The following is a 61,358-nucleotide window of genomic DNA, read 5'->3' on the forward strand; positions in this document are numbered from 1 at the left end:
GGGGTTTTAGTATACAGGCCTCTAAAATATACTCCAAAACTGAACTGGTGCCTAAAGAATTTCTGAGTTTGAAATTTTCACGAACATTTTGAAAATTGCTACTAAACATTTACGGCCTCTAACATCCTAAATAAGTAAAAGCATGTTCACCAAATGCTTTTAAAATAAAGTAGACATGTTATAGATATGAATTAATAAATAATGAATGTAGTATTACTATTTTCCTTATTGGCAGAGACTTTCAAATGTAGAGAATGCGCTTTTTTTTACATTTTTAACAACATTTTGGAGTTATTCACAAAAAAATTCTAAAGCTATCAACTCAAATTTACCACTAACATAAAGTAGAATATGTAACAAAAAAACAATCTTGGAATCAGAAGGATTGGTAAAAGCATTCCCAAGTTATTGATGAATAAAGTGACACAGGTCATATTCATAAAATTTGCCTTGGTCCTGAAAGGGTTAAGGGGAAAAAATCCTGTATGCACCTTTCTTTCTCTGTTAAATAAAATGTAACACGAACGGAAAGTGCACTTCCATTTATTTTTTACGTTATAGTTAATGAGGATGAATCTAAATAGATGGAATTTCTGCTCACCACCGTTTGTAAGGGTATGTTCACATCTTGTTTTTAGCCGCACGTCGGGCTACACGGCAGAAATCAGTGAAAAAAGGATGCTGTCGTGCAGCACGACGTGCGGCCGACGGCCACATTGACATTAATGAGCAGGACGGAGTCATTATGTGGCTGTGTTCTGCTCATTTGCGGGACGTACACGGCTTTAGTGCAGGACTCAAAAGCGTGGTCTCAAAACACGGGATAGCCAGATATCTCTAGCCTGTTGGCTATCCCGTGTTTTGAGACTCGTAACTGAGGCTCCACGGACACTTGTTTTGCATATTTAAATTTTGGGGGCATCAGTGGAGACTCTTGATTGAGTACTTCATTGGAACTTTTTTTCGCTGTTCTCCTTGAGTTCAGTGATTACTGTGTTTTGTTGGTTGATTTGTCATTGCCCCAACTAGCCAGAATCCTACCCCACACTGACGAGGGGCAAATACCCTGAAACGGCTGTCTGTGGGTGGAGGCCTGCCTTTGTAAGCCCTTGTCATGATCGCAATACTCGCATCTTGAGTTAGACATTGACAAAAGGGGCCACCCTGTTGTTTCCCTGTCTATGTTCCAATACTCGCAACCGAGTGGGACTTAAAGAGAACCAATCATGGACGAAAGTTAAAAATTTTTTATTCCCTAATTAGATGTAAATCATCATTTCATTGACATTTGTAAATATAATTCATTATTTTTATTGCCACATTTTTTAATTATTCACTTTTTACTTTCCTGTCTCGAGCCGACACTTTTCAAAAGAGCCGGCGCGAGACAGGAAACTCCCGTCATGCAGAGCAGCAGGAAAGGTTCCCATGATCCTTTGCCCGCCGCTCCGTTAATACACAGTGATCTCGCGCTATACAGCGCAAGATCGCTGTGTATTTTCTAGTCCCTCTTCTCTAATCTATTTATGAAGATACAGACTGCCTCTGCAGTCTGTATCTTTATACTTTACCTAATCCTCTTCTTCGGTGGAGCAAGGCCGGCGCCGCCATCTTGATTACGTCACTTGCGTTCCAGCGGTGGAACGCAAGGCCCGTAATCAAGATGGCGGCGCCCGGCCGTGCGGCACTGAAGCATAGGATAGGTAAAGTATAAAGATACAGACTGCAAATACAGTCTGTATCTTCATGAAGTCTATCTATGAAGATACAGACTGCCTTTGCAGTCTGTATCTTTATACTTTACCCGATTCTCTGTTCCCTGGCTGTTCCGGCGGCGGCGCCATCTTGATGACGTCACGCTGGAACGCACCGCTGGAACGCAAGTGACGTCATCAAGATGGCGGCGCCAACGGAACAGCCAGGGAACAGAGGATCAGGTAAAGTATAAAGATACAGACTGCAAATGCAGTCTGTATCTTCATGAATAGACTTAGGGAGAGATATACTTTCATAATAGGGACAGTTACATTTAGGTGATTGGTACTCTTTAAGGGGTTATTTATCAGGGTGGTGTGGTGCTCTCCTCATCATGGAGGCACCCCGTGGCAACAGGCTAGAGATATCTGGCTATCCCGTGTTTTGAGACTCGTAACTGAGGCTCCACGGACACTTGTTTTGCATATTTAAATTTTGGGGGCATCAGTGGAGACTCTTGATTGAGTACTTCATTGGAATACATATCACTTCATATAATATTAATTAGCTATATGCCCAATGCCCAGTGCTCTGCCTATGTAGATTAATAACACCATTTACTGTATACAATTTTTGTATTGTGGATATTTATTGTGTTTATATATCTACTACCACCAATTCCTGGGGATCTGTTCATGTATCAGCTCCTATACTGTTTTTAAAGTATTTTGTATATTATTTTTCTACATATATGTTAATAAAAGATAAATTATATATTTCCTTACATTTGGTCCTGCATTTGTTTTTTGATGGTATCATCCCACCTTCTTTTTGGTTTGGTATATAGGATCCAGATCTGTAGTGAGAGTATAGAGAGTGGTGAAGTCGTGCTGACTGGGTTGCGTGCTAATAGGTATGAAAGAGTATCAGAAGAGTAGAGAGTAGGATGTCTTGAGAGTCCCAACCCAAGTAGTACTGTGCTCTGCCGGAACTTCGGAGGTAGAAATAGAAAAATACTTTAGAGTAGAGAGGATACTCGTGCCTGTGTTTTGACTCTTTGGTCTTTGCACCACCTATTGCCCACCAGTGTCGAGTGACCCGTCCTTGAGGGTGACACAAGCCCCAGACCTTGTTACCTGGGATGAGCGGAATGCTGAGGGTTCCCTGCTTACACCCGCGCTGCGAGATAAAGTTCATAGGCTTCTAGCAACTTTGCTCTATCTATTCCTTTACTTTCTATATGGATACTGTCCTGCACTGTGTCTCTCCTTGTCCACGGCGTAGGTTGAGATGATCTCTAACTTTTCCTCTCTAGTGAAGGTTTAAAACTGCATAGTGTTGAGTAGAGTTACTTGAGAACAAACTGTAGGTTGCATCCTGTCTCTACAGATTCTAGCAACAAAAGACACTACACTTCCTCTACCCATGTGACTTCCTTCCTACAGCCCCTGTAAGGTGTGCTGTGAGTAGGTGAGGAGTGCATAAGTGAGAAGTAAAAAGAGAAATGATAGAATAGAAGAAGGAAGTACTCTCATTGGCTTCAGTACTACAGCTGTGCAATAACAGAGTATAAACACTTGTAATAACAACATCTTGTGGCGAAACTCTGGCACTACTACATCACCACTTACACTCAAAAAGTACAGGCTTTTACGCAGGGTGTAACCAATAGCAACACCCGTGGTGGGACACCACATTGGCTCTAATTGCATTTTGTAATGCAATTAATATAAAATATTAGCATAAAATATGCTGCAAAACCAATAAAAGAAATCATTTGTCAGTTGAAATTGAAACATTAGTGTGTAACTATTAAAAAAGTGTTAACATCAGAGTAGCTATGAGTCATGTATAATAGGTAGTTTTTCATGAATCTGTATACCAAATAGTTTGTTCTTTGGAGAAAGCAGCAAAAATGAAGTTGCGCAGCACTCCGCTCTCAACTCCTCTGATGTGTCAAGTAATGACAAGTTTGTTGGGTACACATTAGAGATGAGCGAACCTGTCGGAATGATCCCAAACAATTCAAAGGCTGATTGTTCAGGTTTGTGTTAACCCAAACTTTTAACCCAAAGTTTTCTCATCTCTATTAGTTATTAATATTAGTTTTATTCCCTCCAGGGGATTCAGTCTGACCATCTAATCAATTCGAGAGTGCTCTTAGGGCCCGTTCACACTGAGCAAAACAGGCGGAACTTGCGCCGCAGACTCTGCTCAGAATCCTGCCTGCCTCACTGTCTCAACGTGATGTCTCGCGCGCCACCGCTCTCTGCTCAAAGAATTGACATGTCATTTCTTTGAGCAGAAAGCCTTATACTGAGTATACCAACACTTTACCATGCTGTAAAAACATTAACTATATAAACTCATCCTTGTGATTGTACTGACTCTAAGAACAAAGGTAACATGTCCTTTTTACCACCTGGGCAGCCTTGAAGTTCTTAACATGAACGTTGGTGCCAGCAGAGAGACCCATGTTGCCCCTTACTGCTGCCGCTCTATGTTAAATGATGTATAAAAAAAGAAAAATATCTATAACAATATACGAACGTATGTTACAGACTACAGAGGTACCTCGGTTCTTGAACTTAATTGGTTCAGGAAGGCAGTTTGAGAACCGAGCAGTCTGAAAACTAAGTATGTTTTTCCATAGGAAATAATGTAAATGTGTTTAATTGGTTCCAGCAGCCACCAATAATTACCTACAGTGCCCATATATTACATTGAAAAGTGCCCAGTATAATCTCAAACATTCAACAAAACCAGCAATTATAGTACAGTAGACACTAACTAACTGGGCCGTGCACTGATTGGCTGAGCGGGACCTTCGGGAACCGCTGCGGAAACTGTATGTGTGAATCTAGACTTAATCCTCTTAGCTCTAAAAGTTGCCGCCTCCCCATGACTCCCCTTTACGTCTATGATCTAGAAAATGATAGCCCAGGAAAAGATTTTGTGTAAGGAGTATTTACAGTTGTAAAACTTTTTCAGAGCTTTTCTTTGTTATCAAAACCAAACATACACTCTAATCTCTATGTCTTTGCTATAGGAAAAGATGCAGCGCACATCTGCCAAGATTTTCATCATGGAACCATTGAAACCATGGAAAAAAAAACAGTAACTGCTATGGGGGCAGAATTTGAGAAAAAGGGCAAGAAGGGACTGAAAAAAGTCCAAAATCTTTGCAGGGGAATTTTTTTTTCTTCTAATTCTGGATAACCTTTGTAACAGGTCAATATAACTAAGCGGAATTTATGGTGTCAGTGATGACATTACTCCTTACATATAGCCACCTTTTAGCCTGTACAAACAATCAGTGGCGGTCTTTGGCACCAAGCACCCCAAGCGATCGCTTGGGGCCCCCAACATCCAGGGGGGCCCTCACGCCCCGCTCTTGTGCTCAAGACTGCTGGACAGGGCCGCTGCCCCGCTCGCTGCTGCCATCTGAACTGTAACTATGAGCACTCGTAATCAGCGCTCAGTTACATGCAGCAGCAGCACTTACAGGGCGGGAGCCATTGGCTCCCTTCCTGTCAGTCACTCTTGTGGCCGCAGGAAGGCAGCTTTGTCCTTGTGGTGCCTGCGCTCCAGTGACATCACTGGAGCATCGGCGCCAGGACAAGAGGAGTGCGGCCTCTTGTGATCGCAGGGAAAACCCTTCCTGCGGCCACAAGAGTCAAGAGAAGAGGAGACGCCCGGACCCAGGTGAGTATAAGTGTTTGTTTTATTGTGTTATATACTATATGGGAGGGGGAGCACACAGGGGTCTGTTTAACTGGGGGAGCACACATCGGGGGTCTATATAAAAGGGGGGAGCACACAGGGGACTATATAACAGGGGGAACACACAGGGGGGCTTTAGACTACTGGGGCTTCACAGAGGGGTCTATATACTACTAGGGGCAGCACACAGGGGGTCTATATACTACTTGGGGCAGCAGAAGGGGGTCTATATACAACTTGGAGAGCACACGGGAGGTCTATATCCAAGTGGGGAAGCACACAGGGGGGCTATATACTACTGGGGGAGCACACAGGGGTCTATATACTACTGGTGGGGCACACAGGGGGTCTATATACTACTGGGGGAACATACAGGGGTCTATATACTACTTGTGAGGCACACAGGTGGTCTATATATAACTGGGGGAGCACACAGGTGTCTGATACTACTGGGGAACCACACAAGGGGTTTAAATACTACTGGAGGAGCACACAGGGGTCTATATCCAAGTGGGGGAGCACACAGGAGGTCTGTATCCAAGTGGGGGAGCACACAGGGGGGTTAAATACCCCTGAGGGAGCACACAGGGGGCCTATATACTAGTGGGGGAGCACACAGGGGGTATATACAACTTGGGGCAGTACACAGGGGGTCTATATACAACTGGGGCAGCACACAGGAGGTCTATATACTTCTGGGGGAGCTCACGGGGGGGGGGGCTATATATAACTGGGGGAACACACAGGGGTCTATATACTGCTGGGGGAAGCAAACAAGGGGTATATACTACTGGGGGCAGGACACAAGGGGTATATACTATTGGGGGCAGCACACAAGGAGTATATATTACTGGCGGTAGTGCACAAGGGGTATATACTTCTGGGGGCAACACACAGCGGTCTATTGTTTTGGAATGCGTGTCGAGGGGGGGGCCCCCAGACATAACTTCGCTTGGGGCCCCAGAAATGCCAAGACCGCCCCTGCAAACAATAACTATAATGACATTATTGTTGAAGCCTTTTTCAAAGCTATGAAAACCTTGTGACCCTGCAATATAACAATAAGAATATTAATCTTGGTGAAAGTCATTGTCAGGAAGGGCAACGTTGAACTATATATCTGATTCCCTTACGTCCCATTGGCATCACAACATATGGGGTAAATTCGCCCCTGCGAGCCCCTGGGACGAAGGAATATTTAATGAAAAAATAACAATTAAATTTTAATCCCCTCCTCCATGAGGTATAAATAGGCTCCACCTCCCCCTAGACCTCAGTCTTTTTTTACTTCGTTGCTGTTAGCCCTAGGGGACTTTGTCCCTCCTCCGTTTTTATGCTTTGTTAACCTGTTGCATTCAGGTTTTCTCTCCAGGTAATGATTGCTGGGATGCCGCTGGAGCCGGTGTCCAGGTAGTATCCTGATATTTGCTTCTGCAGGTCTTAGCTTTTAAGTTTTTCTTACCTAGTGCGTCTTGGAACGCACTCTGCGTGTCACCCGAGCGGCTGGCTTTTCTTCCATTTGCGTTCGACTGTGGAACGCATCGGCGCTGCGTGCGTCTCAGCACTGCGGCATCAGCGCCATGTCACTTCCAGGGGCCGGCAGCGGCGCGCGCTCTCTGCATGCCGGATTAGCTGTGTGTTCAAGGCAGAAGGTAAGCTTTGCTACCTCTAGGTCTGGCTGTCTTCCTCTGGAAGGATTTTCTGTGGCTCATTTGGATCTAATAGAAAACATCTGAGTGCAAAGTGCTGTGATCTCTCTTCTATATACTTAAAAGTAAGTGTTGCTGCCACCTAGTGTCTCTTTCCGATATCACTCTAGCCAGGCTAGTGGTTTATATGTATTGTAATACATTGATTATTTGCAGATGTCTGAAATGGAGACCAGTCCTGCTGCTGGAAAAAGACCTTCTAAGGAAGCACTTCATGTGCCGAGTGTGAGACTCCTCTACCTGACGGCTATGGATACCGTAGGAGGATCATTTTTTCCAGATAAGATTCATCCTTTCTTTCATAAAAATATTTATGAATGCCTAAAAATATTTATAATGCCTAAGTACGCTGTCCTTCATGCAGACCTAAACCTATGAGGAGCCTGATGTTCAGGATGTAGTTGTATGGGTCAAGGACTATGTGCAAAAGACTTTAGCGGCTAATGAGATTCGCCGCCCGTGTCCTAAGTTAAAGACCAAATGGAGTATTTCTCTCTCTACTCCCAGCCTGTGAGTATATTACTTTATGGCTGTAGGATTATGGTCATTTTCAGTTTTACTGTGATTGATGAAGTTAAGTCATCATCTTCTTCTGAAACCTCTTCTACTTCTGAAGATGAGAAAGAATTATTCAGGGGGTATTTCACAGCTGATAGAATTCACAAGCTCTGCTAAGCTGTGCAAGCTGAAATACACCCTGAGGAAATAGAAGAGGATAGGATTGGTCCTCCTCAAAAAAGCCTAGGGTTTTTTCTGTGGGTAAGACTTCATTGTCTATGTTACAGGCGGAATGGAAGGAACCGGAAAAGGCTCCGGGTTTGAGCAAGAGGTTTAAGACCTTATATGTTCTCAAGGAAGAACAATTTAAGGACTGGATTGAGCCTCCAAAGGTGGACCCGGCCATAGCCAAACTGTCAAAATGTACTGTGCTGCCTGCGGAGGACGGATCCAATCTTAAGGATCCGATGGATAGAAGGGTGGAGGTAGCCCTCAAGAGATCATATACGGCAGCGGCAGCCCAAGGGGCAGTCTCCATTTCTTCTTTGAGGTTTCTAGAAGCCTAAGAAGATGGCTGACCAAGGTCCAGGAAAATTTGGAAGGTAGAGCTAGCAGGGACAAGGTCCTTCGCTCTTTAAAAAAGGTCATTATGGCCATTGACTTCCTCTGCGATGATGCATCTCAGGGAACCAGGTTAGCGTAAAAAAAAAAAAAACTAGTACGCTCTCAACCGCTGCCGAAGGGCGCTATGGTTAAAACCCTGGGTTGGAGATGCTAACTCCAAAATTCAGCTCTGTAATATGGAGTTCCAGCCAGGTAGGCTGTTTGGCTCTGAGCTGGATAAATGGAGGAATTGTCTGACAAGGAGGGGAAGTCCCTACCATTGTCCTATAAGAGCGGTGATTCCTTACGCAGAGCAAAATCTCCTCAGCGAGGCAAAGGGAGATACCAGTACAGAGGTCGAGGAAGAAACTATTCCAGAAGAGGTTCCGGGAAGCAGCAGAATAAGGACACCAACAAGAAACCAGACTTCTGACGCAGAAGCTGTCCAGTGGGAACACGTCTGAGTTTGTTTCTCCCTGCCTGGGAAGAATTAAGAAAAGATCACTGGGTGTTAAATATTATTCAAAATGGTTATGTCCTTCATTTATCATCTCTTCCTCCTCCAAGATTTCTTCTGTCAAGAAATCTTAAGCCAGAAAGACACTTAGTCCTAGAGACAGAAATTCTTTACCTCCTTTCCATTGAGGCTCTAGAGGATGTTCCTCTATCTGAGATCGGTCAGGGAGTTTACTCCCCAGTGTTACTAGTGCTGAAGCCATCCGGAAATTGGAGGCTTATTATAGATTTGCGATATCTAAACAGGTGCATCGTAAAGAAGACGTTCCACATGGAGAACATAAGATCGGTAAAATCTATCCTCCAGGAGGGAGATTTTATGGTCACCATAGATCTACCGGATGCATATCTTCATGTACCGATTCTGAAGGCTCACAGGAGAGCCTTTGCCATCCAAATACAGGGGAAGGTAAGACACTTACAATTCAAAGTCCTTCCATCCGGAATACCTCCGCACCCTTTGTTTTCACTAAGGTAGTGTCACCATGATGGTTCGCTTCCGTTTACAGGGGATAAAGTTATCCCTTACCTGGACGATTGGTTGATTATGACTCAGACTCAGGATCTTCTGAGAGTTCAGTTGAACTATGTCCAGGACATACTTCAACAATAAGGTTGGCTTATCAACATAGAGAAATCAGACTTAATTCCTAATTCCTCCTCGTCAGGTATCCATAAGAACATAAATGCGCTTTCTAGGGCTCCTTGCCTCAGCTGCGGACGCGGTGCCATGGGCGTTATGGCACATGAGATTTCTTCAGAGAGAAGCACTAACAGTATGGAACCGAGGACTGAAGGACTTGGATGCGATGATGTTCTATCGACTCAAACAAGACATTCTCTAATGTGGTGGAGACAAGTCAAACATGGAGTTTTATTTTCAGAACCACACTGGATAACCATCACGACAGATGCTTCAGGAACAGGTTGGGGAGCTCATCTGACAGTCATCACGACTGCAGGATCTTGGAGTCAACAGGAATCCGCTCTGCCCTCCAACGTGAGGGAGCTCAGAGCGATTTACCTAGCTCTTCTTCATTTTTCTCCTCCTATTTTACAGAGAGCAGTCAGAATCCGGATGAACGACATGGCCTGCGTGGCGTACCTAAACAGGGAGGTACCAGATCCCCTTCTCTCCTCAGGGAAGTAGAGAAGATTTTTCTGTTGGGCAGAAACCAGAATAACCAGACTCTCTGCGATTCATATCAGGGGTGTCGACAATATATTGGCGGATTGAGTCGAGGCCTGACATTACCGGGGGAATGGTCTCTCTCAAGGAGAGTGTTCATTCAGTTAACCCAGAGGTGGGGGCTTCCTCAGAGAGACCTCATGGCATCAGCAAGCAATGCCAAACTGAGGAATTTCTGTTCCCTTTACAGGGCAGACAATCCCACGGTATTGGACTCAATGACAATACCATGGACATACCAGCTGGCGTATATCTTTCCTCCCATAGCCATGATTCCCAGAGTTTGACTAAGATCAGTCTAGATCAGTCGTCAGTAATAATAATAACTCCCTTCTGGCCGAAGGGGTCATGGTTCACCCTGCCCATGAATATGAGCAGAGGGGAATTTTGGAGATTACCTCTGCATCCGGATCTAATATTCCAGGGTCAACATCTGTGCAGGAATCTTTCCAGCCTCAGCTTGACAGCTTGGAGACTGAGAGGACCGTATTGGAATCTAGTTTTTCTGAGAAGGTATAGTATACTCTTTCTCACGCTCGTAGTAGCACTACAAATAAATCTTATGCACGTATTTGGAAGATTTTCAAGATTGGTGTGCAAGCAGGAGTATTGATGGACTTAAACCTTCTACTCCACAGTCATTGGAGTTTTTACAGGAAAGCTTCTATAAAGGATTAAAACCTAGTTCCATCAAGGTGCAGACAGCAGCCCTCTCTGCACACCTAAACTCACGTTTCTTTCAGATCTTGGAGGTAAAGAATTTTGTTAAGGCTAGACTAGGCCTAACCTGGTAAAGCAGGTAGACCCATGGGACTTATCCTTTGTGTTGAGACGCCTGTGTCTTCCTCCCTTTAAGCCTTGGGAGGAAGTAAACTTCAAGTTAACATTGATAGTTTCTCTTTTACTAGCCATTACCTCTGCTAAGAGAGTTGGAGAACTTCAAGCCCTTGGCTCCGCACCTCCATACGTGATTTTTTTCCCAAGACAAAGTTATCCTTAGGTTCCTTCCAGGATTCCTGCCTATGGTGGCTTCATTTGCCAACATCAACCAGCCAATAGTATTGCCTGTATTTTCTCCTACTGGATCATCTAAAGAAGACTTGGATCTTTCTTTATTGGACATATCCAGAGCTATCAAGATCTATCTACATAGAGTAGGTGATTTTTGTAAAGACAAGAATTTCTTTATCCCTTTCGCAGGAAAGAACAAGGGGAGAAAGGCTTCAAAACCTTCAATATTCAGATGGATCTGTGACTCCATTGCCTTATGTTACTCCTCTGCTGATCTGGATCCACCAGAATTTACCAGGGCTCACTCTACTAGAGCTGTGGCCTCCACTTGGGCAGAGCGTGCCGCTGTGCCACTTGAAGACATATGCCAGGCAGCTACCTGGTCGTCTTTGACTACCTTTGTGAGATATTTCAGGCTGGATACTTCTTTTCTTGTCAAGAACAACCTTTGCAAGATCTGTTCTTAATGCGGACGTAATAAATAACCCGCCCATTGGGGATAATGCTTGCTAATTCCCCATATGTTGTGATGCCAATGGGACGTAAGGGAAGCTAAAATTATTATGTTAATTTGTTTTCCCTAAGACCCATTGGCATCACAAGACTCCCTCCCTGTGTTTTATGTTTCTTTATAATTAGACTGAGGTCTAGGGGGAGGTGGAGCCTATTTATACCTCATGGAGGAGGGGATTAAAATTTAATTGTTATTTTTTCATTAAATATTCCTTCGTCCCAGGGGCTCGCAGGGGCGAATTTACCCCATATGTTGTGATGCCAATGGGTCTTAGGGAAAACAAATTAACATAATAATTTTAGCTTCTTTAGCAATATTTGTGCGAAATTGCTTTCCATAGACCTTGTCTAAGAAAAAGTTGATATGTTTCTTAACCCCTTCACGTCAGCAATCTGTATATATATATTCCTGCTGCACATGTCCTGTGCAGCAGGAGCCTATAGATACATACGTTCCTGACAGTGAGGGGCTGTAGATGTGTGCAGGACCGGAATTGTCTGATCTATTAAAATATAACATTATTGTTCCCGCATGGTGAACGGCGTAAACAAACAAAAAAAAAAAAACATCAGGATTGCATATTTTTTAAAATTATATATTAGAAAATAAATAATAAAAAGCGATCAAAATTTTTCTTTTACACCAATATGATATTAATAAAAACGAGAGATCATGGTGCAAAAAATGACACCCCAACCAGCCCTGTAGGTGGAAAAATAAAAGCGCTATGGCTCTTAGAAGGCGGGGAGGAAGATTGCATTAATTTGACCAGGACATCTGTGCATTAATGGGATCGGTCATGAAGAAGTTAATATCTAAAGTTTCAGAGGTAAGTTAGAACCTGTACTGTACCACTAGGGTGGGGGAAGTGCCAGGTCACCAATTTATGTCAACTGATTCACAGGAAACTTGACTTATCCACTTTTTTCCATTGAAAACCTAGTGATGGCCTATAAACATCTATAGCATGAGCGCCTGGGTTGTGCACAATAGCTGATTGACAGATCAGCCACAATTGGATAGGAGATAAGTATAAGAAGTTGGAATATCCCTTTAAGGCTTGACTTTTACCTGTGTTCTACTATCCAATTACTTTTCATAGGCAGCGCATTATTATATAGTTTGCTAATGTCCAAATAGGTTTCTGAATTCTGGAGCTTGTGACCTTTCACGTACATGTTTATTGCTGCCAGTCCCATCCAATCACTGGCAAACACATATTCCAAATAAGCTAAATATTAAACATTGTGCAACATATACCAGACGGGCATATACCCCTCTGGTGCCACCAATGGCTGTGTCTGGAACTGCAGGGCTGCACAAATCCTGGTCCCGACGCATGTTACATATCATAAGTTCCACTGTATGCAGATGTTGAGCCTTCCCTGATGTCGATATAATACATGTTACTCATTGTACAGTGAAGCCGACATGTTAACCCTATTCTACTGGTCAGTATGATTACTTTTTTTTTTGTTTTACTACTTTTAAAACAAAAAATCTTTTTAAAAGATTCTGTGTTCAGAGTCTTATAACTTTTATTTTTTCCCCAATCTTTTGTTCCATAGTTTTACCATATTATAGTAAATTTGACTTTTTAACCACTTTTTATTCAATTATATGACATGTCCAGAAATCAGCAGTTCTACCATTCTGGGTTTTTTGTTTACTGCATTCACCGTCTGGAATCAAATTGATTCCAAATTAATTCATATAATCAGTGCATACATATATCTCAGGGCGGGCAGGGTGCTGCTGTAATCTTTGTGTATTTGTGTTTGGATTTTGTGCTTTTTGTATGTTTATACATTATATATAGTTATACTCAACACATGTCACATTGATTGTGAAGCTTAGTGCTCCAACAAGCAGTGCTCTGTGGTGCTATGGGGCCATCTTGTGGCTGTAGTCTTACTATAACGCGATCTATCTCAGCACGGGTAGTCTAGGTTCACATCTGCATTGGAGGCTTCTATCAGACCTTGGTTGTAGATTTTGTTCAGCAATTTCTCTGGTTTCTCTGCTTAGAATAAGAAAACCATTGAATATCTCAATCTACCTTTAGCTATGAGACCAGTGCCACATGATGACACTCTTCCATTGCCAAATACACCAGTGACATTAAGCTTAGAGAAGATAAAAATGTTGCAGTCCATGCGTCAGAGATGGGGAACAACGCTCATTCAGACTTTAAGCATATGTATGGTGGGCTTCATCCATTAACACAGTCAGGACTGAATTACTTGGTCCGGGACTTATGTTTGTCAAAAGTCAATGCAGAGTTATTGGCTTCCAGACGTTAAGGATGGCACTTGCTGTCACTTGGTACAAAAGTTTCCATCTTTTGAAGCTGCCAACACAAAAAGGTTGACAACCTGCGCTGCTATGCCAACATTGATGGATTGTTTGCAGCTTTGGAACATGAGCCGAATCAGTGGCCGAAACAACTCATTAGTGTTAAACTTCAGGACTGTCTTGTTCTATACTCGACTCATGAAAGAAACCTACGAGAACATGGAACTGTTGCTGAAACACATCAAGTACAGCGACTACAACTAGAACATGCAGTCACATTACAGTAGAAGGAAGTGGCCAATCCGTAACCAGTTGACATGTCAATTCTTTCGACGGAACGCGGAATCCGCCCGTGCATAGAATAGTGTCTATGGCACGGGCGGAAGTGCGTGGCCGCGTGCGGGGACGAGCGACAATACGCCGCGGGTTATACACGCCAATTCCTTAGTGTGCACGCACCCTCACGGAGCACTACATTGAAGATAGAAATCCGTGCTGCAAAGTTGGTCCTCACTAGGATTGTGTGGCATGGATCGTAGCCCTGTACACACGAGGCTTTTGAAATCTATTAATCCTAAATTCTATCCACAATTGTTGTTCTGCACATGTGGACAGAACTACAGATGTGTGAATAGGGGCTAAGTCCACCCTTTCATGGACTAACAGGGATTGCTCCCATTGGTAGAAAGACATGGGGTAATCAGACAAGGAGCTGCCCCCCATTGGTGGAGAGGAATTAGGTCATTTGGAATTGCTTTCATTGGTTGAGAGAGGGGCAGTGACCAGACTGACTTAGGCCTTATGCACATGTTCAGTAATTTTTTCTGGTCCTGAAACAACCCGCTAAAATTTACGGATTGGACATCCGTATTGCATCTGTATTGCATCCGTATTTCCGTAAATCCATTTTTACTACTGCAATTCTTTTCAATGCACTTCATCAGTATTTTTTACGGAAATACGGATGCCAACATGTTACAATCCGTAAACAATCCATAAACAAATGATTTCAATGAGAGGATCCGTAAAAAAATCAGGGTCCGCACCGGGTCCGTACTAGGATATGTCCTTTTTTTCAGGATTGATTTTCATCCATTTCTGCTACTGATAGTGTGAATAGCCCAATAGACATCAATGTGCACTAACTCGGATCCGTAAATTACGGACAGTGTGCATAAGGCCTTACTCTCATACATGTGACAGGTGCAGCAGAAAATGTTTATCCCTGGCACTGACAAAACCCTTCAGTAGTGCATCAACAGTACATACACAGAATATACAATACCTAGTATAGAGTACAAAGCAAAGCTGCCTGACATTAGATACTCAGCAGGGTACCTGGACACTGCATGTTCATGTGAGAAATCTCATACAGGTTCTATAGTTACAATGTACCATCACTATGTGATGGGTATTAGTATTGGTATTATAGGACTTCCCAATAATCGCATATACACCAGTCCCTGTGAGGAGGAGGAGGAGGAAGAGAGAACCTGCAGGGTGTGAGCTCCTGCCTCCTGCACCTGGGGATGATCCTCCCATAGCCTCCCACTGTATTACATGACATCTCCCATGTACTGGACATAGAGGGATACAGACAGGACGCACATCCTGGTGAGTGTTACTTTATTGTTAGTAGCTAAGGTTTATACTGGAATAGACTTATACGCTGCAGCATAGGGAATCCTGTGTATACTATATACTGGAGAAGCGGTGATGGGAAGACCAATGAAGCAATAAACATCACAGCAGAGATTAACCCCTTTAGGACACAGTTTGTTTTCTTACTTTTATTCTATAAGTCAGATGGAAGTCAATGGAAGTTTATGATCGGCCTTACACACATGGCGTTTTTTTAGAGTGGCGTTTTTCTCTCCTCTCTGGCGTTTTCGAGGCTCTGTGACAGATTTTCCAAAACTGAGCATTTTGAGGGTGTTTTTTATTTTTTATTTTGCAAACTGCGTTTTTTTTCTCCCATAGACTTACTTAAATGAGAATGTTCTGTTTAACTTAAAAATGCCATTGCTGGGTGTATGTCATTTTTTTTTACCCTTTTGGTCCATCAACTATGTCATGTGATGGCAGACAAAGGGAGAAAAGCTTGATCCCCTTTGGATGCAGAGGGCCGAAACACATTGCAAAGCCAAATCTCTAATGATTACGGATCTCGGCCACCCAATGATGTACTCTATACACTGGGTAAATATTATACCTGCGCCCAACGATGCGCTGGGAATGTCCTTGGTCCAGTGATCCTCCTTGGATCACTATTGCAATGTGATGGCAGAGGAAACGGGTAGTTCAGCCATCGTGGTGTACACAGAAACGGCTAAACCACAAAAAAAAAAAAATCACACTTAGGCTAGGTTCACACAACGTTTGGCAGCGTCCGTTGCATTGCAACGGACACTGTTAAACAGCTGTCCGCCAGGCTGCACTCAGACACGTTCTTTTTTCACAATTGATTTGCGGGCACCGGCTGCTGTGCCCGCAAATCAATTAGCCGTTCACTCCAATGCAATGTGCGGTCGCGCTGCACATTGTGTTGTGTGAACAGCTGATGTTTCCGGAAGCTGTTCAGTGAACAGCGTCCGGATATAATTGACAGGCACATTATTCTAACGCCCGTTCTAAAGATCGGGCGTTAAAATAACGTTGTGAGAACACAGCGGGCGCCATTGCATTGACTTCAATACAATGCCGCCCCTGCAGAACGGACGCCGAGGCAATTGCAATCAGCATCCGTTCTTTACTTAAAAAGAATGTTGTGTGAACATAGCCATAAAGTAAAAAATGCCAGAAAAAAACCCCCCACAAACACATGAAAAAAAAAGTCATGCGCCGGATTGGTGTTTTTTTTTTTTTGGAGGCCAGAAAATGGCAACAAAAAATCTGTATCCCAGAGGTCGGACCTAATAGGTATACCGAGATGCCAGACCCCCAGCATCCATTTCATGTCTCTGTCAAGTGTGCGTATGTGTCTGACAGAAAGAGCCCCCTCCATCTTTTTAACTACTTTTGATGCCGTAGTCCAGAGATGGGAAACCTGTGTCTCTCCAGCTGTTGCAAAACTACAATTCCCATTATGCAGGCATGATGGGAATTGTAGTTTTGCAAAAGCTGGAGGACTGAAGGTTCCCCATCTCTGCCGTAGTCGCTAATGATTGTAGAATCTGCTGTGATCTGAGCAGGGCCGTAGCTAGGGGGGGGGGGGGGAGGGGGAAGCTGCCCCGGGCACCGAGACCAGGGGGGGGTGCCATCACAGGGAGCAGAGAGAGGATGGCAGTGGATGAGGCAGCCTGGAAGCGTCCTGCCCTCTCAGAGTGATAAGACAGGGGGCGATTTTTACTTCATCAAAAGAGGTATTTCCTATACTGTCCTGTCTCCTGGCTGCTGTTTAGCTATAATTTGTGCAAAATCGCTGCGTTTTTACTGCGATTTTGCGCAAATTAGGGCTAAACAGCAGCCAGGAAACAGTTCAGCAAAGTTACTGTGTAGATGGTGAAGGACCTTGACATGTGACTATGATGTCACCGCAGGTCCTGTATGTAGACTGCACTGTGGAGGAGGAAGAAAGAAGATACAGGTGTGTGGGAAGGGGAGGACAATTAGGGGTGCACAGTCTGGGCAGGGGAGGGGGACAGGGGGCTACAGGGTGACGCTTGTCTGGGATGGGGGGGGGGGGGGGGGGCACACAAGAGAGTGTCCAGTGTCTATTTAGGGGTCTGGTCTGGTTGTACATTATTCCATACTTAACCTCTTAAAGGACAACTCCGGCTAAAACAATTTTTTAATATGTTATTACTTATGGAAAGTTAGACAAATTTATAATGTACATTAAAGGGGTTGTCCGGCGAAAAAAAATTATTCACAGAATAACACACATTACAAAGTTATACAACTTTGTAATGTATGTTATGTCTGTGAATGGCCCCCTTCCCCGTGTCCCACCACCCCCACCCGTGTACCCGGAAGTGTGGTGCGCTATACATTACCTGTCGCGTGCCGACCACGGTCTCCGATCGTCAGCAGTGACGTCTTCTTCGGGAGCTTGGCGGATCTTCCCGAGTGCCGGCCGCCCTCTGCAGCGTCATCCGAAGCTCAGCCGCGATTGGCTGAGCATAACTGTGCTCAGCCAATCGCGGCTGAGCAGCTGATGACGTGGCCGCGTCATCAGCCGCGATTGGCTGAGCACAGTTATGCTCAGCCAATCGCGGCTGAGCTTCGGATGACGCTGCAGAGGGCGGCCGGCACTCGGGAAGATCCGCCAAGCTCCCGAAGAAGACGTCACTGCTGACGATCGGAGACCGTGGACGACACGACATGCGGTGAGTATAATGCACCACACTTCCGGGTCTAGCGTGGGTGGGGGGAAACACGGGGAAGGGGGCCATTCACAGACATAACATACATTACAAAGTTGTATAACTTTGTAATGTGTGTTATTCTGTGAATAATTTTTTTTCGCCGGACAACCCCTTTAATTATGGGAAATGAACATATAGGGCTATTTCCCTTAACCCCTTCGTGCTGCAGCTAGTTTGGGCCTTAATGACCAGGCTAATTTTTCAAAATCTGACCTGTCTCACTTTATGCTCTTATAGCTCAGTGATGCTTTAACGTATGCTAGCGATTCTGAGATTGTTTTTTCATGACTTATGGCACTTTATGTTAGTGGCAAAATTTGGTCACTACTTTGTGTGTTTTTTGTGAAAAACATCAAAATATCATGAAAAATTTAAAAAATTTGCATTTTATGAACTTTGAAATTCTCTGCTTCTAAAAAAAGAAAGTCGTAGCACATAAATTAGTTACTAAGTCACATTACCAATATGTCTTCTTTATTCTGCCATAATTTGGTAAACATGTTTTACTTTTTTAGGGTGTTATGGGGCTTAGAAATTTATCAGCAAATTATCACATTTTCGTGAAACTGATTTTTTTAGGGACCAGTTCTTTTTTTAAATGGATTTAGAAGTCTGGTATCCTGAAAACCCCCATAAGTGACCCCATTTTGGAAACTACACACCTTAACCTCTTAAGGACATAGGACGTACCGGTACGTCCTATGTCCTCACTTGCACTTCAAAGCGGGGCCGCTTTAATAAACATGTTAATAAACATGTTTGCTATCGCCGCGTGCGTAATCACCCGAACTATTAATTAATCACATTCCTGATCTCGTACGGTAAACGGCGTCAGCGCAAAAAAATCCCAAAGTGCAAAATTGCGCATTTTTGGTCGCATCAAATCCAGAAAAAATGTAATAAAAAGCGATCAAAAAGACGTATATGCGCAATCAAGGTACCGATAGAAAGATCAAATCATGGCGCAAAAAATGACACCTCGCACAGCCCCATAGACCAAAGGATAAAAGCGCTATAAGCCTGGGAATGGAGCGATTTTAAGGAACGTATATTGGTTAACAACGGTTTGAATTTTTTACAGGCCATCAGATACAATATAAGTTATACATGTTATATATCGTTTTAATCGTAACGACTTGAGGAACATGCATAACAAGTCAGTTTTACCCCAGGGTGAATGGCGTAAAAACACATTTCCCCCAAATAAAAGAAATGCGTTTTTTTTTTCAATTTCACCACACTTCGAATTTTTTTCTGGTTTCGCAGTGTACTTTATGCAAAAATTCAGCCTGTAATTGCAAAGTACAATTAGTGATGCAAAAAATAAGGGGTCATGTGGGTTTCTAGGTGGAAAAATGCAAGTGCTATGACCTTTTAAACACAAGGAGGAAAAACCGAAAACGTAAAAACGAAAATGGGCCATGTCCTTAAAGGGTTAAAGAATTAATCTAGGGGTATAATGAGCATCTTAACCCTACAGGGGCTGGAGGAAAGTATTCACAATTAGGCAGTAAAAAAATGGAAAATTTAAATTTTCCAATAATATATACGTTTAGATTAAAGTTTCTCATTTTCAAAAGGAATATGAGACAAAAAGCACCCCAAAATTTGTAATGCAGGTTCTCTTGAGTACAACGGTACCCCATATGTGGGCGTAAACCACTGTATGGGCACACAGCCGGGCTCAGAAGGAAGGGAGCGCCAATTAGCTTTTCCAATGCAAATTTTGCTGAAGAAGTTTCTGAGCGCCAGGTGCGTTTGCAGTGCCCCTGTAGTGTCAGCAGAGAGAAAACCCCCCATAAGTCACCCCATTTTGGAAAGTGCACCCCTCAAAGAATTCATCTTGGTGTGTGGTGACCATTTTGACCCCACAGGTATTACAGGAAAGTATTCAAAAGAAGACAGTAAAAATGAAAAACTCGAATTCTTCCAATAATATGTTCGTTTAGTTTGAAATTTCTCAATTTCACGAGGAACAAGAGGAAAAAAGTACCCCAAAATTTGTAACGCAGGTTCTCCTGAGTACAATGGTACCCCATATGTGGGCGTAAACCACTGTATGGGCACACAGCAGGGCTCAGAAGGGAAGGAGCGCCAATTAGCTTTTTCAATGCAGATTTTGCTGCAGAAGTTTCCGAGCGACAGGTGCGTTTGCAGTGCCCCTGTAGTGCCAGCGGAGTAAAATCTCGCCATAAGTCACTCCATTTTGGAAAGTGCACCCCTCAAAGTATTCATCTTGGTGTGTGGTGACCATTTTGACCCCACAGGTATTAGAGGAAAGTATTCAAAAGTAGACAGTAAAAATGAAAAACTCAAATTTTTCCAATATTATGTTCTTTTAGTTTGAAATTTCTCAATTTTATGAGGAACAAGAGGAAAAAAGTACCCCAAAATTTGTAACGCAGGTTCTCCTAAGTGAAAAGGTACCTCATATGTGGGCATAAACCACTGCATGGGCACACAGGAGGGCTCAGAAGGAAAGGAGCGCCAATTAGCTTTTTTCAATGCAGATTTTGCTGAAGAAGTTTCCGAGCGCCAGGTGCATTTGCAGAGCCCCTGTAGTGTCCGCAGAGTAAAATCTCCCAATAAGTCACCCCATTTTGGAAAGTGCACCCCTCAAAGAATTTATTTTGGGGTGTGGTGAGCATTTTGACCCCACAGGTATTTGAGGAAAGTATTCAAAAGTAGACAGTAAAAATGAAAAACTCAATTTTTTCCAATAATATGTTCCTTTAGTTTGAAATTTCTCAATTTCACGAGGAACAGGAGAGAAATGTCACCCCAATATATGTAAAGCAGGTTCTCCTGAGTAGAACGGTACCCCATATGTGGGCAGGGCCGGTTTTAGACAAAATGTGGCCCTGGGCAAAGTTGAAGGTGGGGCCCCAAATGCTAAAACATTGTAGCAGCAATTTAAGGTCCCGATACTTTTTTGTCAGCGGTTGGCGCGCTGCTCGAGGTGGGGTGATCTTCTGTGACCTTAAATAAGACCCCTCTGTGCCTCCATAGTACATATAGTCGGTATCCCTCTGTAGGTAATTCTCCTGGTAGTTACCTCCACCACCCAGTATGTAGTATCCACCAATATAGGAGGCATCTCACTGTAGGTTTTACACCTGTTAGCTAGCCCCCTGATAGTTGCCCCCTCAGCAGATAGCAGCTCCCCTGATAGTTACCCCCCCCAGCACATAGCATCTCCCCTGTCCCCCCCCCCCCCCCCAGCACATAGCATCTCCACTGATAGTTGCCCCCTCAGCAGATAGCATCTCCACTGATAGTTAAATGCCCCCCCCCCCCCCCCAGCACATAGCATCTCCTAGGGCTGGGGTGATGTGGGCAAAAAATAAATTCTCGTTTTTTCTTTTCTCGATTTTTTTTATTTATTTTTTGATGGGTGTAGTAGTATAGGCATAGTGGATAAGGGGTGTAGCAATAGTAGAAGCATATAAGATGAGGGGTGTAGTAGTAGATAAGGGGAGTAGCAGTTTTGGGAGTAGTAGTAGTATCAGGAGTGGAGGTAATAATAGCAATGGTAGTAGAGCAGTATTGGGGGTAGTAGTAGAGCAGTATTGGGGGTAGTAGTAGAGCAGTATTAGGGGTAGTAGTAGAGTAGTATTGGGAGTAGTAGTAGTAGAGCAGTATTGGGGGTAGTAGTAGAGCAGTATTGGGGTAGTAGTAGAGCAGTATTAGGAGTAGTATTGGGGGTAGTAGTAGGGCAGTATGGGGGTAGTAGTATAGCAGTATTGGGGGTAGTAGTAGAGCAGTATTGGGGGTAGTAGTAGAGCAGTATTAGGAGTAGTATTGGGGGTAGTAGTAGGGCAGTATGGGGGTAGTAGTAGAGCAGTATTGGGGGTAGTAGTAGAGCAGTATTAGGAGTAGTAGTAGGGCAGTATTGGGAGTAGTAGTAGAGCAGTATTAGGAGTAGTATTGGGGTAGTAGTAGGGCAGTATTTGTGGTAGTAGTAGAGCAGTATTGGGAGTAGTATTGGGGGTAGTAGTAGGGCAGTATTGGGGGTAGTAGAGCAGTATTTGGAGTAGTATTGGGGGTAATAGTAGGGCACTATTGGGGGTAGTAGTAGAGCAGTATTAGGAGTAGTATTGATGGTGGTAGTAGTAGGGCACTATTGGGGGTAGTAGTAGGGCAGTATTAGGAGTAGTATTGAGGGTAGTAGTAGAGCAGTATTAGGAGTAGTATTGGGGGTAATAGTAGGGCACTATTGGGGGTAGTAGTAGGGCAGTATTAGGAGTAGTATTGGGGGTAATAGTAGGGCACTATTGGGGGTAGTAGTAGAGCAGTATTAGGAGTAGTATTGATGGTGGTAGTAGTAGGGCACTATTGGGGGTAGTAGTAGAGCAATATTAGGAGTAGTATTGGGGGTAGTAATAGGGCAGTATTAGGAGTAGTATTGGGGTAGTAGTAAGGCACTATTGGGGGTAGTAGTAGAGCAGTATTAGGAGTAGTATTGATGGTGGTAGTAGTAGGGCACTATTGGGGGTAGTAGTAGGGCAGTATTAGGAGTAGTATTGGGGTAATAGTAGAGCAGTATTAGGAGTAGTATTGGGGGTAGTAGTAGAGCAGAGGAGAGATATGGGGGTACTTTATCATACAGGATACTGTGTGATTCAGCACCCACCTCCATCATGTACTGCTCAGGGCCTGGTGGCCATAGATACAGAGGGAGGAGGGCCCTGAACAGTATATGGTGGAAGGGGGGACTGCATCATACAAGATCCCCTGCCCCCTTCCTGTATACTGTTCGCTAGGCTAGTATATGGGGAGGGGGTTACTGTTTTATAAAGACACCCGAGGCTCCGCCCACCCGTGGCCGTAAGCACCGCCCCCTGGCTGCAAGTCCCGCCCCCAGTCTCCGTGACCATCTCACCCCCCCCCCCTCTATTTCTTTACCTGGGCTTGCCGTTCCTCCTCTTCTGTAGGGCACAGGCAGCTCTGCAGGAGGGGCGCTCCGTCCTCACAGCTCAGCTCCTTCGTTCATTAGTGGAGCAGGGGAGCTGCTTGTGCTGCTCTGCTTCCTGCTCCACTAATGAAGGAAGGAGCTAGGGGGCCCCTGGGGGATGGGGGCCCTGGGCAAGTGCCTACTTTGCCCCCCCCTAACGCCGGCCCTGTATGTGGGCATAAACCACTGTATGGGCACACAGCCGGGCTCAGAAGGGAAGGAGCGCCAATTAGCATTTTCAGTGCAGATTTTTCTGAAGAAGTTTCTGAGCGCCAGGTGCGTTTGCAGAGCCCCTGTAGTGTCAGCAGAATAGATTCCCCCCAAAAGTCACCCCATTTTGGAAAGTGCACCCCTCAAAGAATTCATCTTGGGGTGTGGTGACCATTTTTACCCCACAGGTATTAGAGGAAAGTATTCAAAATTGGCCAGTAAAAATGAAAAACTCGAATTTTTCCAATAATATGTTGGTTTAGTTTGAAATTTCTCAATTTGACGAGGAACAGGAGAGAAAATGTACCCCAAAATCTGTAACGCAGGTTCTCCTGAGTACAACGGTACCGCATATGTGGGCATAAACCACTGTATGGGCACACAGCAGGGCTCAGAAGGGAAGGAGCGCCAATTTGCTGGAGCAAAACCGCAGCTAGTAATAGTTATTAGAATAGCGCAGTTACTAAAATAAAATAAAAAAAATGAGATTACAGGTAATGTGGGGTGGTTACGGGCAACCAGGGGTGGTTATGGGCAACCTGAAGTGGTTACAGGTAATCTGGGGTGGTTACGGACAACATGGGGTGGTCACGGGCAACCTGCTGTGGTTACGGCAACCTGGGGTGGTTACAGGCAACGTGGGGTGGTTACGGGCAACGTGGGGGGGTTATGGGCAACGTGTGGTGGTCACGGGCAACCTGCTGTGTTTACGGCAACGTGGGGTGGTTACAGGCAACGTGGGCTGGTTACAGGCAACGTGGGCTGGTTACGGGCAACCTGCTGTGCTTACAGACAATCTGGGATGGTTACGGGAAACGTGGGGTGGTTACGGTCAACCTGCAGTGCTTACAGACAATCTGGGGTGGTTACGGGCAACGTGGGGTGGTTACGGGCAACCTGCAGTGCTTACAGACAATCTGGGGTGGTTACGGGCAACGTGGGGTGGTTACGGGCAATGTGGGGTGGTTACGGATAAACTGAAGTTTTTATAGGCAATCTGGGGTGGATACCTGTAATCTGGCATGGGCACCGCAATCTGGAGGGGGTCATTGGCAATTTGGGGTGGTCAGAGGCGCCGTGGCGTGGTCAGAGGCGACGTGTGGTGGTCAGAGGCGACGTGTGGTGGTCAGAGGCGATGTGTGGTGGTCAGAGGCGACGTGCGGTGGTCAGAGGCGACGTGCGGTGGTCAGAGGCGACGTGCGGTGGTCAGAGGCATCGTGGCATGGTCAGAGGCATTGTGGCGTGGTCAGAGGCAACGCGCGGTGGTTACGTGCAATCTGGGGGGGTTACATGTAATCTGGCATGATTACGGGGAACCTGGGGGGGTTACAGACAATCTGGGATTGTTACTGATAAACTGAAGTGCTTATAGGTAATCTGGGGTGGGTACATGTAATTTGGGGTGGTTACGGGCAATCGGGAGGGGGTCACTGGCAATTTGCGGTGGTTACGGGCAACGTGCGGTGGTTACGGGCAACGTGCGGTGGTTACGGGCAATGTGCGGTGGTTACGGGCAACGTGCGGTGGTTACGGGTAATCTGGGGAGGGGTTAGGGGTAATTTGGGAGTAAACTGCAATTATTACTATAATAAAAAGTGTGTGTTTTATTTTTTTGTATGTTTGTCACTTTTTGTACTTTACATATTCATTTTCACTGTATTACTATGATTACTGTGATATTTTGTATCACAGTAATCATAGTTCAGTGACAGAGACCAAATTGGTCTCTGTCACTTTAAATTTTCAGAGTTGGCTGGTTGTGAAGCGCATGTGCACTTCATAACCAGCCAGGACGTCGAGGAGGAAGGAGCTCCAGGAGCAGGTGAGTATATGGGGAAGGGGGGGGTGACTGGGGGACGGGGGGTGACAGGGGGGGTGGGGGCCGACTTGGGGGGTGGGGGGACATCACTTTTTATCCCCTGTCACCAATCATTCATGGTGACAGGGGATAAAAAGTGCCAGGAGCACATGGTACAAGCGATCAGCGGTATATAGTATATACCGCTGATCGCTTGTACCGGGACCCAACAGGGGGGTCCCCGATGACTGCCCCATGCTCTCCGCTACCTCCGGTGGTGGAGAGCATGGGGCTTTCATTCATTTTAACTTTTCCATCGCTGTGAACCGACATTAGTCGGTTCACAGCGATGGCGGCGGCCATCTTGGAAATGATGGCCGCCGGGGGAGGGGGGTTAGTGATCGCCCTACTGGGGGGGCTGATCTGAGGTCTGGGGGACACTTATTTCATCTCCCCCCGCCGTAGATTCACGGCGGGGGGAGATGAAAGGCGGCGGCAGCTCCGGTAATCCCCTTTACCGACGGCCGCCGCTATAACGTTAATAGCGGCGATCGTCGGTTAGGGGGGGGGGGGGCCGGGACGGACCCCACACACTGCCCCAACCCCTCAGCTACCTCCGGTAGCCGGGGGGATTGGGTGGGGGCCGTCCCGGCCCTGCAGCCTTATTCTCTGATGGCAGCAGAAAAAGCCGTATCGGCGGTCACTAAGGGGTTAATTTAGTAGATCAGGGAGACTTAAAGGGGTTGTCCGGCGATAAAAAATTATTCACAGAATAACACACATTACAAAGTTATACAACTTTGTAATGTATGTTATGTCTGTGAATGGCCCCCTTCCCCGTGTTTCCCCCCACCCACGCTAGACCCGGAAGTGTGGTGCATTATACTCACCGCATGTCGTGCCGACCACGGTCTCCGATCGTCAGCAGTGACGTCTTCTTCGGGAGCTTGGCGGATCTTCCCGAGTGCCGGCCACCCTCTGCAGCGTCATCCGAAGCTCAGCCGCGATTGGCTGAGCATAACTGTGCTCAGCCAATCGCGGCTTCGCGGCTGATGACGCGGCCACGTCATCAGCTGCTCAGCCGCGATTGGCTGAGCACAGTTATGCTCAGCCAATCGCGGCTGAGCTTCGGATGACGCTGCAGAGGGCGGCCGGCACTCGGGAAGATCCGCTGGCCTCCCGAAGAAGACGTCACTGCTGACGATCGGAGACCGTGGTCGGCACGCGACAGGTAATGTATAGCGCACCACACTTCCGGGTACACGGGCGGGGGTGGTGGGACACGGGGAAGGGGGCCATTCACAGACATAACATACATTACAAAGTTGTATAACTTTGTAATGTGTGTTATTCTGTGAATAATTTTTTATCGCCGGACAACCCCTTTAAGATTCTCCAAAAAAAAGTGAGGTCACGAATCCGGGGTGTAATTACAATGGAGTGTCCAGCAGGGGCGCACTATATGTAGAAGTCAATGAGTACCATATACAGTGTTTTTGATTGAATACATTTATGGAATACTTTGGGGAGCAAGTGTCCTTGCTCCCCAAAGTATTCCATAAACAGTGTCGGACTGGAGTGCCTTGGGCCCACCAGGGGAAATCATTCTTGGGGCCCACCCTTCTGCCACCATATTTATCTATGGTAACATTAATAAGGGTACATAACACGGTGTGATATGGGGCAGCGTAGGGCTGCAAATGATTGCTAATCAGCAGGGCAGGTGATGTGCAGCCGACAGCAATGATCTAAGGGCCCTTTTACACAGAAAGATTATCTGACAGATTATCTGCCAAAGATTTGAAGCCAAAACCAGGAACAGACTATAAACAGAGATCAGGTCATACAGGAAAGCCTGAGATTTCTCCTCTTTTCAAATCCAGTCCTGGCCTTGGCTTCAAATCTTTGGCTGATAATCTGTCAGATAATCTTTCTGTGTAAAAGGGCCCTTAGCCGCACAAAAGATCAAATTAGCCGACTATGGGGCATTTGCTTTCATGTCAGCAGATCTCTGGCACTTTTACATGGGCCGATCATCGGCTGAATAGACTTCCTAGGAGCGCTTGTTACCTATTATTGGCCAGTGACCACAACCATTACTACCATATTGTTACTGACCAAATCCAGTATACTAAGACCAATGAACACCGCACCAGATTACAAGTAACAAATAATACCACCACATACTGACTAACACCACCACATACTGACTAACACCGCCACATACTGACTAACACCGCCGCTGGTACTGAATAAAATCCTCTGAACAAAGATCAATATCCCCTCATACAGTCATATAGAGGTAGCCCCAGCTCTACACAGGCTCTATACACCATATACATTACAGTGCACATAGATTTAGCGACTCACAGGGGACGTCTTCTCTGATCAGAGTTCTTCCCTTTTCATCTTCTTCTCCATCTGCCCTGGGCCGTTATGAGAACTTCTCCGAGCCACGAATCCACAGAATCTGCCAGAGAAATATATTAGGCTCCTCATCCTCATCTCTCTACAAACTGCACATCTGTATTGGCCCCTTTACACCTTCTCTCAGTGGTTAGCCCTGACTATTTGTAGCGTGTGTGTGTATATATATATATATATATATATATATATATATTATGTGTAGACACCTTGTAGATGGCCCCTTGTTCAGTCCTCCATATAGATGGCCCTGTGTGCCTCTACTATAGTAGAAATCCCCCTCTGTGTAATCCCCTTACAGTAGATGACAACCTCTGTGCATTCCCTATATCAGGGGTAGGGAACCTCGGCTCTCCACCTGTTGCAAAACGGCAACTACCATCATGCCTGGACAGCCACAGCTAAAGCTGTAGTTGTGCAACAGCTGGAGAGCCAAGGTTCCCTATTCCTGCCCTATAGTATATGGCCCCCTCTGTGTAGTCCCCTTATAGATGACCCCTCTGTGTAGTCCACTAAAGTAGATGCCCCCCTCTGTGCATGCCCTATTGTATACACACCGCTCCCAGTATAGTTACCCTTATAGATGCCCCCCATTGTTGTCCCCCTCTGTGTAATGCCCTTTATAGAGGCCTCCTCAGTGTTGTCCTCCTTATAAATTGCCCCCATCCAGTGTCCCTTATAGATGGCTCCCTGTGCTGTCCCCCTTATAACTGGCCCGTGTTATCCATCCCCCATATAGATAGCCCCCTTATGTTGGCCATCCCTACCCACCATATAGCCCCTTATGTTGTCTATTCCCCCATATAGCCCCCTTATGTTGTCCTTGCCCCATATATAGCCCCCTTATGTTTTCTTTCCCCTGTATATAGCCCCTTATGTTGTCCTCCCCCTGTATATAGCCCCTTATGTTGTCCTTCCCGGTATACAGCCCCTTATATTGTCCTCCCCCTGTATATAGCCCCCCTATGTTGTCCTCCCCCTGTATACAGCCCCCTTATGTTGTCCTTCCCCTGTATATAGCCCCCCTTATGTTGTTCTCCCCTTTATATAGCCCCCCTTATGTTGTCCTCCCCCTGTATATAGCCCCCCTTATGTTGTCCTCCCCCTGTATATAGCCCCCTTATGTTTTCCTTCCCCTGTATATAGCCCCCCTTATGTTGTCCTCCCCCTGTATATAGCCCCCCTTATGTTGTCCTCCCCCTGTATATAGCCCCCCTATGTTGTCCTCCCCCTGTATACAGCCCCCCTTATATTGTCCTCCCCCTGTATTTAGCCCCTTATGTTGTCCTCCCCCTGTATATAGCCCCCCTATGTTGTCCTCCCCCTGTATATAGCCCCCCTTTGTTGTCCTCCCCCTGTATATAGCCCCCCTTATGTTGTCCTCCCCCTGTATATAGCCCCCCTTATGTTGTCCTCCCCCTGTATACAGCCCCCCTATGTTGTCCTCCCCTGTATATAGCCCCCCTTATGTTGTCCTCCCCCTGTATATAGCCCCTTATGTTGTCCTCCCCCTGTATATACCCCCCTTATATTGTCCTCCCCCTGTATATAGCCCCCCTTATATTGTCCTCCCCCTGTATAAAGCCCCTTATGTTGTCCTCCCCCTGTATATAGCCCCCCTATGTTGTCCTCCCCCTGTATATAGCCCCCCTTATATTGTCCTCCCCCTGTATATAGCCCCCCTTATATTGTCCTCCCCCTGTATATAGCCCCCCTATGTTGTCCTTCCCTTGTATATAGCCCCCCTTATGTTGTCCTCCCCCTGTATATAGCCCCCCTATGTTGTCCTCCCCCTGTATATAGCCCCCCTTATATTGTCCTCCCCCTGTATATAGCCCCCCTTATGTTGTCCTTCCCTTGTATATAGCCCCCCTTATGTTGTCCTCCCCCTGTATATAGCCCCCCTATGTTGTCCTCCCCCTGTATATAGCCCCCCTTATATTGTCCTCCCCCTGTATATAACCCCCCTTATGCTGTCCTCCCCCTGTATATAGCCCCCCTTATATTGTCCTCCCCCTGTATATAGCCCCCTTATATTGTCCTCCCCCCTGTATATAGCCCCCCTTATATTGTCCTCCCCCTGTATATAGCCCCCTTATGTTGTCCTCCCCCTGTATATAGCCCCCCTTATATTGTCCTCCCCCTGTATATAGCCCCCCTTATGTTGTCCACCCCCTGTATATAGCCCCCCTTATGTTGTCCTCCCCCTGTATATAGGCCCCCCTTATGTTGTCCTCCCCCTGTATATAGCCCCCCTATGTTGTCCTCCCCCTGTATATAGCCCCCCTTATATTGTCCTCCCCCTGTATATAGCCCCCCTATGTTGTCCTCCCCCTGTATATAGCCCCCCTATGTTGTCCTCCCCCTGTATATAGCCCCCCTTATGTTATCCTCCCCCTGTATATAGCCCCCCTTATGTTGTCCTCCCCCTGTATATAGCCCCCCTATGTTGTCCTCCCCCTGTATATAGCCCCCCTTATATTGTCCTCCCCCTGTATATAGCCCCCCTATGTTGTCCTCCCCCTGTATATAGCCCCCCTATGTTGTCCTCCCCCTGTATATAGCCCCTCTTATGTTGTCCTCCCCCTGTATATAGCCCCCCTTATGTTGTCCTCCCCCTGTATATAGCCCCCCTTATGTTGTCCTCTCCCTGTATATAGCCCCCCTATGTTGTCCTCCCCCTGTATATAGCCCCCCTTATGTTGTCCTCGCCCTGTATATAGCCCCCTCTGATAAAAAAACAAACAAAAACAAAACACAAGACAACTCACCTAACCACACGCTCCCCCGTCGGTCGCCGGCCTCCTCTTCTCTCTTCTCCTGACAGATCAGCAGCTCCGATGTGAAGTCCCGCCAGCGCCATCACTGAGCTGAGTGTGCGCCGCGGTGGCTGGGACTTCCGGTATGCGCTCCATGACCCGAAAGTCCTAGCCACCGCGGCGCACACTGAGGTCAGTGATGGCGCTGGCGGGACTTCGCAACAGAGCTTGCGATACTCTTGTGATCGTAAGCAAATCTCTGCTTGCGGTCACAAGAGTGATTGACAGGGCGGGAAGCCTATGGCCTCCCGCCCCTGTCAATCAGCACACTGCTTACATTTAACTGGAAGCGATCGTTGCGATCGCTTCCAGTTAAAAAGGGAGGTGCGGCCCCCGGCCCCCCTAGGAGCAGGGGGCCCACTCCAGCTCGGGGCCCACCGGGGATTTTCCCGGCCCCCCGGTGGCCCAGTCCGAGCCTGTCCATAAATGTAATCAATCAGTACATCACATTAAGCCCACCGAACCGCTGCCGCCGCCACTCTAGACTGCACTCAACTACTACTCTCATTACCTGCTCATAGCATAAGCAGGTGATGGGAGAGTAGTAGCTGGGTTACATGGCTGAGATCGCAGCTGCTGATGCAGATGCCGCGCAGGGGGATCACATGTGCCGGCCGGGGACACCAGAAATCACCGGGAGCCGACACGTATGATCGGAGAGCGGCAGCCGGGCGGGGAGTCAGCCATCACATAGTGTACAGTTTGGCCGGATCCCGGAAGAAGCAGGAGGGGGGGAGCAGAGGGGGATGATAGCTGCTGCACAGTGATGAGAGGCTCCCCCTGCGTAGCATCAGCGTCGGCGATCTGAGCCATATAACCCAGCTACTACTCTCCCATCACCTGCTCATGCTATGAGCAGGTGATGAGAGTAGAGATTGAGTGTAGTCCAGAGCGGCGGCAGCGGGCAGCGGCAGTTCGGTGGGCTTACTGTGATGTACTGATTGATTACATTTATGGAATACTTTGGGGAGCAAGGACACTTGCAGGAGGGAGCGGAGACAACGGCACCTCCTCAGGTACAGACAGGAGGGAGCGGAGACAACGGCGCCTCCTCAGGTACAGACAGCAGGGAGAGGAGGCAACTGCACCTCCTCAGGTACAGACAGCAGGAAGCAGAGACAACGGCACCTCCTCAGGTACAGACAGGAGGGAGCGGAGACAACGGCACCTCCTCAGGTACAGACAGCAGGAAGCGGAGACAACGGCGCCTCCTCAGGTACAGACAGCAGGGAGCGGAGGCAACGGCACCTCCTCAGGTACAGACAGGAGGGAGCGGAGACAACGGCACCTCCTCAGGTACAGACAGGAGGGAGCGGAGACAACGACACCTCCTCAGGTACAGACAGCAGGGAGCGGAGGCAACGGCACCTCCTCAGGTACAGACAGGAGGGAGCGGAGACAACGGCACCTCCTCAGGTACAGACAGGAGGGAGTGGAGACAACGGCACCTCCTCAGGTACAGACAGCAGGGAGCGGAGGCAACGGCACCTCCTCAGGTACAGACAGCAGGGAGCGGAGACAACGGCGCCTCCTCTTGTCTCCAGATTGGCTGTGATTTCAAACTCAGTTCCGTTGAAGTAAATGGAGCTTAATTGCAAACCACATCTGAACTGGAGACAAGAGAGGGGGAAAAGTGGCCGTGTTTTTGTAGCGCTGAATAATCCCTTTAAAGTTTGTCCAGGTAAAGTGTGTCTGTTACTGCTCTGCTAATAGTTCTAGTACAGTGAGTGGGGATAGCGGTCACTGTGCAGAGGCTGCCGCACACAGAGATCGCGTCGTGCAGCCTCCCCCCGGGTACTGTATATAAGAATATACAGCACACGAGGAAATCGGGACCCAGCTCTGTATAGCCCTGAGCGGAAGGAATTGATCAGAGCAGAGGATCAGGCTTATATAGCCCTTGGAGGCAGCAAAGAAGCTCATGTCGCCCCTTACTGCTGCCAGTCAATACAAGTGAATATGTAAATTAAAAAACAAATATCCATTTCTAATATAACTTTATTAAAGGAATGTATTAGCAATTTTTTTTTTCTCATACTGATGAAAATTTTTGACAGTTTTACGAACTGACAGGTACACCTAATGCTGCGTTTACATGGAACGATTATTCTAATTTTCGCAATAATCGCATTTGAGTGATAATCGTTCTGTGTAATCACAGCAAACGATCAAGCACCGAGAGAAAAATTGTTCAATTTGATCTTTCAACATGTTCTCAAATCGTCGTTTGTTAGAAATTCGCAGATCGCTTCCTGTAAACAGTCTTTCAAAGATTCACCCTATGGTTAAATTCACACGGGCATATCCGCAGCGGATTTAACACTGCAAATTACCTCCCCTGTGAATTTCAATGTGATTGTCATCCCGCTACTAGTATGTAAATCCCTGTACACTGTACACTGATTGGCTGCAGGAGACCTCCAGGAGCCGGAAGCCTCAGATGCAGCTGGATCGCGCTGCCAGTAATGTATCATCCCGGGCGGCAGGGGTTAATGGGGCCGGGATCTACATACTGGCAGTGGGATGACAATCCCGCTGCGAGTATGTAATCACATTGAAATTCACAGCGTTAAATCCGCTGCGGATATGCCCGTGTGAATTTACCCTAAGTGAAAAATGGGCTTAAGCGATCTTAAAAACGATTGCAATAACGATTTTTCTTACAAATTTTCTAGCGATTTTTCTAATGATTTATTCGTCTAAACGCTGATTGTTATAAAAACCAAATCTTTGCTTCAAAATCGAAATGGACTAGTAAGCCGTGCCTGTCAGACCATGAAGCCAGAACACCCTTTTTATGCTCAGTCGTCAGAGTCACCCTATACCATTTCGGCGTCTAAGACAACTGTTTCTCCTGGGGAAAGAATTGAATGTAAGAAACAAAGTGTTAAATACTATTACGGATATCATGTAATTCAATGGCTGGAGGTGGAGGACGGTCTACAATTCACAGTCCGATTGTGAGATGCCGACTCTCCATCAGATTCTATATCTAACACCAGAGCTGTGTTCACACTGTGTATTTTGAGACTCAAATATATTTTTGTATTTAGGTACAAAATTAGCCTCAAAATTTCAACATTTTTTTATTGCTTTTTGAGTGTTTTTTGTCTTTTTTTGTCTTTTGTTTTCATTTTCATTTTTCCTTGTGTTTTCTGGGTGTATTCACCCAAATCAAGTCTTTCACATATTTTAACGCTGTTTGTGCCAAAATGTGCATAAAATACCCATTTTTGGCAGATTGCACAAATCACCCGGTTATCTATCCCAAAATAATACAAAAAACCCCCCTACTGATTATGGCAAAGAATTATAGAGGCTAGAAAAGGGCAATTTTAGGCCACAACCACACAACGTCTTTTTTTGGCTGTTCGACAGACTAGGGAGGAGCTGCAGGAGCGTTCACCCCACCCTGCACCGGGATGGGGTGAGCGCTTCTGTATGGGACCGGGCGGGATGGAACATTGCAAGCACAGGAAGGGAGGGAAAGACACTTATTCATCTACGTCTCTTCTAATTCTATACTTCTACATGCGCCCCCTGCTGGTGCACACGTGAGACATGGCGTCACATTTTTTTTGAGGAAGTGAGCCTGTACTAAATTTGGGAATCATTGAGTGAGAAGTCACAGAATAACAGTATACAGAATAATATGCAGTATATAATATTATTAAAAGAAATATTCCACAAATGTAGACATCATGGTAGATCATGCTTGTGGTTCTATGCAAAGAGCCTGTACGTTCTCCAAATGCTGCCATTTGGTGCTCTATGGAAGTAGGTCTGTAGTACGGTCATACATATTACGGTTGTGTTCATGGCGCTTTATGCTGTAAGAAATATTCCATCTGTTACTGACCCCCAAACATTGGGTTCTTTTCCATTTCAGTGACTATAACATCCACATCTGGTGAAGAAACATTTAGGGGATTCTTCCTTCAAGCTCGATCAGTGGAAACAGACGGGTACAGTGGAACATTTAGCCTCTCCAATCCCGCCAACAGTCAGCTATTACAGTGCGGCTCACAACCCGTAAGTCAATCATTAGTTATACATGCTAGATTACTGTGCATTTATTATAAAGTCTGGCAAAAACTTTTATTAAAGTATTGTTTCGCCGCTCAAAAGATATACATATCCCCAATATACACTTATTATGGGAAATGCTTATAAAGTGCTTTTCCCCTGCACTTACTACTGCATCAAGGCTTCACTTCCTGGATAACATGGGGATGTCACTTCCTGGATAACATGGTGATGTCACTTCCTGGATAAAATGGTGATGTCACTTCCTGGATAACATGGTGATGTCACTTCCTGGATAACATGGGGATGTCACTTCCTGGATAACATGGGGATGTCACTTCCTGGATAACATGGTGATGTCACTTCCTGGATAACATGGTGATGTCACTTCCTGGATAACATGGTGATGTCTCTTCCTGGATAACATGGTGATGTCTCTTCCTGGATAACATGGTGATGTCTCTTCCTGGATAACATGGTAATGTCTCTTCCTGGATAACATGGTGATGTCTCTTCCTGGATAACATGGTAATGTCTCTTCCTGGATAACATGGTAATGTCACTTCCTGGATAACATGATGATGTCACTTCCTGGATGACACTGGTGATGTCACTTCCTGGATAAAATGGTGATGTCACTTCCTGGATAACATGGTGATGTCACTTCCTGGATAACATGGTGATGTCACTTCCTGGATAACATGGTGATGTCACGCCCTGACTCCCAGAGCTGTGCGGGCTGTGGATGCTGGAGAGGATGATGGCAGAGGGATGCTCAGTGTCCCTCCAGTGCCCTGTGTCCCTCAGTGTCCCCCTGCCATCATCCTCTCCAGCAGCCACAGCCCGCACAGCTCTGGGAGTCGGGTCGTGATATCACCATGTTATCCAGGAAGTGACATCACCATGTTATCCAGGAAGTAACATCACCATTTTATCCAGGAAGTGACATCACCATGTTATCCAGGAAGTAACATCACCATTTTATCCAGGAAGTGACATCACCATGTTATCCAGGAAGTGACATCACCATGTTATCCAGGAAGTGAAGCCTTGATTCAGTAAGTGATGCCTTGATACAGTAGTAAGTGAAGGGAAAAAAACACTTTATGTGCATTTCCCGTAATAAGTGTATATGGGTGATTAATATAAGTTTTGGGGGGCAATACAATACTTTAATAAAAATTTTTGCTGGACTTCTCCTTTAAAGAGGTTTTTATCCTAAGGGTAATCCATCAGTATTAGATCATAATGGATCCAACTTTCACCAATCGGTTGAGTAAAGAGGCCACATGACACTGAGGCGAGTATCATGCCCCCTTTCGCCTAATATTGCTGCTCATTCCTATTCATGTGAATGGGACTGATCTGCAGAATCTGCATCCACAGATGGAGATGTAGTGTCCACCCTTCATTCAGTGGATCCTGGGAGTTGGATATCCATTGATCTGATATTAACAACCTGTTTAATAGCATTGAAACAGATGCCTTGTAAATAGGTGTTTGTCCTATATGATACAGTTTAAATAGTAAGGTGAAAAAGGTGGTGTATAATGAATCCCTGTGATTTGCCTTAATGGGGTTGTTCACCAAAAAAAAAAAAAAAAAAAAAAGTAATTTACTTCTATTATAAAATCTCCAGTCTTCCAATGCTTATCAGCTGCTGTATGTCCTGCAGGGAGTGGTGTATTCTTTCCATTCTGGAGAGCAGAGGTTTTTTGTGGGGATTTACTACTGCTCTGGACAGTTCCTGACATGGACAGAGGTGGCAGCAGAGAGCGCTGTGTCAGACTGGAAGGAATACACCACTTCCTGCAGGACATAAAGCAGCTGATAAGTATTGGACAACTGAGATTTTTTTTAAGTAGAAATAAATTACAAATATCTGGCACTTTCTGGCACCAGTAATGTGTTTTCTCTATGCAGTGGCGTCGCTAGGCAGGTTTATTCGGGGCTCATGCCCAGAATAAAATGCCTGCTTGCCCCGGTTTTGCAAGCCAGATGCGGCTCTTTTGTTGGCCGCATCTAGCTTGCAGATCGCCGCTGCTGCCCGTCCGCCTCACCTACTAACATAGCACCCGGACGCGCTCCTCCATGCCGTGGCGCACACATCCAATCAACGCGTGTGCCACGGCCCGCCGCAGCAGTACCACGCACCCCTCTGCGCTGATGGGTTTGGAGGTGCACGTCTGGGTGCTATGTTAGTAGGTGAGGCGGACGGGCAGACAATTTGCAAACAATCGCTGCTTTTTTTACCTCGATTTTGCACAAATCAGGGCATCATGTGGGTGGAGGGGGTTAGGTGGGATGGTGTGTGTGTGTGTGGGTGGAGGGGGGCTGGCGGGGTGGTGTGTGTGAGGTCAGGTGGGGTAGTGTGTGTGTGGAGGGGGTCAGGTGGGGTAGTGTGTAGGTGAAGGGGGTCCGGTGGGGTAATGTGTGTGGGTGGAGGGGGTCAGGTGGGGTGGTGTGTGTGTGTGTGTGTGTGAGGTCAGGTTGGGTAGTGTGTGTGTGGGTGGAGGGGGTCAGGTGGGGTAGTGTGGAGAAGGGGGTCAGGTGGGGTAGTGTGTAGGTGAAGGGGGTCAGGTGGGGTAGTGTGTGTGTGGGTGGAGGGGGTCAGGTGGGATGGTGTGTGTGTGTGTGAAGTCAGGTGGGGTAGTATGTGTGTGGGTGGAGGGGGTCAGGTGGGGTAGTGTGGGGGAGGGGGTCAGGTGGGGTAGTGTGGGGGAGGGGGTCAAGTGGGGTAGTGTGTGGGTGAAGGGGGTCAGGTGGGGTAGTGTGTGTAGGTGGAGGGGGTCAGGTGGGGTGGTGTGTGTGTGTGTGTGAGGTCAGGTTGGGTAGTGTGTGTGTGGGTGGAGGGGGTCAGGTGGGGTAGTGTGGGGGAGGGGGTCAGGTGGGGTAGTGTGTAGGTGAAGGGGGTCAGGTGGGGTAGTGTGTGTGTGTGGGTGGAGGGGGTCAGGTGGGATGGTGTGTGTGTGTGTGTGTGAGGTCAGGTGGGGTAGTGTGTGTGTGTGGAGGGGGTCAGGTGAGGTAGTGTGGGGGAGGGGGTCAGGTGGGGTAGTGTGGGGGAGGGGGTCAGGTGGGGTAGTGTGTGGGTGAAGGGGGTCAGGTGGGGTAGTGTGTGTGGGTGGAGGGGGTCAGGTGGGGTGGTGTGTGTGTGTGTGTGAGGTCAGGTTGGGTAGTGTGTGTGTGGGTGGAGGGGGTCAGGTGGGGTAGTGTGGGGGAGGGGGTCAGGTGGGGTAGTGTGTAGGTGAAGGGGGTCAGGTGGGGTAGTGTGTGTGTGGGTGGAGGGGGTCAGGTGGGATGGTGTGTGTGTGTGTGAGGTCAGGTGGGGTAGTGTGTGTGTGGGTGGAGGGGGTCAGGTGGGGTAGTGTGGGGGAGGGGGTCAGGTGGGGTAGTGTGGGGGAGGGGGTCAGGTGGGGTAGTGTGGGGGAGGGGGTCAGGTGGGGTAGTGTGTGGGTGAAGGGGTCAGGTGGGGTAGTGTGTGGGTGGAGGGGGTCAGGTGGGGTAGTGTGTGTGTGTGGAGGGTCAGGTAGGGTAGTGTGTGTAGGGTAGTGTGTGCTTCATGCTGTCTTCTCCCCACCCCCCCAGCTTTGATTGGTAGTTGTTGACCATTGCATCTATATTATGGAGATTTATAATGGGTTAATATTTTCTTTTAGAAAGTTATAATGCAGGAACATTCGGACCTTCTGAAGCACCACTGAACACAACTAGTTTCACCATAAAACCCTATGATGATCAAAGTTTGGAGTATGCAGAACTGCAGTGTGCTGTAATACACTCAACTTGTAGCCTCTTAAAGGGGTTATCCAGTGCTAGGAAAACATGGCCACTTTTGCACCACTCTTCAGATTGGTCTCCAGACTGGGTGGGGTTTGAAACTCAGTTCAATTGAAGTAAATGGAGCCTAATTGCAAACCGCACCTGAACTGGAGACAAGAGTGGGGCAAAAGTGGCCATGTTTTTGTAGCACTGGATAACCATTTTAAGGCCCCATTCACATCTATGACTTTCCATTGTCATAGGAGCAGGGAAATGGAAACAATGGTGGTGCTGCATCAAAATATTGCAGCATGAAGTATAGTGTCTCGGTGGTTAGCATTGTTTTCTTGCATCACTGGGGTCCTGGGTTCAAAATCCACCAAGGACACATCTGCAAAGAGTTTGGATGTTCTTTCCGGGTTTAAGTGGGCTTTCCTCTGGGTACATTAGATTGTGAGTCCCAAAGAGGATTTGATGGATGACGAGCCATGTACAGCAATGTGGAATAAGTTGGTGCTATATAAATAAAGGGATTGTTATTGAGGCTCCTAATGGACCCCATTTCCTTTATGTGGATGGAATTATGTGACCTATAGATGATAGTCTCTATATAAAATAGATTTATTTTCTTCTATTTAGAACACTGCTGTCAGTCATACAAATAGAAACCTAAAAACCAGCATCACTGGACGGCTCCAGAAGAAGCCATATCTATGCAATTTGTGTAAGTGCCGGGAATCTGGCACAGTGCCGGGATTATGTGAGATTTCCTTTTACAGTCATAGTTCTGAATTAACCACAAGCGTAAGACCGAATATACAGTGGGGAAAATAAGTATTTGATACGCTGCTGAGAGGTGTGCAATTTTGATCGTAGGTACACATCACCTGTGAGAGACAGAATCTATAAACAAAAATTCTAGAAAATCACATTGTATAATTTATAAATAATTATTTTGCCTTTTATTACATGAAATCGGAATCTTGTACAGTAGAAAAACAGAACCTAAAGGAGAAGTATTACCAAATTCAAAAAAGGCAGACAGTAGGGTGTGGGAATATAACAAACAAGTATACTCTTAAGTGACGCTCCCGGGTCCTGCTCATGGTCGCTGGATGTAATTTGTGTCTGGAAACTGGGTACCTGGCTCTTCCAGCGGCAACATCATGGCCTGGCTGAGCGACTGCCCACTCAGCCAGTTAGGGATTGGGGCTGTTTCTGGCCCCAGTCACTGATTGGCTGAGCAGGCAATTACTGCCTGGAATGTGACGATGCAGCTGGAAGAGCGGCAGGACACTGACTTCTCTCAACAGGACCCAGGAGCGGCCCTACAGGCCAGGAGGATAGGGAAGTTTATGTTGTTTATTTTTTTTACTGCACTCCCCCCCTCCCTTTTTTATAATTTGGAGGGACTTCTCCTTTAATACTTTGCGATTACAGAAGTCGGACATTTCCTGTAGTTCTTGACCAGGTTTGCAGACACTGCAGTAGGAATTGTGCCCCCCTCCTCCATACACATCTTCTCCAGATCTTTCAGGTTTTGGGGCTGTCATTGGGCAACATTTTTCGGCTCCATCCAAAGATTTTTTTATTGGGTTCTGGTGTGGAGACCTAGGCCACTCCAGGACCTGGAAATGCTTCTTACATAGCCCCTCATTAGTTGCCCCAGCTGTGTGTTTCAAGTCATTGGCATGTTGGAAGACCCAGCCATGCTATGCTTCTCGATTGGGACTGTGTTCTTGAGGTTGTTCTCATCCTTTTTTTGTCTGCAAACACGGCGAATGAAGTTGATATCAAAAAGTTTTATTTTGGTCATAGTCATGGCTACTGGAGACTGGGGGTTTCCGGCAGGCAGGGCCGCCATTAGGGCATTACTGGCAGTACAGGTGTATGGGGCCCGGCCTATAGGGGGGCCCGGGCCTCCCACACACTTCACTTTGTGAGAAGCCTGGTATACAGACAGTGCAGGGAGAGGGGACAGCTACTGCAGATGCAAGGGGCCCCTTCTACTTAACTAATATCATGAGGCCCTCCTCCCCCCTGCACTGTCTGTGGACCGGGCTGCAGAATCCCCCCCTCCCTCCACAATGGATCGGCCCCCTCCTCAGCAGCTCCCAGGCTGGTGCGGAGCTGGTGACTTCCGGCCGGTGTGCTCTCCCAGGTGACAGGAAGATGCAGCGGGACCCTCTCCTCTCTCCTCCCTCCCCCTCCCACCCTCCTTCCATCTCACAAACTTCTCTGGCTGCCGTCATCTCTGCTGCAAGGTCGGAACATAAGGGGGAGGGGAGGAGCCGCTGTGTGAGGAGCACTGAAGACTGAATGGGTCCTGGAGCTTCCCTGCATAGAGTAAGTGTGTGTGTGAGAGAGAGAGAGAGAGAGAGTGAGTGTGAGTGTGAGTGTGTGTCCCCATCCTGGGATAGTATATAAATCTGCTACTGCTGAACCAGTCCCTACCGTACTGACAACTTGGCTCTGCTGTGCCTGCCCAATGTGACCGACAACTCGGCTCTGCTGAGCCTGCCCAATGTGACCGACAACTCGGCTCTACTGTGCCTGACCAATGTAACTGACAACTCTGCTGTGCCTGACCAATGTAACCGACAACTCGGCTCTGCTGTGCTTGACCAATGTAACTGAAACTCTGCTGTGCCTGACCAATATAACCGACAACTCGGCTCTGCTGAGCCTGACAAATGTAACCGACAACTCGGCTCTGCTGAGCCTGACCAATGTAACCGACAACTCGGCTCTGCTGTGCCTGACCAATGTAACCGACAACTCGGCTCTGCTGAGCCTGACCAATGTAACCGACAACTTGGCTCTGCTGAGCCTGACAAATGTAACCGACAACTCGGCTCTGCTGAGCCTGACCAATGTAACCGACAACTCGGCTCTGCTGTGCCTGACCAATGTAACCGACAACTCGGCTCTGCTGTGCCTGACCAATGTAACCGACAACTCGGCTCTGCTGTGCCTGCCCAATGTGACCGACAACTCGGCTCTGCTGAGCCTGCCCAATGTGACCGACAACTCGGCTCTACTGTGCCTGACCAATGTAACTGACAACTCTGCTGTGCCTGACCAATGTAACCGACAACTCGGCTCTGCTGTGCTTGACCAATGTAACTGACAACTCTGCTGTGCCTGACCAATATAACCGACAACTCGGCTCTGCTGAGTCTGACAAATGTAACCGACAACTCGGCTCTGCTGAGCCTGACCAATGTAACCGACAACTCGGCTCTGCTGTGCCTGACCAATGTAACCGACAACTCTGCTCTGCTGAGCCTGACCAATGTAACCGACAACTCGGCTCTGCTGAGCCTGCCCAATGTAACCGACAACTCGGCTCTGCTGAGCCTGCCCAATGTAACCGACAACTCGGCTCTGCTGAGCCTGCCCAATGTGACCGACAACTCTGCTCTGCTGTGCCTGAAAAAAAAGGAAAAAATTGGTCAGCTCTCCTAGAACACTGTTCACACTAGGCAGGAGCACGTTGCCATGGCTGAAATTGCAAACACACAAAAACACAGAAAAATGCAACTGCTAACCGCAACAGCAAGATACAGACCCACCATAGACATGAAAATAATTAAAAGCAGCCCCCCCAACTGCCCAAAAAATTCCCACAAAAATAATGAGTCTCTTGGTTACTATTTGCAAATAGCGTAAACTGCCTCACCACGATAAGGTGGACTCATATCGAGGCAGACCCTACACTGTATGTACACTATGGCCTCTCCATGGCGTATAATACGCCTATGCTCTGGGCATGCAAGATCCGTCTAATACCTGCAAAAATAATTGCATCACCTGGGTGAGACAGGTGGAGTGCACGACCAAATAGAGGCAGCCACTCCCCCAGACAATTTGGCTGTATGGGGCCCTGAAAATCCTGATGGCGGCCCTGCCGGCAGGTGTAGATTTGAGTCATGATTTACGCCTGCAAGGCATGAATTATGATAAATGAGGCGCGGAAGGAGGACATGCCTCCTCTCTGCCCCCCTAAGTCCCCCTGTCTGTCCATCGGGCGAGCGAGGGATACGGCAGACGTACACCAGGGAGAAGGGGTGAATCTGCACCTTCTCCCTGGCGTATTCCTCAGGCGAGACTTTAATAAATGTCCCCTGTATATGTATAATTGTGAACAAGGAAACATATTCAGGGGACTAAAGTCTCTGTTCCTGACCAGGCATCTATTCATATGGATGAGGTCATTGGGGACAACCAATATTCTTATTTTTGGAGAGTGACTGCGGAGAGTGACTGCAGTGCCAAATCTCTGCCTGGGGACTGGGACTTGGATGTCCTCATTCTGAGTTACGGTGGAGATCCCGCAGGTTGCACCCTCACCTAATATATTTAATGGCATAATTTTTATTCATGTAGGGAAACTTCTACGGCGTTTATGTCGTAATAGGCAGAAAATGGTCTAACCTTAAGACAATGCTATAAAACCTACAAATAACAGAATGCCCTGCACAACACATGTGATGTCATTGTACTATTCCCTTGATTTCCAGAGCAACGGTGGTGAAACAGTTAGACACCTTCTGGATTAAAATCCCGGGCGACACTGTAACAATAGTAAGTGTAAAAACAGTGCACGGAACTGTGGGCACGGCCATTACTAGGTTGTAAGAGAGATTTGGACTTACCTGGATGGGGCAGTGGTTGGAATGTTCCATAGAGAATAGAGCGATGGCTGAGCATGTGAGCTGCTGGTTAATTCACTCTGGGGACACTGGACCCCTCACCATGACCAATAAGGGGCACAGCAGTGAGACCCCACGGATCTGCTAGTGATCATCTATCTAGTAGGTATATAACTAGAAAGTAGAATATAACTTTTAATCTTGGGATTAAAATAATACCATGATACAAGGACCACCATACTGTACCTCCATATTATTATTATTATTATTACTACGTCCAAACTGTTACTGAACAGAATGCACTATATAATGACCAGTTGTGCCCTTCTGGACCTTCTTGTGCCCAGTTGGTATTAACACACCAGTTAGTAAAATACCTTCCCTAAAGCAAGGCCTCCAAATCATCTCTGGGCATGAAGGATCCAGCTATATTTTGATGTAACTAAAGTAAAGTGACACCTTCTGTACCCCACCTCTCACACATTGTTACAATTTAATGTACACATAGGGTTCCCTTCTCCCCCACAGAATTTGCTCCCCGTGACCCCTTCTCATACAGACTGCTCTCCCATACATCCTTATTTCTCACACAGTCTGCTCCATAGGGTTCACGTTCTACATTGTTCCCCTTCTTCCACTGACATTTCATTATGCTCCCATCTTTCACAGACTGCTTCCAATGCCCCTGACCTCTCTCTCAGACTGCTTCCTATGCCCCGACCTCTCTCTCAGACTGCTTCTAATGCCCCCCGACCTTTCCCTCAGACTGCTTCCTATGCCCCCTGACCTTTCTCTCAGACTGCTTCCTATGCCCCCGACCTCTCTCAGACTCCTTCTTTTTACCTTATCATTCACAGACTGCTTCCGATGCCCCCACCTCTCCCACAGACCCCTACTTTTCACCTCCCTTCTCTCTGAAAAGACCACCCCTTGCCCTCAATGACTGCTCCATATGTTTGCTCCTGTTTCATAGACTATTTTTACAGATTACCCCCCATACGGTTATCACTAGACTGCCCTCCATGGTCTCCCTTCTCTCATAGATTGCTTCTCATGCCCTTCCAAAAAATCGTTATATCATTCAAATTTAAACGATAATTGTTTTGCGTAATTGCAGCCATCGATTGAAAAATCGTTCGTGTGTCGTTGATCGTTGATTTAGATCTGAACCTAAAATCATCATTAATCGTTCGCTGTAATTCCACATTCGTTCGCTCAAGTTCCACATTAGTTCACTAATCGCTCAGTGTAATTGCACATTGTTCATTGTTTTCCTGGGATCAGATGAAGTAAACGATCGTAGTAACAATCGCAATAACGATCGTAGTAACGATCATAACTAATGACCATCGTTCTGTGTAATATGGTGAACGATTTCAGGTTAACGATAAACAATCACATTTGCAATCGTTTTTTGTTAGTTGTTAATCGTTAAAAATTGCTTTGTTTAATAGGACCCTAAAGGCGTTCAAGCGGGCAGCCCCCCCGCAAATCCTTGCGGACCCCCTGTACTCACCCGCTCGCTGCCTCCTCGTGTAATGGTGGTGGCAGCGAGCAGGGAACAAGAAGCAAACGAGCGCTGACACCTCACAGTCGCCCCGTGGAATAGGGCCTTTAGTTGTGCTCCATCCTGTGGATACTGGGGCATAACTACTCCAGATAGGAATACCCCTTCACTCATTACAGGATATACACTATATGGCCATGTTCACATGACGTATAACACCGGCCGTTCTGTGACCCGGCCAGGTCACAAAACGGCCGGTATTACTGAAGATCATCCTGGATGATCTTAATTTTTGGTGAATTTGGATGCGGGCGCACCCGTGTGCACCCACATCGCAATTTACCGCTGCGCACAATGGAGCGTGCGCATGTCTGTTCAATGAATAGCAGCAGATGGAATCCTGACCAGAGCGTGTACTATGTGCCGGTATTTCATTGATTCAAATGCAACATATGTTTAGCATAAATCACGTCCGTTTTTGCAAATTGCAACAACAGCCGTGATTTATGCTAAACATACGTTGTGTGAACATGGCCTATAACTGCAGTTACGATGAAAGCAAATGTGTCACTGCTGATCCCTACAAAGTTATGTTTAACCCTTCCAGCCTGAAAAGCCTCGCACGATTCCCCTTCCGTTTATGATCTCGGAAATGTAAGCCCACAAAAGGATTCATCACTGTATTAGAACAAACAAGCGGGACAAACTTTCTCAGAACTTTTATTTGTTACCAGAACCAAATTTACCCTCTAATCTCTATGTCTTTGTTATAGGAGGAATAGATGCCGTGGTTGATAACTTGCAGCCATGTGGAGAAGGTCGGAACAAGGCAACAAGGGACAGGAAAAATAAAATCTGGATCATCACCGTGATACCGGGAAAATCATGACTGTCATGAAGTCATTAGAAACTAGAGGCCAAAGGTTTAATTATTTCTTATGATTTTTTTTTTCTGTTCTTTAGTGAGTAATTTTAAAGGTGATCAGTAAGTTGTATGTACCACTAAATGAGACCAATAAAATGTTACAGCTCTACAAGGTTGTGATACAAATTATTTTAATGTGTACAAGTAGCATAAGGGCATAAACACTATAATAATGATAAAGAAGATTATTATACAAAAAGATTACAAAAATATCAAAGATTATTATTATTAATAATAAATAATAATTATTTAAATTATTACAAAAACAAGATTATTAACCCCATCCGACAAATTCACGTTCATGTGTGTCCGGGATTGCTGCTGTTAATCGCTACATCATCCAGTGAGGAGAGGCCCTAGCAGCCAGGGACCTCACATCTCTTAGCCTGACCAATGATGGATGCAATTGGTCCGTCCGTAAAGGCAGACCAATCACAGTGAGGATGGCATGAGGGGCCTCTGACAGCTCTCCACTGTGTGTGGGAGGAGTTCAGACCTGGGAGAGAACAGCAGAGGTGGCACAGTAATGTACGGTATTACACACTGGTTAACCCCTTCCTGTGCTGATAATCGGCCATGCCCTGTAGCTTTATCTAATAATCACCCCCTGACCTCTGTTACTCTATCTAATAGTTGCCCCTGTCACCTGTAACTCTATGTTATAGTCACCCCCTGACCCCTTTTTCTCTTATAGTCACCCCCTGACCCCTGTTACTCTAATAGGCACCCCTGACCCATTTTACTCTATCTAATAGTCACCCCTGACTCCTATTACTGTATCTAATAGTCACCCCCTGACCCCTGTTACTCTAGTAATCACTCCCTGACCACTGTTACTGTAATAGTCACCCCTGTCTTCTGTTACTCTGTCTAATAGTCAGCCCTGTCCCCTGTTACTCTATCTAATAGCCAGCCCCTGATCCCTATTACTGTATCTAATAGTCACCTCTATTCCCTGTTACTCTATCTAATGGACACCCCTGTCCCCTGTTACTCTATCTAATAGTCACCCCTGTCTCCTGTTACTCTATCTTATAGTCACCCCCTGCTCCCTGTTACTGTATCTAATAGTCACCCCTGTCTCCTGTTACTCTATCTAATAGTCACCCCTGTCCCTGTTACTGTATCTAATAGTCACCCCTGTCCCCTGTTACTGTATTTAATAGTCACCCCTGACCTGTTACTCTCTAATAGTCACCCTTGTCCCCAGTTACTGTATCTAATAGTCACCCCCTGTCCCCTGTTACTTTACCTAACAGTCATCCCCGTCCCCAAAATTTACTACTAACATGAAGTATATTTTGTCAGGATAAAGCAGCCTCAGTTTAAGAGTCAAATGTGGCTGCAGAGGAAAAGTGGTTAACAGGTAACTATGCCTAAGCTGGATTTATGGTGTCAGTGATGACATTACATATAGCCGCCCTGTACCCTGTACAAACAATAACTCCAAGGACATTATTGTTGCAGCCGCTTTCAAAGCTATGAAAATATTGTGACCCTGCAATATAACAATAGGAATATTGTTATATAAAATATATCTTGGTAAAGCCATTGTTAGGAAGAGCAGCCTGGAGCCAAACATCTGATTGTTTAGTAATATTTGGTAGCAATGACAGCAAGTAGTGAACCCTGCAAAACACACAATGATGCTACTGCTTCCCATAGAGAAAAAAAGATGTGTACTTCTCAATAAGCCGAAGAGGTAAGTATGATCTGGATTGTATTGTAGGCTTATAGGCTACGTTCACACAATGGGAATTTGTGGCGGGAAAAAACGCCCTCAAAGTGGTCACTCCTCACACCCCCTGCTGCAGCCACTTAGACCAATGGTTGCCCGCTAGTGTGGCACACGGATTGACGGACTACAGTGTTATCAGAGCTGGGGGTGCCAGGAGGTGCATAGGCCCTGTTACACGAAGCGATTATATTATAGGGCTTGTTGAATGGTCACAATCAGCCAATATGCACAATGTCGGCTAATTGTGATCTTACAACACGGTATACAGCCCAGCATTCAACTTGCTTACATATAGCTAGAGGTATAACCAGGAGGAAGAGGGAGATTGTGATCCTGCTGTATAGCTAGAGGTATAACCAGGAGGAAGAGGGAGATTGTGATCCTGCTGTATAGCTAGAGGTATAACCAGGAGGAAGAGAGAGATTGTGATCCTGCTGTATAGCTTGAGGTATAACCAGTAGGAAGAGGGAGATTGTGATCCTGCTGTATAGCTAGAGGTATAACCAGGAGGAAGAGAGAGATTGTGATCCTGCTGTATAGCTTGAGGTATAACCAGTAGGAAGAGGGAGATTGTGATCCTGCTGTATAGAGCTAAAGTGACATTTAATAGTCACCCCTGTCCCCTGTTACTGTATCTAATAGTATCTGGAATACTGAGGGAGAACTTATCATCGTTTTATGTATTGTACGTCTTTTGACATAAAAAAAGTCACAATTTTAACGTGCAATGGCTTCATTGCGCAAAAATTTCGACTTTTCTAAAGTTTACACCACTCCTGTTTGTCCTGAGAATGGTTATATTTGCCACTTTAGTCCAAACCGCTCTCGTATACTCAGAGGGGATAATGTGAATCAAAATGGCGCAAATGCAAAGATGAGCCTTTTCATTGGGGGAAATGGCGCAGCCATTCGCCCACTCCATATATATAATTGTGCCTGCGCCATTTTGATAAATTTGGTGAAAAAAAGCACTCTAAAGGCCAAAGGCGTAATATAGACACTTTCCATTTAGGAAAATTTTGATAATTGTCCACTTCTGGAGACCTTACCTGCAAAAGGTATTGATAACTTCCAGAGTTGCGTACACCGCATAGCTCATGGGGTTACATCATTTGCATGAATGTTAAAGTCCATGGGATTAGCACAAATTTGCAGAAAACTCCCAACCATTTGGAAATTGAAACAGTTCCTTTAGGAGGCTGTTGGTGGAGCTGCTGCCAGCTAGGTGTAGGGGTGTAACCCATCTCCAGTTACAATGGTATCAGAGAATGCACATAACACATTACATTAAAGGAGAAGTGCCACGAAAGTACAAAACTGCAGTCAGGCGGGTGGGAGCAGCAAAATAAACAAGTGAAATCACCCGTTCTCGTGCACTCACCATCATACTTGTGCAGAATTCTGTGTTCATTTATTGCGAAATAAATGCAATATAGTCATATCAGCAGGTAAGACACCATACGGCGTACCTGTGAACATCATGGCAGTATGGCGTCTTACCTGCTGATATGACTATATTGCATTTATTTCGCAATAAATTAACACAGAATTCTGCACAAGTATGATGGTGAGTGCCGCCTTATTTTCTTATTGAGAATCATGATGGACACTGTATGTATTTCGGCTGAGCACCCCATCTAGCAGATCTATTCACCTCCACTCCATTCCACCCCACTGAAGTTAGTGGATAATTAGGTGGATGCATCTATTTAGCTCCTAGGGGATAGTACTTGCTGTGCCGGTCTGTACCTTTCTAAGTAAATGTTTTCTTGATTTATGTTACTCTCTGTATGGTAACCTCTTATTATTTGTACAGTTTTCTGGAATCAAGGGCACGTAAAAACTAAATATAATAACAGTAAATGCCATTTGAGAGATCTTGTATGCCATATTAACTTTTCACCAGTAGATGTCAGGCTTCTACCATTGTGGAATCCAGAAAGCTATAAAGCTACAGAAGCTGAGATGGAACATAAGTCAGAATAAGGCCCCATGCACTCATCCGTGGCCGTCTTTACAGTCAGGAAATACTGATCAGGAAACCTTTCAGGAGGAAACCATCTGTTTACTGACTATATAAACTGAAGTAAAAAACAAAAAACAAAAACTAAATCCATACTCACCTGGCAATGCTGCTCTCCTCTGGCTTATTCCACTCCCTTAATAATGCATAATGCCACCAGGTGTGTCTAGTGGTGGTGGTGTTACAGTGTGGTCAGGCGTGTCTAGTGGTGATGGTGTTGTAGACTACAGGATAGGTGTGTCTAGTGGTGGTGTTACAGAGGACAGGACTGGTGTTGAAATGCTGGTCAGTGAGGCACGTGGAGTGTTTGTTTGGGAACTCTGGCCAGGGTCAGCTGATATGGTGGTACAGTAGGTGAGTAGGTCTAAGGTCACTTGGGCACTTGTCACCGTAGCCTGGAGTAATATGGGACGCACCCGGACAGTCTTGGCACCTCACCGGCACAGAAAAAAGAATTAACCCAAGTGTAGCAATGTGTGTGCAGGTGCGGAAGAGATAAGCCAGAGTCCAGTATTTCAGTAAAAGAGAGCAGTTTACTGGGAGTAACCCTAGTGCAATACAAAAGAATACTGGTGGCAACAATACAGTCCAATGCAATATAGTAGTTACAATCTTGTGATACATCAGGTGCTTGTAGTAAGAAGGTGCTTTGCAGTAGAGAAAGAAGAGGAGTTGCCAGAGAATACTCGTACTCACCGATAACTTTCCAATCTTGACCGCCTTATGCCCTCCAGTTGCGAGCTACCCATCCTAGGTGGGTAATATAAGCCCCAGGCATTGTTATCTGGGTTAAGCAGACTCCTCAGCCTTCACAGTTGTCCTGCGCTGCGCAGTGGAGTACGTAGACTTTTACTAGTACCTTTGTTCCTCTGGGGTCAGTTCCTATTACTTCTGAAGGTAATTGTACTGCACGGTGTAGAGCGGTTCACGGTGTGGGCAAGGTGTAAGGCGTGACAGGGGTAAGGCTTCTCTCCTCTTGTGAAGGCTTAGCACTGCATAGCGGTTCTAGTGCTATGTGTTCTAGTGTTCTGTGTTTCGGGTAGAGGACCTGACCAAAGCCAGGCCCTGGCTTGGCTTCTGCAGAGACTTGTCTGTGGTGCTCTCTCAAACACTGAAACTACCACTAGACTGACCTACTCCACACACCAGGAACTAAGTCCTAACCTTAGGGATTGTTTTAACCATGGCTGTGATTGGTGGGCTGTCGGTGTGCAGAACAAAGAGTGGTCAGAAAAGCAACACATGACACATAACAGTTAACCCCTGGAAGACTTCAGCTGTGCAAAGGACAGGTTATACAGACACAGTAGGGACACCTAGTGGGAAAAACGCTAAGTACAGCAGAAACCTCACTTGTGTGAGCCCGAGAGAATTACCTTACTCAGGTGCAGCAGAACTTAGGGGCCCGTACTGGGTCACTACTGTGTGTCTAGTGGTGGTGTTACAGTGTACTGGGCATGTGTGTCTAGTGGTGGTGGTGGTGTCACAGTGTGGACAGGTGTGTCTAGTGGTGGTGGTGTTACAGAGTACAGGACAGGTGTGTCTAGTAGTGTTGCTGTAACAGTGTGAGCAGGTGTGTCTAGTGGAGGTGTTACAGTGTACAGGGCAGGTGTGTCTAGTGGTGGTGCTGTTATAGTATGGACAGGTGTGTCTAGTGAAGTTGGTGTTACAGTGTACAGGCACAGTGGGTAGTCCATAAAGAACTGCCCTACAATTTGTGAATTGTACAGTGACATCCCATACTACTTGAATAAAATCAGTAATACACTCATTGTACCTCTGCATGAACAGCACAGCTGCCTAATGTCAATGGACAATGCTCCAGATCATCAAGGTCACAGCATGGAGCGACTACTGCTGGAGACTGGGGGACCTCACATGTAGCTGCTGGAGACTGGGGAACCTCACATATAGCTGCTGGAGACTGGGGGACCTCACAAGGAGCGGCAGCTGGAGACTGGGGGACCTCACAAGGAGCGGCTGCTGGAGACTGGGGGACCTCACATGTAGCTGCTGGAGACTGGGGGACCTCACATGTAGCGGCTGCTGGAGACTGGGGGACCTCACATGTAGCTGCTGCTGGAGACTGGGGGACCCCACATGTAGCGGCTGCTGGAGACTGGGGGACCTCACAAGGAGCGGCTGCTGGAGACTGGGGGACCTCACATGGAGCGACTACTGCTGGAGACTGGGGGACCTCACATGGAGCGACTACTGCTGGAGACTGGGGGACCTCACATGGAGCGGCTGCTGGAGACTCGGAGACCTCACATGGAGCGGCTGGAGACTGGGGGACCTCACAAGGAGCGGCTGGAGACTGGGGGACCTCACAAGGAGCGGCTGCTGGAGACTGGGGGACCTCACATGGAGGGGCTGCTGGAGACTGGGGGACCTCACATGGAGCGGCTGCTGGAGACTGGGGGACCTCACATGGAGCAGCTGCTGGAGACTGGGGGACCTCACATGGAGCGGCTGCTGGAGACTGGGGGACCTCACATGGAGGGGGCTGCTGGAGACTGGGGGACCTCACATGGAGTGGTTGCTGGAGACTGGGGGACCTCACAAGGAGCGGCTGCTGGAGACTGGGGGACCTCACATGGAGCGACTGCTGGAGACTGGGGGACCTCACATGGAGGGGGCTGCTGGAGACTGGGGACCTCACATGGAGCGGCTGCTGGAGACTGGGGGACCTCACATGGAGCAGCTGCTGGAGACTGGGGGACCTCACATGGAATGGCTGCTGGAGACTGGGGGACCTCACATGGAGTGACTGCTGGAGACTAGGTGACCTCACAAGGAGCGGCTGCTGGAGACTGGGGGACTTCACATGGAGCGGCTGCTGGAGACTGGGGGACCTCACATGGAGCTGCTGGAGACTGGGGGACCTCACATGGAGCGGCTGCTGGAGACTGGGGACCTCACATGGAGCGACTACTGGAGACTGAGGGACCTCACATAGAGCGGCTGCTGGAGACTGGTGGACCTCACATGGAGCTGCTGGAGACTGGGGGACCTCACATGGAGCGTCTGCTGGAGACTGAGGGACCTCACAAGGAGCGGCTGCTGGAGACTGGGGGACCTCACATGGAATGGCTGCTGGAGACTGGGGGACCTCACATGGAGCGACTGCTCGAGACTGGGTGACCTCACAAGGAGCGGCTGCTGGAGACTGGGTGACCTCACAAGGAGCGGCTGCTGGAGACTGGGGGACCTCACATAGAGCGGCTGCTGGAGACTGGGGGACCTCACAAGGAGCGGCTGCTGGAGGCTGGGGGACCTCACATGGAGTGACTACTGCTGGAGACTGGGGGACCTCACATGGAGTGGCTGCTGGAGACTGGGGGACCTCACAAGGAGCGGCTGCTGGAGACTGGGGGACCTCACATGGAGCGGCTGCTGCTGGAGACTGGGGGACCTCACATGGAGTGGCTGCTGGAGACTGGGGGACCTCACATGGAGGGGGCTGCTGGAGACTCGGGGACCTCACATGGAGCGGCTGCTGGAAACTGGGGGACCTCACATGGACCAGCTGCTGGAGACTGGGGGACCTCACATGGAGGGGGCTGCTGGAGACTGGGGGACCTCACATGGAGCGGCTGCTGGAGACTGGGGGACCTCACATGGAGCGACTGCTGGAGACTGGGGGACCTCACATGGAGGGGGCTGCTGGAGACTGGGGGACCTCATATGGAGCGGCTGCTGGAGACTGGGGGACCTCACATGGAGCGGCTGATGGAGACTGGGGGACCTCACATGGAGCGGCTGCTGGAGATTGGGTGACCTCACATGGAGCGGCTGCTGGAGACTGGGGGACCTCACATGGAGCGACTGCTGGAGACTGGGGGACCTCACATGGAGGGGGCTGCTGGAGACTGGGGGACCTCACATGGAGCGGCTGATGGAGACTGGGGGACCTCACATGGAGCTGCTGCTGGAGATTGGGGGACCTCCTATGGAGCGGCTGCTGGAGACTGGGGGACCTCACATGGAGCGGCTGCTGGAGACTGGGGTCCTCACATGGAGCGACTACTGGAGACTGAGGGACCTCACATGGAGCGGCTGATGGAGACTGGGGGACCTCACATGGAGCGGCTGCTGGAGACTGGGGGACCTCACATGGAGCGGCTGCTGGAGACTGGGGAACCTCACATGGAGCGGCTGCTGGAGACTAGGTGACCTCACAAGGAGCGGCTGCTGGAGACTGGGGGACCTCACATGGAGCGGCTGCTGGAGACTGGGGGACCTCACATGGAGCTGCTGGAGACTGGGGGACCTCACATGGAGCGGCTGCTGGAGACTGGGGTCGTCACATGGAGCGACTACTGGAGACTGAGGGACCTCACATGGAGCAGCTGCTGGAGACTGGGGGACCTCACTTGGAGCGGCTTCTGGAGACTGGGGGACCTCACATGGAGCGACTGCTGGAGACTGGGGAACCTCACATGGAGCGACTGCTGGAGACTGGGGGACCTCACATGGAGGGGGCTGCTGGAGACTGGGGGACCTCACATGGAGCGGCTGATGGAGACTGGGGGACCTCACATGGAGCGGCTGCTGGAGATTGGGGGACCTCCTATGGAGCGGCTGCTGGAGACTGGGGGACCTCACATGGAGAGGCTGCTGCTGGAGACTGGGGGACCTCACATAGAGCGACTGCTGGAGACTGGGGGACCTCACATGGAGCGACTGCTGGAGACTGGGGGACCTCACATGGAGCGACTGCTGGAGACTGGGGGACCTCACATGGAGGGGGCTGCTGGAGACTGGGGGACCTCACATGGAGCTGCTGGAGACTGGGGGACCTCACATGGAGCGGCTGCTGGAGACTGAGGGACCTCACATGGAGCGGCTTCTGGAGACTGGGGGACCTCACATGGAGCGGCTGCTGGAGACTGGGGGACCTCACATGGAGCGGCTGCTGCTGGAGACTGGGGGACATCACATGGGGCGGCTGCTGCTGGAGACTGGGGGACCTCACATGGAGTGACAGCTGGAGACTGGGGGACCTCACATAGAGCGGCTGCTGGAGACTGGGGGACCTCACATGGGGCGGCTGCTGCTGGAGACTGGGGGACCTCACATGGAGTGACAGCTGGAGACTGGGGGACCTCACATAGAGCGGCTGCTGGAGACTGGTGGACCTCACATGGAGCTGCTGGAGACTGGGGGACCTCACATGGAGCGGCTGCTGGAGACTGGGGGACATCACATGGAGCGGCTGCTGGAGACTGGGGGACCTCACAAGGAGCGGCTGCTGGAGACTGGGGGACATCATATGGAGCGGCTGCTGGAGACTGGGGGACTTCACAAGGAGCGGCTGCTGGAGACTGGGGGACCTCACATGGAGCGGCTGCTGGAGACTGAGGGACCTCACATGGAGCGGCTGCTGCTGGAGACTGAGGACCTCACATGGAGCGGCTGCTGCTGGAGACTGGGGGACCTCACAAGGAGCGGCTGCTGGAGACTGGGGGACCTCACATGGAGCGGCTGCTGGAGACTGGGGGACCTCACATGGAATGGCTGCTGGAGACTGGGGGACCTCACATGGAATTACAGTGTCCCAGAGCAGGTGTCCGCTGCTTTTCTAGCAGGTATAGGTCGGTACTATATGTGTTATAGACTCTAAGACTGAAGCCCGTAGAATGCTGCTCCCACCACCAGATGTCACTGTATTCTTTGCATGGCTGAAGGTTAAAAGTATGTAAGGTTTAACTGATTGCTCTAGTGATTATATGAATCATGCCACCGTTCTTTGCTCTACTCTTTAGCCAATCTCTGAGCCAGCTACCTCAGGGGCTACTGTCCTATCAAGGAAAGTTATTACATCTTTTGCCCAATCAGATTTCCCCCTTGAAGGCCTAAGTTATATAGTGGAGTTGGATTTAGTGGGGAGTAGTGTATGGTTGTTGGTTGTTGGAGGAGAGTAGGGGAGTGACTCTGTGTATAAGAAGCAACACTGCTTCAGAGAGCCGCAGAGTATTCTTCCTGGACTTGGCCAGGAGGTGGGACCAATATCTTTCTTCTATATCCCGATACCGTAGTCATGACTGACTAGAGCACCGCGATTAAGGGGCTTTGGAACACCGGGACTAAATACTGTCCACGCTGGGCTGTCATCTTCTTCTTCTACCTCTGAATGCAACACACAAGTAAATGAGATACTGTAAGAGTCAGTAGTACAGCACAGTGCAAAGGCCGAGTCTCTCCAGCAGACCTGCTAGGATTCCTAAGGGGTGACCCCAGTGGCTATCTCTCCCACTTGGTGACCTTGTAATCCCTGATTGTGTTTCACTCCATGCCCACGTGTTAGTTTAGGTGGATATTCATTCCCATGGAAACAGGACTTTCTCCTACAGCCCCAGCTGATCAACACAGTTATCTGGATAGGATCCCGCGTTCACCCCCACAGACCTCTAAGTTGCTTCAGCGCCACTTTTCAAGGTTACTTATCTCAACAGTCTATTGTCTTCAGAGTCTGCGACCGCAACTCATCAGTGTATTCCCCGGTCCTAAGCTGTGTAAAGTATCAAAGTTATCTGCTCTCGTCTACCAGTGTACCAGCTGTATCTTCTATATTGGAGAAAAGCACAAAAGTGTATGACTACGATTCCAAAACTTTGAAAAGAACTGCTGTTATCTTTGTGTATTTGCCTTTGGATGTTGCGCTTTATATATGTTTATCCATCATACATAGTTAAACTGAACACATATCACACAGATTTTGAAGCTCAGTGCCCCAACAATCAGTGCTTTGTGGTGCTATAGCGCCATCTTGTGGCTGCAGTGTGAATATAACATGCAGTTATTCTAGGTTGACACCTGCCATGGAGGCTCCGTTCAGACCTCTATTGTAGATTCTGTTCAGAAAAAGCGTTGGCCATCCAGGCATGGTGGGAATGTAGTTTTGCAACAACTGGGCGGCCCCTGATTTGACACTTAAAATGATCTGGGGTTGCTCTCTGTCATATGTTTTTTTTTTTGTTTTCTTTTTTAAATAACTGCAGGGAAACAGAAAACCTCTAAAATGCCCTGAAAAAGAAAACCCCAAACTCAAAACCAACATGTGAGTATTTTACTCCTTAAGGCTATGTTCACACTACGTATCTTTCCGCTCGTAGTGCAAACTGCAAATATACGCCCATAGTTTTTAGGTTGATGCATTCGCTTGAAAGTATACGATATACGGCCCCACAATGCACACTACGTATGAACTTACGACCGGATCGTATACGGCGCCGTGAAAAATGAACAAGACCATTGTTTGAGGACGGAAATGTTCGAACTGACGGCCGTGGATTTCCATGCGGTCCCGTACAAAGTACTTATTCCAGCCAAATTGAACTTGATTTTTCGATCCAAAAGGTTCTGTGTGGTTTACTGGGCTGGGCGAAGATTTCCAAGTAAATGACCTGCCTCAGATCGCTTCGAAACAAGCTAGGGAAGCAGAACTCTACTACGGGCGTATGTTCGCAGTGCGTACGCATCCGGCCGCATGTCGATTTTTCCCACGCCCGTAATTTCGGCGTACGAACTGCGGACGGAATCGTACGCAGTGTGAACATAGCCTAAAGGGTTTGTTGGGGATTTTTCAATAAACTAGCATTGCATTGACCTCTGTGGGTGTTGTATGTTTTACATACACATCTATTGTTTATTTACAGCGCTTATTGTGTTCTCAGGCTCAGTCACATGACCACTCTGCCTGTGTTTTCTTTACTTCCTGTGATGTCACGCTCCCTTTCTGTTTCCTGTTCCTGCCAGTAAAGGAAGAGGAGTCATCAGGTGAATGGGGTAATGCATCCATATTCCTTTAGCCCCACCCATGTAGGAGAAGCTAACATCTGAGCCTAGTGGAAACTGCGGCAGTAAGGGCCGCCTGACATGGAGGGGACCAGGAGTTGATAGATATATTGTGGGGGGCACAGAGGTTAACTATGGTGCTATCCCCCTGCAGCTCCAGTACCCCCAGTCACGGCGGTTTATGGGTCTGAATGGGGACTCGGGACGTGATGTGTTAGGCTGCTCAGCCAGTCAGCAGCCGAGGTGGGACCCCCCTACGGCTGTTCTGTCCCCACATGCGGCGAGTGAAGGTTTATCTGACTAGTGGGCCTGACTGGAGATTCCTACCTTGTATTCCAGCATATGAGGCAGACAGGAACCAGAATAAGCGTCAGGTAGAGTAGGAAATTGAGCAGAACGTAGTTTAATAACTTCACATACAGCTTAGTCACAGATGCGGTATAGTAGTCATATTGTGCTGTTGCTGCTTTCCTAGAAGATACCTTGCTGACACTTGTAATTTCTGGTCAGAAGATTATGACTCTGATAAGCCCAAGCAAGCACTACTTCTCCAGTCAGAAGCAGGATGAAGAATGCCTGCTACAGGAAGTGACGTGGAGACTGGGCTATAAGACACACCCACTAAGGGACGAACCAAAAAATGTGAAAATGGAGGGGAGTCTAAACTCTTGGCCAGCAGATGGCAGCACAACAAGAATACATGTAATGAATACAACAAGGAATGAATGAAAACAATGCAGTTATAAACATCTGAATAACATACAGATAAGTGAGGAGAACAGCACACTCCCCGTCTGAAATTCCCTTAGGGGGATTTCACTATAAACTAATTTCTATGAAATATAGTGCAAAACCTGAAACAAAACATGTTAATATGCAATATAAACAGTGAGATAATCCTGTTTCATAACTGAGGAATAAAGTTCTTTAAAGGAAAGTTCAGTCCTGTTCATCCGCCAGGAACATCCTCAACAGGCAATATCAGGATCAGTTCGTTGATAGGCCTTGCAAACGTTTTGGTCTCACCCTTCCTGGAGATCTTCAACTCCACCTTCCGGATCTTGCCATCCTTGCTGGGAAGAACTTTTGTAACTAGTCCCATAGGCCAGTCCATCCTCTCGGTTTGTTGTTCCTTCATCAATACGAGGTCTCCTTTTTTCAAGTTTGGTTTCTGGTGTTGCCATTTTCTTCTTCCTTGAAGAATCACAAGATACTCCTTTCGCCATCTGTTCCAGAAGTAATCCGCTAAGTGTTGTACACGTTTCCACTGTTTTTGGTAGATGTTTCCATGAGTGTACTCTCTACTTGGCGTCAGTTGATTCCCAGTTTTCTGGGTGAGAAGAGTAGCTGGAGTCAGTATAGCTGGTGCTTCAGGATCCATTGATACTGGAACAAGGGGTCTTGAGTTGATGATGGCGGAAACCTCAGCAAGAAGAGTAACCAGGGTCTCATGTGTGAGTCTTGAAGAATTCACATCCATAAGCATAGAGTTCAAGATGCTGCGTGAGATCCCGATCATCCTTTCCCAGGCACCTCCCATGTGGGAACTATGAGGGGGATTGAAAATCCAGGTGCAACCCTTCTCTGCCAGCTGATCTTGGATGGGCTTGGTGCCAATATTCAGTTCTTTCCCCTTGCTGGCAGTAAGTGAGGCTTTGACATAGCATCTTGGGATGTGGATCTGATCCAAAGCATACAAAGATTGCTTCCAGGCTTCCCACTTTTGCTCTTTATCAGAAGGAAGGGGGGCATCCCAATCCTTGATGGTTTCAGAAAGCTGTCTCAGTAGGGATTTACCTTGTATGGTGATGGGCGCTACAAATCCCAGTGGATCGTATAGGCTGTTCACAACTGACAGGACACCACGTTTTGTAAAGGGTTTGTCCGCACGACTTACTTGAAAGCCAAAGGAATCGGCGGACAGATCCCACCTCAGGCCTAAGCTTCTTTGCACTGGTGGATCGTCTTGTCCCAGGTTTATGTCCTTGAATCCAGGAGCATGATCATCTGACTCGAAGGCTCTCATGACAGCCAGGCTGTTTGAAGCGATTTTGTGTAGCCGTAGTTTGGCTTGGTACAGCATGTTTTGAGTCCTTTTAAGTAAATCAATTGCCTCTTCTTCAGTAGGTAATGATTTGAGTCCATCATCTACGTAGAAGTCCTTTTCTACAAAGTCTCTGGCATCCTTTCCATACTGGGACTCTCCCTCCTTGGCGGTTCTGCGAAGGCCATAAGTCGCTACAGCAGGTGAAGGGCTGTTCCCAAATACATGTACTCTCATGCGGTACTCCATCATCTCCTCGGTGGTGTCGTTGTCCTTGTACCACAGAAATCTGAGGAAGTTCCTGTGGTCCTCTCTGACTATGAAGCAGTGGAACATCTGTTCAATATCAGCGGTGATGGCAACAGGCTCTTTTCTGAACCTCATCAAGACTCCGACAAGGTTATTTGTCAGATTGGGACCTGTGAGAAGGACGTCATTAAGAGACACACCTTGATGTTTGGCGCTTGAGTCAAATACAACCCTAATTTGATTAGGTTTTCTGGGATGGTATACTCCGAATGAAGGTAAGTACCAGCACTCCTCGTTCTTCTTCAAGGATGGAGCTGGTTCTGCATGGTTGTTCCGGAATATTCTTTCCATAAACGTGACAACGTGTTCTCTCATTTCAGGCTTGCTGTTTAGGGAACGCTGAAGAGAGTTAAATCTTTGCAAAGCTTGTTCCCGGTTGTTTGGGAGTCTTACCCTGGAAGCTCTGAACGGTAGTGGAGAAACCCAGTGATTGGTTTCCTCCTTAGAGAATTCACTGTCCATAATCTTGACAAAGTCTCTGTCCTCTACTGACAAGGCTACTTTATCGTCATCCTTCGTTGTGACGAACACTGATCTCCCCAAGTTGTCAGCATAGGGGGAGGGAATGACGTCAGGCAGCTGTATGAGGTCTGGAGGTTTCTCTTTGACTTTATAGTGATGAGGGCACGGCTTGATGCAAGATGTGCGTCCGTCCCTGTGCACGTACGTCTTAAAGGAGTCAATTCCTGGTTGATCCAAGCATACATTCCCAATGATTACCCATCCCAAGTCCAGTCTCTGGGCGTATGGGGCATAGTCAGGACCGTTACACTGCTGACGCACCTTGTGTACCCTTAGATTGTCTCTGCCAAGCAGGAGTAGAATTTCAGCGTCCATATCCAAGGGTGGGATAACACTGGTCAGGTGCCTTAGGTGTGGTTGGTGAAATGCAGCTTCTGGGGTAGGAATCTCATCCCTGTGATCAGGTATTTGGTCACATTCAATCAGTGTAGGTAAGGGTATCTCTGTGTCTCCATTGATGGGAGAAGCAATGAATCCCTGTGCTCTTCTGCCACAAGTCTCTATGCTGCCTGAGCAGGTGTTTAAGGTATAGGGTTTTGTGGGTCCCTCGATCCCAAAGGCTTCAAAGAATTTAGGTCCGGCTAGGGACCGGTTGCTCTGGTCATCAATGATTGCATACATTTTTAGAGCCTTTTTTGGTTGTCCTTCTGGGTAAACCTTGATCAGACATATTCTGGCACAACATTTGTCCCTTTGGCTCTCCCCACATACCTCAGAACATGAACAGGAAACATCAGTGGTAGAGTTAGCACGATTCTGAGGCTCCCCGCCATGGCTTGTAGTGGGAATACTGGTAATTGCAGCCGATGAATCGCTGGTGGGTGGGGTTAGGTGCATAACCGTGACATGTCTGTCGCTGTGACACTCCTCACACTTAATGGCAGATTTACAGTCCTTAGCCATATGCTCCAATGAGGCGCAGCATCTGAAACATACTCCTAGCTCAGTGAGGATTTTCTTGCGTTCCTGTATGGGTTTGGACCTGAAGCCTCTGCATTTATTTAGTGAGTGAGGTTTTTTATGAATGGGACATTCACGATTAAAGGACTTGTCTCTTGATGAGTTAGTTTGGTGTTTACCCGTGGATGCTGCAGGTGGTGGCAGGTTAGTCTTTCTAACACTCGCACAGCTCTTAAAGTCTCTGTGATGATGATGCAGCTGGAGTGTTGAGCTCCAGGAAGTCAAGACTGGGGTCATTCCTCATCTGGGCCTGTTCGTCGATGAACCTGCAGAAGTGGATGAATGGTGGAAAGGTGACATCATGTGCTCTCTTATATCTTGAGACTGATGTTGCCCACTTCTCCTGCAAACTGTATGGCAGCTTTGTGACGATTGGGTTTACCCCATGGGCGGTATCCAGATAGCATAGTCCAGATAGACGAGGATCTCTTTTAGCAAGTTCCAGTTCCATGAGCAGATCACTTAAGTCCTGAAGCTTGTGGACTTCCTTCAGATTAATCTTTGGGATGTTCTGCAGTCTCTTGAATAGGGCTTTCTCTATTGCTTCGGCACTGCCAAAGGTACGTTCAAGTCTCTGCCAGGCAGCGGCAAGACCTGCTTCAGCTTGTCCCACATAGACAGTCCTTAAGCTCTTGATGCGATTTGTAGAGCCAGGGCCCAGCCATTTGACCATGAGATCAAGCTCCTGCTCTGCGGTAAGGTTGAGGTTGGCGATGGCAGCTTTGAAGGTTGCTTTCCAGGCTCTGTAGCTCTCTGCGCGGTCGT

General features: G+C 47.3%; 2 long non-coding RNA genes across 2 annotated transcripts; both read left to right on the forward strand.

Moving 5' to 3' along the window:
- The first annotated feature begins 17,300 nt into the window (after positions 1 to 17,300).
- On the forward strand, positions 17,301 to 38,799 carry LOC138789045 (uncharacterized). The gene is made up of 3 exons (XR_011362693.1): positions 17,301 to 17,339; positions 34,215 to 34,357; positions 38,750 to 38,799. It is a non-coding gene; the product is annotated as an uncharacterized lncRNA (long non-coding RNA).
- Positions 38,800 to 40,233: 1,434 nt separating this feature from the next.
- LOC138789044 (uncharacterized) lies at positions 40,234 to 45,279 on the forward strand. Its single transcript, XR_011362692.1, has 3 exons — positions 40,234 to 40,456; positions 42,634 to 42,697; positions 45,046 to 45,279. It is a non-coding gene; the product is annotated as an uncharacterized lncRNA (long non-coding RNA).
- Positions 45,280 to 61,358: the final 16,079 nt, after the last annotated feature.

This window comes from Dendropsophus ebraccatus, chromosome 4 (genome assembly GCF_027789765.1).
Source record: "Dendropsophus ebraccatus isolate aDenEbr1 chromosome 4, aDenEbr1.pat, whole genome shotgun sequence".
Taxonomy (NCBI): Eukaryota; Metazoa; Chordata; class Amphibia; order Anura; family Hylidae; genus Dendropsophus; species Dendropsophus ebraccatus.